This window comes from Camellia sinensis, chromosome 10 (assembly GCF_055761805.1).
Source record: "Camellia sinensis isolate YWXY chromosome 10, ASM5576180v1, whole genome shotgun sequence".
Lineage (NCBI taxonomy): Eukaryota > Viridiplantae > Streptophyta > Magnoliopsida > Ericales > Theaceae > Camellia > Camellia sinensis.
The window spans coordinates 176,807,012-176,879,100 of NC_138970.1; the positions used below are offsets into that span (position 1 = coordinate 176,807,012).

At 32.4% G+C, this 72,089-nt stretch overlaps 3 protein-coding genes and 1 long non-coding RNA gene across 4 annotated transcripts; 1 reads left to right on the forward strand and 3 right to left on the reverse strand.

Annotated features, from left to right (window-relative positions):
- Positions 1–2,854: 2,854 nt before the first annotated feature.
- On the reverse strand, positions 2,855–10,334 carry LOC114264911 (uncharacterized). Its single transcript, XM_028205643.2, has 6 exons — positions 9,969–10,334; positions 8,597–8,664; positions 7,053–8,505; positions 4,626–6,911; positions 4,252–4,300; positions 2,855–3,456 (listed from the first exon to the last, which is right to left on the reverse strand). Exons 1-6 carry the CDS (start codon positions 10,111–10,113, stop codon positions 3,306–3,308), a joined length of 4,152 nt encoding a protein of 1,383 aa, XP_028061444.2. The 5' UTR covers positions 10,114–10,334; the 3' UTR covers positions 2,855–3,305.
- Positions 10,335–13,902: 3,568 nt separating this feature from the next.
- LOC114314740 (very-long-chain 3-oxoacyl-CoA reductase 1-like) lies at positions 13,903–28,745 on the reverse strand. Its single transcript, XM_082892873.1, has 4 exons — positions 28,148–28,745; positions 27,127–27,232; positions 21,910–21,979; positions 13,903–14,403 (listed from the first exon to the last, which is right to left on the reverse strand). The coding sequence occupies exons 1-4, from the start codon at positions 28,665–28,667 to the stop codon at positions 14,140–14,142; spliced, it is 960 nt and encodes a 319-aa protein (XP_082748999.1). The 5' UTR covers positions 28,668–28,745; the 3' UTR covers positions 13,903–14,139.
- A 210-nt stretch (positions 28,746–28,955) lies between these two features.
- On the forward strand, positions 28,956–32,469 carry LOC145801450 (uncharacterized). The gene is made up of 3 exons (XR_014342958.1): positions 28,956–29,168; positions 30,456–30,542; positions 32,038–32,469. It is a non-coding gene; the product is annotated as an uncharacterized LOC145801450 (long non-coding RNA).
- LOC114298494 (very-long-chain 3-oxoacyl-CoA reductase 1) lies at positions 31,728–43,710 on the reverse strand. Its single transcript, XM_082892874.1, is given in 5 exon segments — positions 31,728–32,241; positions 35,084–35,153; positions 42,243–42,348; positions 43,148–43,303; positions 43,306–43,710. Coding segments are annotated over 5 exon segments (945 nt in total). The 5' UTR covers positions 43,655–43,710; the 3' UTR covers positions 31,728–31,977.
- Positions 43,711–72,089: the final 28,379 nt, after the last annotated feature.

The following is a 72,089-nucleotide window of genomic DNA, read 5'->3' on the forward strand; positions in this document are numbered from 1 at the left end:
ATGTCAGCCACCTAATTACGAAAAGTTAGTAGGCTAGATATAATGTCAGCCACCTAATTAGGAAAAGTTAGTGGGCTAGATATACAGGGATGGGCACCCTTCATATTTTATCTCCGCCGTGATTCCGACCCCCCCAGTACGGAGACAACCTCAGCACCCCCACCTCTACGTGGGGTTGGCAATGAAAAAAAAAAAAAACAAACAGTTTTTAACCAATGGGAGGAGACTCCAACACTCCCATTGGGGTCCAACTCATTTTCGTTTTATCTCCCTATACTTCCTCATTTATAAATATTGCAGTAAACAATTATAAACATATGAATAAATAGTATTTTATTTTAATAAATAAATAATCGAAGTTTACAATCAAATTTGTCAATTCATTTTATAAAATAAAATGTGATTTTTTTTCTTATGTCTATAAATGTCCAATAAAACTCATTTTTTTGTAAAAATGACCATTATTACAAAACCTACGAGATAAACGATTCAGATCATCAGTATGAATTTGGAATTAAGTCTCGTAAAAAGAGTACAGAGAATTATGGAGAGATGAGGTATGAAGGAGACTATATCCCTACATATATAAACTATATTTCAAATTTTAAAATATAAACAATTATAACTGCAAATCATGGTCTGATTCACGAATTGATGAATTTAGAGCAACAATTGGTCAAATTCAAGAATTTCTTTGGTAAAATATGCATATTTGAAAGCATATTAAACTTTTAACTAGGACCAAGCTACTATGTGACACAAATGGTGTCATTGAAACATGCTTATTGCCAGAACAACAATACCATAATGTAACACTTTTGTATTTTTTTATTCTTTTAAACGTATTACAAAAAAATTTCAAGAGCATTTAATAAGAACATTTATATTAGAGGTAATTTCTCATGCAAGGATTGGTGCATAAAAAACTAAGAATTAGGTGTCAGGATTGGTGCATAAAAAACAAACAGAAAAAACTTAAAACTCTGACACCTAAATTTATCTCTAATGACGTGAATTGTTACCGAATATTTAAAATAACATAATATATATATATATATATTCCCAGTCTAGCCCAAGATAATGTATGCGTAGCTCGGGGGCTTATTAGTTTACCCCATCTATCTTAATGATCGGTTGCAACTCAGGGAAGAAAAACTGGTGATAGACACAAAATTGTCTATTCTGGTTCTACATTTGCCTTTGCTAATCACAGCTAAAACTCCGAAAATAATAAAAATGAAAAAATAAGAGTAAGGCTTGATTCATGTAGGAATCAAAAACCTTATGACATAAACCCTATTACACTATTGTGAATGAAGATCATGTTTGTTTAGCCGACTATGGGGGGTAGAATCGGAGTATTAATGAGGTGGGTCTCACATTTAGTTGTTTGGTAGCTTCTTTATTGGGTGGGATTACTACTCCACCCATACTATTACTCTCACACCCCAACCGGATTAACTTTCCCTACATGAGGTGGAGAAGAACCGGCTGCTGCATCAAATTCATCTTCTTTTCTTTTTTTTCTTTTTTTCGGTGGAGGAATATGACACTAGTTTGGCTGCTGCACCTCGAAGCTGCTTTTGGCTGCTTTAATAATACAAAATGAATATTTTATAAAATTAAATTAATATATGTTTGAGAATAAAAAAATATTCAGTATGTTTTTGGTCCTATTTTTTTTGAATAATTTTTTCAAAAAATAATTTGAAAACTCTGACCTCGTTTGTCAAGTACTTAAAAAGTTAAAAAATAAAAAAAGTTACTATACTATTTAAATCACATCACCTTTCTATCACATCATTTAAAACCCAACCCAACCCATATTTTATGAAAAATCAAAAAATATACTTCTTTAGAACATCCCAAATCACCCCTCTATTTTGAAAAAGATCTTTGTTTGGTATTCAAAAAAATGCATCATTGCAATTTCAAGTTTCCCTCCAATTTAAGGAGAGAGACAATTTTGAAAAAAAAAAATTTGTCATATCAAAAAATACTCTCATCTTAATTTTATATATATATATATATATATGTACATACTATATATGTATGAAAATATAATTTGATATATAACCATTTATGAGTACATATCCTATCATTAACTATGTAACCTTATCATAAAATTTTCACTCATTTTAACCATAGAAAACGTAAAAAAAAATAATTCCAAATTGGCATTAAAAAATTTCTTATGTAGAATTAAATTTTCATAAATGTCATGCAAAAAATTTATTTTATCACACTATCGTAATATTAACACAAACATGTGTAACCTCATCTGAAATTGACATAACAAAATGTCCAAATTTTTTGTACTTCATATTACAAAAGTTTGCATGTTAGTTACGATTTTTTTTTTAATGCCAATTTGTAAAAAAAATTATGTTTTCTATTGCCAAAATGAGTACAAATTTTATGATAAAATACACAAAATTATGTTTTCTGTTGCCAAAATGAGTACAAATTTTATGATAAAATCACACAAATGGTAAAACATGTCCGCATAAAGTCGCACATAAATGATAGGATATGTACACATAAATGTTGTTAAAATGAGTGCAAATTACATTTTTTTTAATGTTAGGATATGTACCTATAAATGATTACATACCAAATTATGTTTTTATACATATACAACATGTACATATATATATATATATATATAAAACTAAGATGAATATTTTTTAATGTGACAAAAAATTTCAAAATTATCTCTTTAAATTGGAGGGAAACTTCAATTTGCAATAGTGAACTTTTAAAAAGTGCATTTAGTTTTCTGAATAACCAAACAAGTACTCTAAAATTTTCAAAAAAATGAGTTTGAAAAACAACAACCAAACAAAGTGATTAATTTTGCATATTAATACTATCAATAGTATTACTAATCTAATGAAACAAACACTCTTTATCTTATATCTCCAACCTACTACTACCCTACTAATAATCTCCCCACACAATCACACCGTACTTAGTCAGCCAAACAAACGTGGGGTATTGTTTAAAACATGTCTAGCAAGACTTGAGAGCGAGGGTGTGAGACCTACAAAACTTAAAAACCACAATCTCAGGACGCTGGTGTAGTGCCACAATCTCAAAACTCAAAAACTACAATCTCAGGAGACTGGTGTAGTGTCACAATCTCAAAACTTTAAAACAAGGGTAGAAATATTTCTTAGCAGAGGACGCTGGTGCGGTGCCACAATCTCAAAACTTAAAAGACCCATGTCAAAAAGAAAAAAAAAAAAAAAGAGGACTCCTGGTAGAAAATCAAAATTCCAAAATAAGAAAACCACCTTAAGTAATTACTGGTTCACTTGACTGTCTGGAACAATATCAACAGGCTGACTTTCAGTGTCTTCAAGTTGTAGTTGAGTGGCCGCATGCTTGGCCTTCTTGAATCTTCTTGAACTTCTAAGAATCATATTCATGGTTATGTTCTTCGGGCTTGGAACTCTGCTCAAAAACCCAATAGAGATATGAGAGGCATTGGCAGCATAGACATATGGTAAAAGCAGTAAATGATTGCTGAACAACATAGAGCTTAGTAGAAACATTTCGGGTTTCTAGGTTATGAAGAACAGCAGCTCAGCTTAGGTTCTTCTTTATTGATTTTTAGTTATTTTATCTTTCTTTTTTTTTAACAAAACCAAAACACAAGGAAATACAAAGTAAAAACATGGGGAGGCAATGAACTATGTGTTAATTCACATTTGTTTTATACACTTTCACCCCCGGTATTCTTGTCTTCTTCCAGATGATGATGTGATGTGCGGCTTCAACACTATTTTAGCACTCCTGATGTTTCCATGATCTGAAAATATTTAATAATAACATACACTTCTAACATGATACCTTGTGCATTGGAATGATGTTGAGAGAGAGAGAGAGAGAGGATGCACGAAGGATTTGATTGGTTGAAAGGAAGTGAGGAGTGAGGTGTCATAGAACGTTTTTCATCAACGAAAAAAGTAATCGTGACTATGATATGATTTGCATATAGACACAAATACAGATACACAAACACAAATACTAATGTTACGTATATTGACATGTTCTTGGCAAGTTTGCGTAGCCATACAGAACCCATGTTCATGTCTATATCCAAAATAACCTTCGGAGTTATTTGAACAAATTTTTATGACATGTGAGAACTCAAATGGAAATAGTTTACTCAAATCAGCAGCCTAATTACAATGTAAAAGATCCACTTTAGAACAGGAAAAAGTAAAAAATTAATTATGTACTTACTGTGATTTTATGATGTTTTTCCCATCCTTCTCTTTCGCACCATTAGATCCTGTGGCAAAATTAGACATAAATAGAAGACGTTAGTTACAACAAGCTTCAAGAATAGTTGCCAAAAAGAACATAAAAGAAAGTAAAAGGATGAAATAAGAAATGCTTAGTTGAAATATATCAAGGCCTTGAAGAAGAGTGCACAACATATATCGTCTTATATTTCATTTTACTTGGTAAATGCCTAAGCAACATGGTTTTTTTAATCACAAAGTAGATGAAATGCCAAGAAAGAAGTAAGAAAACAAAATGCAATTTATCAGCAAGTAGACACACAACGATTATGGGTGTACAAATGAAACCAAACAAGGATGATCTTGAGTTACCATTTCTTGGGGAGTCCAGATTTGACTTGCTTTCCACTTCCGAGGAACCTGATGAAGACGAATTATCTGATGGGGTTCTGGTGGTAGCATCTGAATTTACAGCCCCAGATTCATCTTCAGAACTCTCACTACTACCATCCCCAAAAATGGCACCAGGAGTAGCCAACAAACCCTTCTCAGACCGTGAACTGTTCACAACTTTCCCCATTGTTTTACTGGAAGCTTTCGAAACCTTCGCATGATGGCGATCCATACTTAATTGATGCTTGGTTTCCTTTCTATTTCGGAGATTTTTTTCAGAACTTTCAGAGCCTAAGGTTGTTGCAGATGAAGACTCATTGTTTCTCTTTGGATGAGCAGGCACAGAGCCAATGGTCTTAGAACCATTAACAGCACCAACCTGTTTGGCTTCTTGAGGTATGGTTTTGATCTGTTCAGCACGATCAGAATCAGGAGCTTTTACCACGTTCTTAGAAACTTTTGAAGACTTGGAGTGAAGCCCAACCTCATTGTGCTCATCTTTCGACAATGATTCTTGACATTGAACGTGACTAGAATTTCTACCATGAGATTTTCTTTCACTTCCCTGGTTTACATACAACTTGAGTGAGTTCTGTAGATCAGGTGAGGTGGCTGAAGAGGTTACAACAAGCTTTTTGGCTTTCTTTTTAGCTTTCATGTCCCCAGCTGATCTTCTCTCTTCACTTGCCTTGTCAACAACCAACTCAACAGGTGTAACTTCATGCTTGTGCTCTACAGACACAAAGTAATCCTTGAAGTTAACCATATCACCATCGCACTTTGAAACTTCTATGTGACCATCCGCATTATCCATATTGCCATTCTTAAGAGCACTATCATCAACATCTGATAATGGAACTTGGGTCGAATCAACAGTCTTCAATATCTGTTGGGGATGGAAAGAACCATGTTCCAACTCCTGTCCAGTTAACTGATTCTTGGAATTTGTTTTGACCGATTTACTTTTCCTTTTAGTTCTGGAAGTAGTGTCCACCTCTATCTGTCTGCCATTTGAAGGAGTTAATTCCTCACCACCAAATTCTTGCTCTTTGGCTGGAAAATCTGGAAGACTCTTTGCAGCAGTGTTTTGATTCAATCTTTTTTTCTTTCCCGATTCCTCATCCATCTTTTCTTCACTCCTTCGAATCATGTTACTTTGATTTAGCTGGAGAGACCCTACTTTGTTTGCTTGCTCTTTCACTGGAGAATCTGTGAGGGCCTTTGCATCAGAGCTTCGGTTCTTTTTCGATTTCTTTCTTGAGTTCCCATCCACATTTTCAGCATTCCCTTGAGTTCTATTTACCTGAGTTAATGGAAAAGATTCCACCCCATTTCCACTCATGTCATCTCCTTCCCGATTTGCACCAATGAAAGAAGTATCCACAATTTTTGGCTTCAATATCTCTGTCCTTTCAGTCTGAGCAGAGATGTTTTTCACTTTCTTAGCTTTGACACTTGAATGATCAGTAAAAATTGAACGAGGCGTAGTTGAAGAAAGCCCACTTGTGGAATTATCAGTGTGCTCTGTGCTTGACGTGACCAGCTTTGTTGCAACAGATTTCTTTGCTGTCTTTTTGATCCTTTTACTGCCAGCAGATTTTGCAGATCCCATGACTATGTTGGTTTCTGACAAATTAGATAAGGCAACTGCTGCTTTAGTACCCACATCTGCTTCACCCTGATTCAAAGGTTCACACTTTTCAGACAGCATAGCTTCAGGATCACAGTTCTGTGGCAATTTCCTTTGCTCTTCAATTTTATCAGGACAACTAGTTTCAACCTTGTCATCATCAGTGACAATATTTTCATGCCCAGAGTCTGTGCTTGACGTGACCAGCTTTGTTGCAATAGATTTCTTCGCTGTCTTTTTGATCCTTTTACCGCCAGCAGATTTTGCAGATCCCATGACTATGTTGGTTTCTGACAAATTAGATAAGGCAACTGCTGCTTTTGTATGCATATCTGCTTCACCTTGATTCAGAGGTTCACAATTTCCAGACAGCATAGCTTCAGGATCACAGTTCTGTGGCAATTTCCTTTGCTCTTCAATTTTATCAGGACAATTAGTTTCAACCTTGTGATCATCAGTGACAGCATTTTCATGCCCATAGTCTGTAACATCCTTCTTCAGGTTATCAAACTCATTGACGACTAGCTGAGGAAACTCTTTCACATTAGTGGAGTGATGCTTCTTCGAATTTTTCGTTGCTTTTGATCCACTTCTGCCTTTTGCATTTTCAGCATCAGGTCCACTAACATCAATGCCTACAAAATATCAGCAGCAAATTCAGCAAGAGAAGTCATTTTTTTTTTTTTTTTTACCATTTTACATATCATATCATTAGATTTGAAGAAGAATTTGATGAATGAAAAAAGGAAACTTCTAGATTACATATTGGTACTTACCTATTGATGAAAAAGGTAATTTGTTCCCTTCGACCACTTCTTGCACAGATTCAGGGTGTTTTTCCATCTGAGAGTCTCCGGAAGGTCCCGAAAGTGTTGCACGCTGAACATTTGACTCAGAAACTATTACAGCATCAGATAGCCTATTTGAATCCATGGCAACAATGTCCACAGTTTCCTTCAAACTCTCTTCTCCAACGTCGTGCAGAGAAATGGGCTCAGGAGTGACCACTTGGTCGTGAGAACTTGGTAATTGCTTCTTTTTCTTCCTCTTCCTCTTCCTCTTGTTCTTCCCACTGCTTGGACTGGCTACCAAATGGACATCTTCTGGAGGTTCAGTAAATAAACAATCTGAAGTAGCAGTCATAGTTTTCTGTTTGTCGTCTACAGATTTCTCAGGGTTTATAGCATTTGGCTTGGAAGTTTCTTTATTAGAATTAGAAAGCAAATATTTGTTTTCTCCTGAAGGATTTCCAGCTCCTTCATTTTCTCTTTTACGCTTTTTCTTTGCAGTTGACATGGACTTTGTAGCTTCTACTAATGTGTCATTGCAATGCACATCACCAATCATATTCCCGCATTCAACTTGTGTTTTGGGGATTTCTGCTGAAGCTGACCTTATATTAATATCAGAAAATGAAGTCTTGCAAGGTTCCTTGCCAACATCCACACTTACCATCTCCATCTCATTTATGACTTCTTTACCAGTGTTACCAGAAGAAAATTCAGGGCCAATGATCTCTGGGCGTGATCCATATATATCAGATGCAAGGTTTGAAACATTATTATCATTCAAAGTGAAACCAGATACATCATCTTCACTCGTCTTCTTGGATTTGCCCCTTTTCTTTGAAGGAGGTCCAGTTTTCAAAGATCCTTCCAGTGAATCATTGCATTGAACATCACTAACTCCAACTTGGCAGTCACCATCTCTGTGCTCCACATTTGTTTCTGGGATTTTATTTCCCTCGCTAAGCTGATCATTCTTCTCCACTTCAAAATCTGACAACCGCTTGGAGTCACAGGACAAATTTTTGCAAAGATCATCAGTAACATATGTAACTTCTGTCTCCTTATTTTTCAAAACTTCACCTGGACAAGACTGGCCACTCTCAGGAACTTTCTGGTTCATGTGCTGGATGATTCCAGGTTGTAGCAGCAATGATGTATCAGTTTGTGGCAGCGCTGATGTATCAATTTGTGGCAGTGGTGATGTATCAAGAAGAGATAACGTTTTCGAAGAACTATCAGGTAAAAGATTGTTTCTATCACCTGAAGGAGTTTTTGTTACGCAGGGTAAGGCTACATCAAGCTTGCTGGTAAATTGGTTATCACCGTGCTGCTTTAAACTAGAAGCATCAACAGAGAGAAACCAGCTTTTCCTAGCACCATCGAAAGCACTTTTAAAAAGCATAGAATCTGATAGGTGATAGAAATATCCTTTACGTTTCACCTGCAAGGATCACACACCCTTGTCAATGTGATGAACACAGTAAACAAGCAAGGTTGTTAATAACCTTCCACCACATGCAGAAGTGACATACCTTTAAGGCATGGATTTTTATCTCCCCAAAGTCAGGAAAGCACTGCGGGTGCTCGATCATAATTTTCTCTACAGAATAAAAACAAGGAAATCGAAAATGTAAGTGATTCAACAAGTAAAATGACATGAAGTTGATACTGGTTGGAATAAGTAACAAGATTATGTAGAAAAAAGAAATCCAAGAAAGGTGCTACACAGACAAGCAGGTGTGCAATTGCATTTGTTGCATTTATGGTCCACTTAAACACTCCCCTTATGCTTCTGAGGCTGAAATGAGTTCTCAAAACAACAAAGGATAATTGGTTTTGGGCACATTATGCATTTCTAAAGGAATAGTAAGATTAGATATGGTTATGGCAAAGATTGTACATAACATTAGCCGAAACTACTGAGTAACTATGACATAGACGCTCTATCCACAGTTTTGCTTTATCAATGATTTCTCATGTCTTTGCATTTATCATTAAAAAAGAAAAGCGAAATAAATGAAATAAAAATTAATAATTGTGGAAGGGTAACAGTAGTAATCAAACCCCCAATTTATCCCACAGGACAATTCATTTATCAGAAATCACAGGGCTACCATAAAAGTTATCCCATTATACATTACGAATGAGAATCAACAAGATGGCCAGTGCTATCTACCCCAACATTCTGGTGTGTGTTGTAGTAAACGTGGGGATCAAACTCTCAACATACACACAAAATGCAGTAAAGCTGCTTAGCTACTAACTCTCACACAACCTGCTGTAAGTGAGGGGCAATTATTGCATACCCTCAATGCCATGTGAGGAGCAATTTTTGGCTTGGATCACATCATCTCTCTATCTTTACATGTCTATTCATAACAAGCAAAAAAGCCAGCTTTTTTAGCACTTCCCAAAGCAAAGTGCTAATCCGTTTGTACATATGAATTTATATTAAAGAGCTTTACCGTGATGCATTTGAAATATCTATGCAAAAGTAATATTTTGAAATCTTGCTATAAAAAATTCTCCTTTTAGCTATAAAAATGCTACTAAAATACAACTTTTCTAGTTTTTCTATCCACTTCTAATAACTAACCCATCAATATTTTTATAAAATCCAAACTCAAATACCTTGATTTGACATCCACCTCTATCCAAACAGAGCCTAAAATTGATCTAAAAATGCTGACCACTAGTGAAGCACAATCCACAGATTTTAACTCAAATAGAGCCACATTTTAGTGATTCTCTCCAATCAAGACATCAATGAGTAATACAGGAAGCATACAATGAAAGAAATCAATCAAAACAACACGATCTAGCATATTTTTCAGTACTTTATAAATACAAACACAACTATCTACAACACAAATACAAAGCAAGGGTTAGAGAAAAAAAAAGTACTTCTGAGGTCGGAAACAGTATCCGAATCAGAAACAATCGTGATGAGATGGGTGTCGAGATTGGTATCGATGAAGATCGTGTTGTAACCTGACGTTTTTGTTGCTCTGCCATCATCGGAATCGGACTCGCGATTCGGCTTCGCCATTTGCGAAAGCAAGGTTGGATGACAACGAGAGAGAACTCTCTGGACTTTACTCGATGCTCTCTCTCTCTCTCTCTCTGTCTGTGGTGGAGGGGTTTTGCTCTTGTTTCTATGGCGGCAATGGCATGCTTTGTATAGAGAACAGGTGTGAGCTGAGCTGTCCCTGTGCACAAAACCTAAGGGCTTTTTGGGGCAATTCGAGAACTTCTTAAAAAAGCCAACTTTTTTTTATTGAATAATATTTGGGATCCCCTTTTGGGGTCACCCTCTCACCCCTTTGTCACGTGGCAAGGGATGATTGGAGGAGCAGGAAAAAAAAAAAAAAAAAAAGAAAAAGTAACCAATGTGAGAGAGAGGGGGTCAAAGGGAGTGGGGAAAAAGGGGATGAATCATTACTCTTTTTTATTTTTTAGCTTTTTTACACGTAAAAAAAAAAAAAATCAACTTTTTCACATAAAAAAGCTATCAAAAAGTAAAAAACAAAATTAAATTTTTTTCTAACTTCTCAAAACACTACTTTGCGGAAAACACTACTTTGCCGAAGGTGGTGGTAAATAAATATTACTCCTACTTCTAATAATAAATAGGATAAATTATAAACACACCCTTAAAATTTATTTAAATTACAAATTATTTCTTTTAATTTTAAAAATTATATTATGCCCCTAAGATTTCTGATTTCATAACAAATAGGTTCTTTTATTAATAAATCAAGTTAATTAACAATTTTAAATAATATTAAAATTTTATTTTAATTGATAATTTAGAAAATTTTATTATTGTATAAGTGAGTAGTTAGAAATTTCACTTTTTCAATTAATTCTATTAAATAAAAAATTCTAACATAGAGGTATTTGTAATTTTCTAAATCACATGAGGTAATTCATATTTTAAGCAAATTTTCGAAGGTGTATTTTTAATTTACCCTAATAAATAATACTAATAAAATTAATAAATAAAAATATTAAATAATTTTTAAAATTTAAAATGAATTACACATGTTTTTTTAAAATTTAAAAAATATATATATAATTCACTCTGTTTGTTTTTAGTTTTCAGAATTCACTTTTCAGAAAATTATCTTTTCCATTTTTTGTATTTTTTTGTTTTCACTGAATTTTTTAATATTTTAAGCAATTTTTTTATTTTTTAAACATACTTAACATAAATACACTTAGAAAGTATAATATTTGTGAAAAAAAATATTTTAAAAATTCACTAAATACTAAAAATACAAAATTTTAGTACATTTTTCATATTTTTGTGTATTTATTAATTTTTTAAAATATTTTTTCATAAATAATTTATTATTTAGATACATTTAAGTAAGGTACATCAAAAAAGTAAAAAAATTACTTAAAACTTAAAAAATATTCACTAAAACAAAAAAAAAACAAAAAATAAAAAACTCAATTTTTAAAAAATTAAATTCAAAAAACTAAAACCAAACATACTATAATCTCTCACATTTTGACAAGGTTTACTCTGTTTTTTAATCAATTGTCCGTAAAGGTGGACAAATATTGAACTAGGTCAGGTTGGCATTATAGAGCGTGTTTGATTCGCCAGATTAAGAGGGGGACAATCTACTATTTGGATTGTAATTTATTGGTAGCTCCTTATTTTTTTTTTTTTGGGGACTATCCACTGTTGGGATTAGGTAGTAAAATGACCATTTTAACCCTTTACTATTTAATTATGTATTATATTTAATAAAATTCAATAAAATTTAAATGTCTCAATTTAAAAATAAAATAATTTTATTTAACTTTTTATTGATGTTTTATTTATTTAATTTTTTTAAAATAATTTTTTATTGATATTTTATTGATGTTTTATTTTAAAATTTTGTTTATATTTTATTTAATTTCATTATTTAAATTTAATAGATGTTTTATTTAATTTCATTGTTTAATTATTATTATTTTTAAAAACAAATTTATTTAAAATTTTAATTAAAAAAATAACATATATTTTTATTGATATTTTATTTATTTAATTTTTAATGAATAAATTTATTTAATTGTGTACAAAATAAAATAAAATAAATTTTTATTTAATCTAGCTAAAAATAATTAAAATATTAAAGATATGTTTAATATTGTTATTACTTAGTAAACAATTAAAAAATGGTAAAATAATCTTTTGTTTATTTATCCTATCCAGTCTGTCTAACCAAATGTTAGATTCATTAAAATAAGTCATTTTCAGATATCTAATCCCATAAAAAAACCAAATACATGACACATATCTAATCCAACCAAATAATCCGGAGGATTCACAGTCCCAACACTCAAGTCCGATGGATTCTAATCCCCCCTTATCCAGTCCGTCCAATCAAACACACTCATACAGTAAAAATATTTTTTTATTTTTTATTATTTATTTTTGATTTATTTTGTAATTAAATAATAGGATAAATTACAAACATACCCCTTGAGGTTTACTTAAATTATAAATTATCTCCTGTAGTTTTAGAAATTACATTATGTCCCATAAAGTTTCTAATTTCATAATAAATAGGCCTTTTTATTAATAAATCATCAAGGTCTTTTTATTAATAAATCATCAAATTAATTAATAGTTTTTAATAATGTTAAAATTTTATTTCAATTAATAATTCAGATAATTTTATTATTGTATAGGTGAACTGTTAGAAATTTCATTTTTTTAATTAATTCTGTTAAATAAAAAATTCTAACAGGGACGTATTTGTAATTTTTCAAACTACAAGGGACAATTTATATTTTAGGCAAATCTCAAAAATGTATTTATAATTTACCCTAAATAATATAGAATTTAAATTAAAATTTTCTAAATGAACGGGCCTAACTAGGTTGGGTTGGCCTAAAACTTTTTATCCCAAGTCTAACCCAAAAATTAAAGAGGCTAAAAAATTATGTCCAATTTTTCTCAAACCCTAAAAATATCAGATTGGACTAGGTGGGTTGGGCTGACTATCTGGACGATGACCACCTCTTATAATTCGTTAATTGTATAAATGAAAATAATGACATTTTTATCTATTTTTTAATAAAAATGTATATATATTTTTTTATTTATTTCAGTATCTATTCATTATCTGTATTAGTTTAAGTCAGTTTAGTCTTAGGCCTTGTTTGTCATAATCTAAAAAGTCACTAATCATATTTAAGTCACATCATCTTATTTAAGTCACATCACCTCTCTATCACATCACTTTAAACTCAACCAATACCCAGCTTATATTTTATAAAAAGTTAAAAATTACACTTATTTAAATCATTTCAAACAACCCCTTAATAAGGGAAGATCAATCTAATTATGTCACAATTTTGGGATTCACTGCATTCTTCTCAAATCTCAAAGAGCGAGTGTAATTTATTCTTTCAAAAAAAATTAAAAGTTGTTTTGATTTGTAAATAATTTTTGAGAAAATTGTAAAAAATAAATAAATAAAAATATAACTCAAGATTTTACCATTGGAACAAAATAAACCCTTAACTTTTTACCTTTGTAATAAAATAAACCGTAAACTTTTTTTTGGGGAATTTCTTGTAGTGGACTTACCGCAGGTACTATTTCGATAATTTAAACTGTTCATTTCTTAAAGCGTCAGTGTATATCATCCATAGAGAAAATTTGCTCAATCTGATAATTGTAATTTTTTTTTATTTCTCTTCAAAAAAAAAATTAACGACAAATATATTTTTTAAAATAAACAATTTATTTTTTGGAGATTTATAATAAAATGAAAAATCAACCTAATTTTTTTTTTATGAATAATATATATAGAGGGACTTACAAAATAAATTGTTCGAATTATCAAAATCAAACCATATTAAATTGAAATTACAATTAAAGTATACAAACCAAATTATTAAAATTAAAATAATGACCAAAGATCAACCACTGATGAAAGTACAATTTCTTACTACCATGTATCTATCTCCTCCATTTCATCTTTTTTTCATTCCATTTATTCAAAAGACAGAGCATACTGTTTTTCATTAATCTTTCTAGTAACTGTTTTCTTTACTCATTATTTCATTACTTCTTTTGCTGTTGCTCCTGCTGTTGTTTCTTGAGCCCTCTCTTTCGCATTCCAAGGAAATACCGAAGAAGACAGCAATCCTGTACAATATCTGGGACAGCACGGATTAGGCAACACTGCAGAGAATGTGGCCAGTATGGTATAGAAATCTGCTCGTAACCGATTGCTCGTAGACTTGCTTTGCTATATGTCTCTGGGGATGGAATGAAGAAAGAAGACCTTTTAATGGATGCCATCTTTGTCGCCACGAGTAATGGGATCTGGAGGGACACAAAATCATACGATGAGACTCTGCGAGTTTGAACCGATCAAAACAGGTATTGTATATACGTACAATAACTTACTTCAAAAGTTAGGGAAAGGCTATAGTACATTTTGTTAAAAAATGTACGGTATATAGCAAAATCAATGGTTAAGTTTGAACTACATCATTAAAAGTAACCTGCTAAACAGTTCACTCTTTATAGTTATGAGTCAAAATTATATTTCTTCGTAACTATAATCAAATTGATTATAACTTAGTCATAACCACATCTCATAATCAACATCATTTTATTCATAATTAAATCACATATTTCATAACCACATCTCATAACAAACACCATTTTGTTCATAACTAATATCACATATTTCATAACCATAATCACATATCTCATAACCACATCTCATAACCAACTCCGTAAGTCATAACCAACATCACATATCTCATAATCATTTGTCACATATCTCATAACCAACACCTTTTTTCTTATAACCAACATCACATATCTCATAACCACTAGTCACATATCTCATAACTAACACTATTTTACTCATAACCACAGCACTTTGATCATAACTAATATCAAATATCTCATGACTATTACTCATATGAATCATAACCACATCTCATAACCAACCCCTTTGAGTCATAACCAACATCACATATCTCATAATCACTAGTCACATATATCATAACTAACAACGATTTTGCTCATAACTACATCACTTTGATCATAACCAATATCTCATATCTCATAACCACTAACACATATAGCATAACCAAATATCCTTTGACACCACTTTGCTCATAACCAAAATCACTTATCTTATAATCACTAATCAAATATCTCATAACTATTATCCACATATCTCATAACCAACATCACATATATCATAACTACTAATCACATATATCATAACTGCTAATAACATATCTCATAACCACACCACTTTGATCATAATTAACATTACATATCTCATAACCACTAATTGCATATCTCATAACCAAACACATTTTGACTTATAACTACATCACTCTGCTCATAACCAAAATCACATATCTAACAATCACTAATCATATATCTCATAACCTTTACCCACTTATGTCATAACGACATCTCATAACCAACATCATTTGCCTCATAACAAACATCACATTTATTATAACCACTAATCACATATCTCATAACCACTACCTATATATAGGGGTGTAAATTTGGCTCAAGAGCTCGCGACACACCCCAAGTCTAGTCGCGCCCTGGGTGGGCCCAACCAAGCCTGAGCCTAAGCCCAACCTAAGACCCTAGGCTATGTGTTCTAGAGCCCAGCCTGACTCTGGTGTGTTATGGAGTGTGACCTATCTCGTGAGCTCAACCCGAAATTTTTTTCCCCATCTGGCCTGACCCAATCCTAACGGCTCCTTGTTCCCGGTTAGTGCAACGGTTAAAATTTTTTAAAAAAAATTTAAAACAATCATATAACCATTAATTCCACCAACAATCAATTTTATTTTATTTTATTTTTATTTATATATAAATTAACCCATCCCTTCCAAGTCTTATAAATACCTCCCCTCCCTTATTTTATTTCTCACAAACAAATCTGTCTCTCAAACTCTCATTATCTCTGAACTCTCAACTCTTTCAATTAATTTTGAAATGTCATCCCTAAATGACCTATCTCTATTTTAGATTTATTTTTAGTCATAGTATCTTCATTAAATATAATAGAAAAAGTAATATACAAATGATATTCTTTTTAAAATATCTATATACACTTCTAGACATATATATATATATATATATAATTTAACTAAATTTTAATAAAAAATATGTTGAAAAAAATTATCTATGACATGATTTTATTTTGTTCTACTAAATAAATTTTCTCCTAATTTTTTTTTCCCAACTTTTCTCTATTTTTTTCTCTACTCTATTTTCTTTCTCTATTTCTTACTCAGACTTCTCTATTTCGCTCAAATTATCGAACGACCATTGTTGATAGCTTTTCCTCACTGGATTCTTCCTCTCTTTACTCCTGTGTCTCTACAATAGATCTTTGAACTCGTCACTACTCTCTTTGTCTATTTCAATACTATTCATTCTGATGATATTTCTCTATCTAGTAAATGCATCTATCTCGAAATTCTAGCTCTTTCACATTAATATGTCATACATACACAAACCTTTGACTGTAGTTATGATTTGAAAAGTTTTGTTATTATCAATTTGTACATGTGTTATAGAACTGTTGAAAAATGAATATTATGCATTTTGTTGTACTGTTCTGCTATCTCAGTCCTCTTCATCCCTCAAGCATCTCTCTCATTCTTTATTGTCATTGTAGATATCTCCAATGTTCCTTATCGGAAATAACAGCACATTTGACGTCATTTTCATAGGCAATAAGCCTGTGCAGTCTCTCTTTCTCATATTCCCTTTACTCTCGCTCTACTAGCTAATCTTCTCTAACTCTCATTTTCTATTCCATAACTTTAAGCCGTTGATTAAATTATTTAATGATTGTCATTACATTTTGTTTTCTCTGTATTATGAGAGATCCCGATTGTTGATTCTAAGATTTTTAGTGATTTGTTTAGTCATTTTATGATAATTGTTATGAAACTTTGTTACTTGATTACAATATTTGTGATTTATAAAAAATTTGGATATTTTTGCTACATCAATTAGTTGTGTTATTATGCATTTTGTGATTGATGTTATGAAATTTTTTGGGTTAGTTATGACATTTGTGATTTGTAAAAATTTTGATTATTTTTATTATGACAATTAATGGTGTAGTTACGCATTTTGTAGTTGATGTTAATAAATCTTGTGAGTTGGTTATGACATTTGTGGTTTTTAAAATTTTTAGATGTTTTTGTTACACCAATTAGTGAATAGTTACATAATTTTTTATTAATGTTACGAAATTTTAAGAATTAGTTACGACATTTGTGATTTTTTATAATTTTAAACAATTTTGTTACGCCAAGTAATGATGACGTTATGTATTTTGTGTTTTATATTACAAAACTTTGTGACTTGATTATAATATTTGTGGTTTCTAAAATTTTAAATATTTTTATTACACCAATTAATGGTGTGATTATACATGTTGTAGTTGATGAGTAAAATAGTCTTTTTTTATTAATTTTACTTAATAAAAATAGATGAAGGATTTATACTAAAAATAAAAATAAAAATTAAGTATAAATTGACAAAATTATAAATTAATAATTTATTTTATTATAAGACTCTATTCATAAATGCTTTAATTTTGTTTTTTTTATAATGATTATTACATAATTCCGGCCCTATTTTCTCTAAAAATTTGGAACAAACATTCAAATTTTGTCAAAATCAAAATTCCCTCATTAATTGTTTTTCACAAATCCCTAGACCCTTTCTTTAGCACAAACGAGAGAGAGAGAGAGAGAGAGAGAGAGAGAGAGAGAGAGAGAGAGAGAGAGAGAGAGAGATTTCTGGACTTGGGGTGTCGTGACCTCGTGAGCCAAATTTACAACCCTATATGTGAGTAATAATTATGAGATATGTGATTAGTTGTTATGATAAATGTGATGTTAGTTATAAGGCAAATAGTGTTGGTTATGGATGTGGTATGACATGAGTGGGTAAAGGTTATTAAATATATGATTAGTGATTATTAGATATGTGATTTTTGTTATGAGCAGAGCGATATGGTTATAAGGCAAAGGGTGTTTGGTTATGAGATATTTGATTAATAGTTATGAGATATGTAATTTTAGTTATGATCAAAGTGGTGTGATTATGAGATATGTGATTAGTAGTTATGATATATGTGATGTTGGTTGTGAGATATGTGGGTAATGGTTATGAGATATTTGATTAATGATTATAAGATATGTGATTTAGGTTATGAGCAAAGTGGTTTCAAAGGGTGTTTGGCTATGCTATATGTGTTAGTGGTCCTGAGATATGAAATATTAGTTATGATCAAAATAATGTAGTTATGAGCAAAATGGTTGTTAGTTATGAGATATATGACTAGCAGTTACGAGATATGTGATGTTGGTTATGACTCAAAGTGATTGGTTATGAGATGTGGTTATGATTCATATGGGTAATGGTTATGAGATATGTGATCAATTGTTATGAGATATGTAATATTGATTATGAACAAAAATGGTGTGATTATGGACAAAATGATGGTGGTTATGAGATATGTGACTGGTGGTTATGAGATATGTGGTGTTGGTTATGAAAAAAAAAAGTATTGGTTATGAGATATATGACTAGTGGTTATGAGATATGTGATGTTAGGATCTCTGGACTCCTCTGATTTCCTTTGCCCTCTTTTTGGTAACCGGTTACACCGGTTGCTAATTCAAAATTAAATTATTAAAATAATTTAGTTATGTGATAGTTATTATGAGATAATTTGGTATGTATGAATAACTAAATAAAACCAAGTTATGAGTTAATATCATAATGGTTTTGATCTATATGATATTAGTTATAATATAAAATCACATATCTTCATAACTAATGTATTGTACATCCAAATGTACCATAGCATTACCCTCAAAGTTATAGGATTCAAATTGATAGAGCGATTGCAGTTCTTTCATTGTAATTTAATTCATTAACCTACTAACATCCTATCATTTGTCAACATTTGTGAGGAAAAAAAAGGAAAAATTAAAAACCTTAGTGACCCTACCTCGGTAGCACTCAAGAGAGAGAGATTAGATATAGCATAGGGTTAAAAAAAAAAAAAAGAAGTTGTTCGGCCTACCAGAGTCGGACCAATGGTCTCTATACAGTTTCTTAGGTGTCGTTTGGTAACACTTACGTTTTCAGTTTTCTGTTTATATTTACAAAAATTTAAAAAACTCAAATAAAAACTTGTTTGGTAAAATTTTTGATTTTTAAATCAGTGGTCTCAGTTTATAAATTTGGCTAAAAAATGAAAACACAAAAAATGTGTTTCCGGTTTGAGTTTTGAGTTTTTTTTTTTTACCACCCAACACTAGCCACCACCCGCCAGCATTTTCTACCACCGTCTTCCGCCACCACCCACCTGCCACCCACTCGCCACCACCACCCACCCCTTGCCGCCACCACCACCACCACCACCCACCACCTGCCTGCCATCCACCCGCCACTACCCACCACCCGCCACTACCATCCACCACCCGCCACCACCATCCGCCACCTACTTGCCATCACCACTCACCACCCACCTGCCACCACCATCCACCTGTCATCCACCCGACATCACCACCCACCACCCACCACCCACCACCACCACCATCATCACCCACCACCCAATCGCCACCCACCTGCCACCACCACCCACCACCACCCACCACCACCACTTACTCGCTACCACTTACCACCCGCTACCGTCACCCACCACCACCACCACCCGCCACCTACCCGCCATCCGTCGCCTACCTGCCACCACCACCCACCACTCACCACCCACCACCCACCACCACCACCCGCTCGCTACCACCCGGCACCGTCACCCACCCGCCCACCATCACCACCCACCACCACCCGCCACCTACCCGCCATCCGTCGCCCACCTGCCACCACCACCCACCACTCACCACCCACCACCCACCACTACCACCCGCTCGCTACCACCTGCCACCGTCACCCACCCGCCCACCATCACCACCCACCACCACCCGCTATTCGCCACCCACCACCACCACCCACTCGCTACCACCCACCACCTGCCACCGTCACCCATCCACCTACCACCACTACTACCCGCCACTTACCCGCCACCACCACCCACCTGCCACCACCCACCACCACCCGCCATCCGCCACCCACCTGCCACCACCACCACCCACCACCCGCTACCACCACCACCACCACCACCCACTCGCTACCACCGACCACCCGCCACCACTACCCACTCGCTACGGCCCACCACCACCAGTGTCACCCACCCACCCACCCACCACCACTACCCACTCGCTACGGCCCACCACCACCAGCTACCCACCGTCACCACTTTCCACCAGAGTCTTCTGCCACCACTTGCTATTTCTCACTCTTTTTTATATTTTAAATTTTTTTTAAACATTTTGTTAATTACCAAGCGCGTTTGTAGTTTATGTTTTTCTAAAAATAAACAAAAACCAATTTATAAATTTTTTGTAAATATAAACTGAAAACGTAAACGTTACCAAACACACCCTTAGTGATTTCTTAATTAATTTTTTTTAAACAAAAAAATTAAATAAATTATACATTTTTATTATACAAATTAATAGCTGGACCGACTTGATAAATATTCACAAGCCCTTTATTTTAAGGGAAATGCTAGGTTTCATGAAAAACAAATCATGAAAACCATCATGAAAGGATCTGCACCGTTAGATCATGAATACCATACCTGATCTAACGGTGCAGATCCTTTCATAATGGTTTTCATGATTTTTTTTCATGAAACCTAGCATAACCCTTATTTTAATATACGAGCTTGAAAATTCTATCCAACCTATCGGATTGATTGAAACTATAAATTTTGAATTCTTAAAAAAGCAATTGGGCCGACCATTGGGCCTCTTTCCACCCCTCCCCTCAAAGCCACATTTAGGAATGTAATCGGTTTTGTACGGTTAGTAATTAAGTAAAAAATTACACCGAATCGATAATGTTGGTTTTATTTTTTTAAACACCGATACAGACCGTTTCTCCCATCAAATCGTACCAAACCAAACTAATTGAAATGGTTCGGTTTGGTGCGGTTTAATCGGTTTAAAATTTTTCAAACTTGAGCCACTTTTAAATATAATCATTAATCTATATAAAAACATTAAATTAGTTATTTGTCTACCATTTCAAACATATCTAATCCATCCATTTAATACATACTTTTTAATTCCTAAATTAACAAAAACCAAAAAAACAAAACAAAAAAAAAAGGTTTAAAAATACTAAGGTTTCAAGAATAATGAGTTAGAGTTAAGATTATATATAATAAGAGTTTACAAACTTAGATTATAAAGATGATAAGGTTAATAATTTATTATACTTATTAATATCATTTTATTATTAGATTATATATATATATATATATTATAAATACAATATATGTTGAAGCGGTCGGTTTCAGTTTAGATCGGTGCATAAGGTGCTTAAACCGATACCGAACCGAAAACCAAAAAAAATCAAATTTAAAAATCGCACAGACCGATTCTTGTTAAAAAACAGACCAAATATAACCAGTTTGGTCCGATTTAATCGGTTTGGTCGGTTTTTTCGATTTTTCTTACATCCTTAGCCACATTGCCCATCATCAATATGGCATCAATAAGGATGCAAAACTAATTACAGAATCAATCACACAAAACATAAAACATAAGTGGAATAATTTGAGCCATGCTCTACCGTCTAATATATATGGTCAAAATTATTTTATATAATTAATTATGTGATTAAAACTGTATTTCTAGACTTACTTAATTACTACTATTTACTGATGGAAGAATAACAAACCTGGCACTGAACATCAATTCCATGTTGCTTGTATTCCAAACTGATGCATCTTGAAAACAGCTCAATGTACCTATAACAAATTAAGGTGGATTATGATTTCACAACTTCTCTATGAAGGATAGATATATGGATATAACCACAAAATCTTAAAAAATATAATACAGAAATAGGTTGGAAGAAGAAATCATAATCTTTAAATGGTCAATTTACTTTTGTCTTCTTTGGTCTCATAAAATTTTATTTCAAAATTAAATTAAAATTATTTATATTGCCCTATCCTTTCCTCCTTTTTTTTTTTTTCCCCTTTCACACTTATATGTGTTATATTCAAAAAAAAATTTGCATGCTATATTACTTATTTATTTAATTGTTGAAATTTGATTTTAGCCGCTAGTATTGTTATTTATCCTTACTTTCTACGAAGTATTGATATACATGTAGCCTATAGGACTCATACATGACACATTATGGATGCATTAATTCGATAAATCCTACTATAGTTTAAGAGTGTTTGAAAAGTATTTGACACTTCTTAATATTAAGCCTCCGTTTGGAAAGTAGGTTGACTTTTTAGCTTTTTGACTATTTTAGCCTGATTTGGGAAGGACTTTTTGGTTTTTTGACTTTTTGACTTTTTTTGTGAGAGAGGATTGTAATGATTATGGGTTGGATTTGATATTTTATTTTTTGTGGCTAAAATAGCCTATTTTATTTTTTGTGGCTATTTTAACCCCTAACCCACCCAAACCTTCTTGCCAAACACCACCTAAACTAGCTACTAATCCATGCGATGCACAACATAAAATATTTTTTCATAACTTTTAGTTGAATTATTTATATTTATACTTATTTAAAAAATACATTGCAACATATATGCAATATAAAAAGAATAAATATTAGTCATATTGTCTATAAAGTGTAATTTAAAAGGAAGTTAATTTGGGACTATTATAATTGCAGCTAGGACAGTAAAACAAATATATATATATATATATAGAGGTGTAATTTTGGTCCGTAACCCACTGGCGGCCTGAAAAAATATAACGATTTTTTCCATTTTATCTTTTGTTGGGTCAAGTTTGTAGAATATTAGTTAGTATATTATTAAAATTAGATTACAATTAACGGGATTGCTCCTACTACATTAGTTTGAACTCCAAACCTTCTTCTTATCACATTTTGAAGTGTGGTTACAAGACCGGTGAGTCAAACCCAAAGTCTAATGATTAATACGGTGAAAAGTATTGAAACAGAAATATAAAAATGGATGTGCATTGAAAGTGTTCCAGCCACCTATTTAAAACTACAAAAATGTATTAGAGCTGTAAAAAAATAACTCTAAGATAACATTAATTTATCTTTTTTTCTTGTTATATTCTGTCTTCTTCTTTTTCTTTTTCTTTTTCTTTTTTTTTTGGTGCATTGCTAGTAGGGGTGTAAATTTGGCCCGACCCATGTCGGGCCTTGTGGGCTTCCGCCAAAATTCGGGGCGGACTGGGCCACAGGTTAAAAAATTAGGCTCAGGCCCAGGGGATATTCGGGCCTTGGACGAGCCGGGTCTCGGTCAAGGCCAATGGGCCTGGGCTCAAGCTTGGGGTGGACTTGAGCGGCATGAACAAATTTTTTTGTTTTTTAATTTTTTCTATTAAAATTTTATTATTATCCACTAAAAAAATACTGGGCCTTGGGGCGGGCCTTGAGCGGGCCGATAGACCGGGCTTCAAAATGATGGCCCAGGCCCAAGCCTTGACCCAGGGTCTTGGGCTGGGCTCGAGTCCCGGCCCAAATGGGTCTGGCTGACTGTAACGCCCCAACCCTTCACATGTCATCGATATATCCGCTTTGGGCTACGCCCGTACGGATTTGTTCTTCTCAGTGGGTTACCCATTTCAAAACTACTCCAACCTAAGCACGCTTAACTAGGGAGTTCTGTTAGAGATTTCACCACTCAGGAAAAGTCTTCGATACTATGTAAGGGTTTAAGTTTTTACTTTTATAACCCAAGAACTCCCCTTCCATTCCTGATGTAGGACACTGGGGCCTTACACCCATCTCGGGCCGCGAGCGGGTTTCGAGCTGCCCACAAGCTGTAGACCATTTTTACACTCCTAATTACTAGCTCAGTAGTATCATATCTGTTAAAACTACATGCAACTGAGAGGCATTTTGGCAACATAGTAAAAAGTAGCTTTTTGATTTTTTGACTTTTTTAAATCACATCACTTCTCTACTCTTTTTACACAAAAAAATCGAAAAGCCACAAAAAAGTTAAGAAGTCAGCTTTTTACCAACTTTTCAAAACACCACTGAGTAAGTGTTTGGTATGCATTAAAAAAGTACATTTTTTTTTTTTTTACATACATACACTTATTTAGATCATATCAATCAACATTATTAACATCTCCTCTCCACTTTTTAACCACTTTCTCTACTTTTCTATATATTTTTTTTATAAAAAATAAAAAAATACACTTATTTTAGAACATCCCAAACCATCCCTGAATTGTTATACAATTCTAGCCTCTAGGTACCCTGTCTCCATCAGCCTGTATTTTCATATTAAATTCAAGGAAAACGAGTAGGAGCACTAATTAGTGCCACCACTAATGATGTGATAGTAGGTCCCACCCATTGCCACAATGTTTTTTTTTTTTTTAAATAGAAGCCACATCATTAGTGGTTGCTTTAGAACACCACTTTTAATAGTCTCTAGCATTCCCTAAATTCAAAGTCTTATCTCTTTAGAAGCAAAACCAGAAGTTTGAAACTTTCAACATTATATTCATGACAAGTTATTTGTCTAATAATTTCTATTTTTATAATAAGGAGATATATAATTAATTTATTTAAAATGCACTTATAAGAGCATATAACTTCCGTCGAGGAGATATTTATAATATCAATTTAAGCAGTTTCAAATATTTAACAAGTGTTTGTGGCACATAACGAACAATAATAATAAATTAAACAATTACAATATACTATTAATTAATTTGAAACATATTTATAATTTTTATTTTTTTAATTTTTTTTACCTATTTTCAAATTACTTTTATTCTAATCATAATATTAAATAATACTTGTCAGGCATCCTTCGGTAATCTCTTAAAGAGTCCGAATCCTCTCCGGCCATTCCTCCTGTCAAGGGTCAGGATTTAGCCACATCACCAGGGCCAAAAGCTACGGCTCAGATCAAGTTTGGTTTTATTAAAAAAAAAAAAAAATCATTTTTTTTTTTTCATTCAGAGATTCATTCGAGGCCTCGAAACCATCAAACTCTTCAGTTTCGCCACTCTGCTCTGTCCCACATTCTTCAACCCCATTACCACTCTCTCTCCTCACTCTTCTCTCTCGATCCCCTCTCTCCCATCCATTCACACCCCCAAAAACCCTAAACTAACACCAAATCGATCAAAAACGTACTGAAAGTTATTGTTTTCGCGTCAGTAAGTTATTGTTTTCAAAATCAGCAAAATAGAGCTGTCTTCCTTGCTTCTTTTCCCTTATCAACGGCGAACATCGACGGCGGCGAACATCAAGCGAACCAGAGCTCCGACAACCGTGAACTAGAGCCATTATCATGCACAATGAAAGCAATTGAAGATATATATATATATATATTATACATCTGTATCTATTTTGTGTATATATATATGTATGCATTGAAGTTCTCTGTCACTGATCTCCAATAACTGACCGTTAAGCCTTCCAATTTGACATGTTCAGGATTTTTTCTTTTTATTCAATGAATGACCTTAATTTATTCAACAATGGCATATGGACGGTGGTCGCCAATGGAGAACAACGATGGTGGCTGGATCGTTCCAATATGGAGTCGTCTCCTCATTACAAATCAATTCTTCACTTCGATTGTTTTTGCCTTTTCTCGAAGATTCCTTCCACAAATAGCGCACAAAAAACTCCAGCTCTCTCATACATTACCAGTAATGTTCAATCTTTATCGGGAAAGTATTCAATTTTAATCAACATATATAGAAAACAGAATTGGAGAAGATTGTTGCTATGTTGAGTAAAAAAAATTTTGAATTTTTTTTTTAAAACCAAACTTGATCTAAGCCGTAGCTTTTGGCCTTGGTGACTTGGCCAAATCCTGACCCTTGACAGGAGGAATAGTCAGAGGAGTTGGCTGGAGAGGATCCAGACTCTCTCTTAAAAGCCAACTTATTGATTAAAATATTTATTTTTTTATAATTAAATAAATAAAAATAACAATAAAAACTCATTTGGGCATACATTACCATCAAAAGTCAAACTGTCAGATTTGCATAGGTAATCAACGGACTAGAATACTGAAAACCACACTCATTCTTATGATATTCAAACTTCGAGGGTTTGTATTACATGATAACATTCAGGATTGTTTGGGAAAGGGCATCGTTTTATCTTATTTGGTTAGTATTATTTTTTATTTGAGTTATATTATTTTTTTATTATATTATATATTATTTTTATAAAAAATTAAAAAATATATTTATTTACATCTTTTCAAATAACTTCTCAGAAGCCCTTGCGAATTCTCCAATTATACATTGGAGTGTTTGGGGAAAAAAAAAATTTTGTTTTTTTTTTTTTTGGGCTAAAATAGTACTAAAAGGCAAAATAAATTAAAATAGTTAATAAGACAAAATATCATATCAAATTTATAATAATTTCATTTTTTCTCTCACAAACATCACATCTAACTACAAAAAAATCTAATCATCTTCCCAAATATAAAAATTTTAGCCTTCTAAAATAACAAAAAACTAAAATAACCTATTAAAATAGCAACTTTCCAAACACTCACAACGAATCGGTTAGATGGCGAGGGATTGTTTGGGAACAACTTAAAATAACATATTTATTATCTTTTTATTTTTTTTGAGTTATATCATGTTTTTATTTTTTACATTTTTTTTTCTTATAAAAAATTCAAAAATTGTTAAAATAATGGACAAATTACCAACACTCTCTTGAGATTTGACTAAAATATGAATTCTCCCGAGATTTGAAAAATTACAAATTACTCTTTAAAATTTATATTTGCATAAAAGTTGAGAGAACAATTTATTATGTAAATATAAATCTGAAGAGATAATTTTGTAAATATAAACTTTAAAAGACGGGATATAATTTTTCAAATTTCAAGAGAATCCGTATTTTAGTGGTGAGGTGCTGGTGATTTGCCCTAAAATAATCTATTTCTAAATAACTTACGCTTTAGTGGCTGCATAAATGGTGTACAGAGGGTACGATGAAACAGCGGCACCCGACGATCCAGATCCAATATTCACAATAGCACCTTTCTTTTTCTTCAACATTCCTTCAAAATAGTAATGACATATGAATAACAAATTCGAACAAAAATTTTATAATTTTATTTAAATGCTTTACTTATCAATTACTCAGGACAAGAATAGTATTATCACATTATTTTTATAGAATTATTTTATAATTAATTTTACTTTTATTCTTTAAATTATTATTTTTTATTATTTCACCTCTAAATTATTAATTTATTCTACGTAGTTATACAAATCAATAACAAGCCTAAAGGTTATTTCAGAATTTAAAAATGCTAAACACTATTTAATAAGATATTTAATTAAATAAAATATTTAATAATTCATTTAGAAGCTGTGCGTAAGAATTAGAACAATTTCAAACATATATAACAAAATATTCATTTTTGTTACTATTTTAAACAAGCTGCACTTCAAGTAATTTAATGTGTGTTTAGTTGTAAATACCGTTCTACTCATCAAATTAAGTTTCAAGGGTAATTAATTTCTATAATCATCTCTATTTAAACCATATAAACTAAAATAAAAATTACAAAACTTAAATAAATAAAATTAATAACTTGAAAATAAAACCAAAACTAACTCAATTTTTCGGATGAATTTCAGAAATTTTGGTGCCTTGAATTGAGCCGTCTTTAATGGCTCGAATTTGTATTCACCGATCGACCGACTGGACGATCACTTAAACGACCGGGTAAACTACTTGGCTCGAATTTGTATTCACCGATCGACCGACTGGACGATCACTTAAACGACCGGGTAAACTACTTGTCTACCGCAGTTGTCCCATTGTCAATCGTGACTCTCAGCCATTTTGACGGACGATTGGGCAAACAACCGGCCGGATGATCCGGCAGACAACTGACAAGATGAAATCCGAGCCATTTGAGCCAAGTTCAGCTTCAAAATACGCAGCATTGCTCTATGAATTTTACCTGCAATCACAGCCTTAGTGACCCAAGTGGCACCCACAATATTCACCCCAACAACACTCTCCATCAAACCCAAATCAACTTCATGGAAAAACCTCGCAAAAGGGTAAGCCAATCCGGCGTTGTTAATCAAAACACCAACATCCAATCCTTCGATCTCTTCTCCAATTCTCTTCTCAATCTCTTCCCCACCGACTTTCGCAAAGTCGATCACGATCGTTCTGATCGAGACTCGATCGCCAATTCTGTAACGAATCTCTGAAGAAGTGGATTCGAGTTTGAGAGAGTCTCGGCCGACTAACACCAGGTTGAGTCCCGCCGACGCTAACTCCATTGCTATGGCTTTTCCGATCCCATCGGTCGAGCCTGTAATTAGAGCCCACGAGCCGTAGCTTCGTTTCAGATTCTTTGGTGGTCGAAGAAACATAATATATACCCATTTCACGAGATTGATGATAGAGCTGCAAAGAGAAATGAAGCCTAGTGTAGCTACTGATATTAGGATGAGAGCTTGGAACTCCATTAGAGTGTTTTTTTGAGTCAACTCTCCCGATGTCTCTCTCTAAATGTCTCCTCAGATTTGCCATCTGAATAATGGTTGCTCCAAACAATATATATATATATATATATATATATCTTTCCGTTTTTGACCTTCACCTTTATTCAGTTTAGCTATTGTTTTATTGAAGAGTTTTGAGTTAATTCGTAAATTTACATATTACTCACCCTTTGTGTAGGAGAATCAGCCACGTCTCCCTCTTGCTAGCCACGACTACTCACTCTTCTCTCTCCCACTTTGCTTTCTCTTTGTTGCTTTCCCCTTTTCTCAGTCCGTTACATGTCTCTATCCTTCTCTCTCTCGACGATTATAGTGAGATCACATTCTGGACAAAGATCAATGGATCACGACGATGATCTAAAAACCATCGGAGATGGGTTAAAGTGGATAATTGATGGCTCTCTTTGTTTTTGGGCCCATTTTCCCCGTTTTGTTGTTTAAAACTGTGTCAAAGGACATGTTTCGGTAAGCTTTTCCTCTCTGTGTCACTCTATTTGTTACGTGATTAATGTTAAAGATCTTAAAAGTTTTATTACATAGATATAGTATTCACATGAAACTCTCATGATATTAGTTTTACATTCATATGAGACGTGTGAGTTTGGTAACGAGGGAGAGAAAAAGAGAGGGACTGAAAGTTGGTGTTATTGTATTATATTTCAGTGTAATTACAAGAGTGTAAGCTCCCTCTCTTTATAGAGAGGAGAGGGAGACAATTAGCATCGGATGCCTGGAATTTACATTGAGAGAAGCTAAAGCTAAAGTGAAGTTCTCTTCTTTACAGCTACACATTGGCCTTTACAGATGCAAGGTTACAGCTATACATGGTAGTGGGGGGTATATCATATGTATATTATATGTTAACAAGACGTTTGATAAAAAATTTAATAAAATTTCATAGGATCTCTAACAGTTTTCTTGTCATGTTGCTTTGTTAATATTTTTGTATTTTCCAAATATTTTTAATAATCAGGCCTCGTTTGGGAACAGGCTAATTTAGTAACTTTTTGGCTATTTGGCTAAAATATGAGCTAAAAAAAACTAGTATGTTTGGGATGACTTTTGGCTAATTACGAAAAGATGTGCAAAAAGTAGAGAGAAAAGAGAATCTTTGACTTTTTGGTATGGGTTGTTGGCTTTTTGGCTAATTTAGTAACTTTTTGACTTTTTGGCTAATTTAGTAACTTTTGGCTAATTTAGTAACTTTTTGACTTTTTGGCTAATTTAGTAACTTTTTGGCTTTACATTACAAATTGACTTATAAATTATACTGAAATATCAACAAAAAAAACAAATGATATCATAATTAAATATTATAGATATATATTTGTTATAATATGATATATTTTTCTCATAATCTTATGCAGTTTTAAATCACACAAAATACAACATTACTACAATTTATAGCTAATTTTTTATTGTTAATAAATATCACTTGATATTTTAGTAGAATTATAACCATTTATAGTTAATTTTTTTTTAATATATATTTGATGATAATATTACATAATTTTTTGATAATCTTACATTAATTTTTTTTATCCAAATGTTTTATTACCGTCAAAAAAGGTCAATACCATATGTTAGCTCTTCAAATTTGAACCAGCAAACTATATCATATGTGTGCACACAATATCCTCCTTTGCATCTATAATGCACACGTTGTATCATCCATTGCATCTACAGCAGACACCTGTATTTAAAATATAATATATTAAATACATCACTTACCACAATTTTACTTGTTTACAGTGAAGTTTAGTCCCAATCCTGCTCAAGCTCTGTTGAAGCTTTCTGTTGAAGTTCTGTTATACTCACGAACTTCTTCTTCAACAATAGGTACCCTTTTCGTTTCATGCATTTACCTATTTAACTTGTTCATAATTCCTATTTATGATACTTCTTAATTTATACTCTTACCGAATGTGATTACTTACACATTCATTCTACACAACTTCTTTTTATTATTTTGCATGTATTAAAGTCTAAGTAATATTTCTCACATTTATTATTGGACATTTTAAATGTATCATTCTATATGTCCTCTTCAATTTCCTATTCATTCCTATATGTTCCAAGAATTTATAAGTTGCTCATGTCGCTTTTAAGGTCCCAAAGATTCTAACAAAAATTTAGTTTCATTTCCTACTTTCATAATAATCTTTATGCCAAAAAACATTTTATGCCATTTGCATGCCTATTTAATCATATATTAATTTCCACATTTGTAACTACTCATAGACAAAATTAACAACAATGGCAGAAAGAAGGAAATCGAAGTATTCGTACGCAGATTTTTCTAAAAAATTATGTCCAATTTTTCTCAAACCCTAAAAATATCGGGTTGGACTAGTTGGGTTGGGGGCTGACTATCAGGTTGATGACCATCTCTTATAATTCGTTAGTCGTATGAATAAAAAAAAAATGACATTATTATCTATTTTTTACTAAAAATGTATATATATATATATATATTTATTTATTTCAGTATCTATCCATTATTTGTATTAGTTTAAGTCAATTTAGTTACACAATTTTGGGATTCACTACATTCTTCTCAAATCTCAAAGAGCGAATATAATTTATTCGAAAATTTATTCTTTCAAAAAAATTTAAAAGTTGTTTTGATTTGTAAATAATTTTTGGGAAAATTGTAAAAAATAAATAATAAATAAATAAAAATAAAACTCAAGATTTTACCATTGGAACAAAATAAACCCTTAACTTTTTACCTTTGTAATAAAACAGACCGTAAACCTTTTTTGATAAATTTCTTGTAATGGACTTACCGTAGGTACTATTTTGATAATTTAAACCGTTCATTTTTTAAGGGGTCGGTGTATATCATCCATAGAGAAAATTTGTTCAATATGATAATTGTAATTTTTTTATTTTATTTCTCTTCAAAAAAAAATTAACGACAAATATATTTTTTAAAATAAACAATTTATTTTTTGGAGATTTATAATAAAATGAAAATCAACCTAATTTTTTTTTTTTTATGAATGATATATACAGAGGGACTTACAAAATAAATTGTTTAATTCATCGAAATCAGACCATATTAAATTGAAATTACAATTAAAAGTGTAAAAACCAAATTATTAAAATTAAAATAAGGACCAAAGATCAACCACTGATGAAAGTACAATTTCATACTACCATGTATCTATCTCCTCCATTTTCATCTTCTCTTCATTCCATTTATTCAAAGGACAGAGCATACTGTTTTCATTAATCTTCCTTGTAACTAATTTCTTTGCTCATTATTTCATTACTTCTTTTGCTGCTGCTCCTGCTGTTGTTTCTTGAGCCCTCTCTTTCGCATTCCAAGGAAATACCGAAGAAGACAGTAATCCTGGACAACATCTGGGAGTGCTCGGATTAGGCAACACTGCAGAGAATGTGGCCAGTATGGTATAGAAATCTGCTCGTAACCGATTGCTCGTAAACTTGCTTTGCTATATGTCTCTGGGGATGGAATGAAGAAAGAAGTCCTTTTAATGGATGTCATCTTTGTCGCCACGAGTAACGGGATCTGAAGGGACACAAAATCATACGATGACGCTCTACGAGCTTGAACCAGTCAAAACAGGTTATGTATATACGTACAATAACTTACTTCAAAATTTAGGATTCAAATCAATAGAGTGATTGCAATTCTTTGGTTGTAATTTAATTTATTAACTTAGAGCATCTTCAATGGTTTGCCAGTGGAGCTGCCATTGCTATATATAGCAGCTGCCATTGAATTTTGATGCTCCAATGGCAAAACATAACAGCTGCCAAATTTGAGAAATGTCAAAACTTGTGTCAAATTTGACACAAGCTTTGGCAGCCGCCATGCATGCCACCTCAGCCATAAACCAACGGTTTCCCTCCCTCCCTCCTTCCCTCCCTCCCTCCCTCCCTCCCTTCACGCCAACTCAGCCAATTCATCAAACAGATTCACAGATTGACAGAAAAAAAATTACAGATCCAGAATTTAGATTCAAAGATTCATAGATTAAAATTCATCAAAAAAATTACAGATTCAAATTACAGATTCAAAGATTCACAGATTCAAATACAGATTCACAGATTCAAATTCATCAAAAAATTACAGATTCACAGAAAAAAAATAGTTAAACAGATTCAGAATTTTTATACCTGGTTTGGCAGTTGGTTTGGCCAAAAAAATAGATTCAAATTTGCCAAAATAGATCCAATGGTTGCTATAATTTGCCAAATTTGAGATGCTCTCATCGTCAGAATAGATTCAAAAAAATTACAAAACAGATTAAAAAAAAAAAAACAGATTCAGATTCAGATAAAAAAAAACAGATTCAGAAAAAACCTGGTCTCATCGTCCTGGTTGAGAGATTCATCGACTGACACAGATCATATACCTGGTCTCATCTCTCTCTCTGTTTCAAACAGTCGCCGATTTGTTCAGAATTCACCGATCGAAGACAGAGAGATGAGGGATAGAGTGAGACAGAGAGAGAGAGGTAGATGGAGACCGATCGGTGACTGAAACCAGCTTCGGGTTCATCCATGGAGACCGAGAGAGGTATAGAGAGAGACTGAAACTAGATCAGTGGAGAGAGATCGGCTTGGTTAGGGTTTGATTTGGAAGATTTGAGGAGAAGAGATGAGAAAAGAGAAGAGAGAGATAAAGATCGGGGAGGGGAATGAAGAGAGAGAGAGAGCTTGGTGCCATAGATATATGACTCAACAAGGAGAGGTATATAGGCAGATGGATATTGGAGTGCACGGATTGTTCTAGATAGATGGATGATAAGCCGTTGAAATTCTTTGTAATAAATTGAAATTATTTTTAACAAAAAATTGAAATTAAAAAATTAAAATTTTATTAAATTGTATTGGAATATTAAATTTAAATATTATTAGAATATTGTATTGAAATTTTATTAAATTTTATTAGAATATTGTATTGAAATTTTATTAAATGAAGAACATTGTATTGAAATTTTTTTTAATGTCTTTTTATTAAATGAAGAACATTGTATTGAATTTTTTTTTTTTTCCAATTTTTAATTTTTTTTAATTTTTTATATTTGTCTAGTTGAGAATAATATAAATATATAATTTTTTTAACAAACATGTAAAAAAATGTCACAAAAGACAATAAATAAATAAAAATAAAATCACAAAAAATCTATATCCAAATAAGACCTACAAATTTAGAGGAAAAATTAGTTGAGATTTGCCAAAAATAACAAATTACCATTGAAACACCATTGTTATAATTTGACAAAATAACACTATTTATTATCAAATTATAATAATAACAATAACAAAATAATAATAATCATTGGAGATGCTCTTACATCCCATCATTTGTCAGGAAAAAACAAAAAAGAAAAGAAAAAACGTTGGTGACCCTACCTTGGTAGCGCGCTCAAGAGAGAGATTAGATCTGGTATAGGGTAAAAAGAAGAAAAAGTTGTTTGGCCTATCAAAGTCGCACCAATGGTCTCCGTGCAGTTTTTTAGTGATTTCTTAATTAATTTTTTTAAACAAAAAAATTAAAAAAATTATACATTTTTATTATACAAATTAATAGCTGGACCGACTTGATAAATATCCACATGCCCTTCATTTAATGAGCTTAAAAATTCAATCTAATCTATCAGATTGATTAAAATATAAATTTTTAGTTCTTAAAAAGGCAATTGGGCCTCTTCCCACGCCTCCCCTTAGAGGTTGACAAACCACATTGCCTATCATCAATACGCAAAACTAATTACAGAGCCTCTGTTTGGGAAGTGAGTTGATTTTTTGGCTTTTTAGTTTTTTTGGCTATTTTAACTTGATTTGGGAAGGATTTTTTAGTTTTTTGGTTTTTTTGACTTTTTTTGTGAGAGAGGATTGTAATGATTATGGGTTGAATTTGATGTTTTGTTTTTTGTGACTAAAATAGCCTATTTTGTTTTTTGTGGCTATTTTAGCCCCAAACCAAGTTCCCAAACAAAGGCAGAGTCAATCACATAAAACATAAATGAGTCTTCGTTTGGAAAGTGGATTGACTTTTTAATTTTTTAATTTTTTTGACTATTTTAGTCTAGACTAAAATGTTTGATTTGAGAATGATTTTTTGGCTTTTTTAATTTTTTTTATGAGAGAAGAATGTAATAATTATGGGTTGGATATAATGTTTTGTTTGTTGTAGCTAAAATAGCTTATTTTGTCTTTTGTAACTAAAATAACTACAAACCAACTTGCCAAACAGACCTTGAAACAATTTGATTGAAATTGTATCTTTTATGGCCATGCTCCACCATCTAACATATATGGTCAAAATTATTTTATATAATTAATTATGTGATTAAAACTGTATTTATAGACTTAATTACTACCATGGAAGAACAACAAACCTGGCACTGAACATCAATTCCATGTTGCTTGTATTCCAAACTGATGCATCTTGAAAACAGCTCAATGTACCTATAACAAATTAAGGAGGATTATGATTTCACAACTTCTCTATGAAGGATAGATATATGGATATAACTACAAAATCTTAAAAAATATAATACAGAAATAGGTTGGAAGAAGAAATCATAATCTTGAAATGGTCAATTACTTTTGTCTTCTTTGGTCTTATAAAATTTCATTTCAACCTTAAGTTAAAATTATTTATATTGCCTTATTCTTTCCTTCTTTTTTTTTTCTCCTTTCACACTTATATGTGTTATATTCAAAAAAAAAAAAATGTATGCAATATTAATTATTTATTTAATTGTTGAAATTTGATTTTAGCCGTTAGTATTGTTATTTATCCTTACTTTCTACAAAGTATTGATATAGATGTAGCCTGTTGGACTCATACATGACACATTATGGATACATTAATTCGATAAATCCTACTATAGTTTAAGAGCGTTTGAAAAGTATTTGATACTTCTCAAAATTAATATTAAACTAGCGACTAATCCGTGTGATGCACAACACAAAATATTTTTTCATAACTTTTAGTTGAATTATTTATATGTATACTTATTTTAAAAAATACATTGCAACATATATGCAATATAAAAGAATAAATATTAGTCATATGTTGGAACAATCTTCTGTGTAAATAAAATAACTTGAAATAATTCAAACAAAATAAATAAATAACATACCGAATTTATTTCGTTGAACCGAATAAATAATTTAAGACCAAGTCGAGTGTGTGACACTCTGTCTTTAAGATAGATTCGTCCCGCTAAGGTGCTTACGGTTGAGTGGCGTCTATCTCCCAGGATACAATGATCTACACAAATTTATAGAAGCACTTCAAATAAATTTGTTCGGCGAATCAAACCTATATTCTAACTTTCTGAAATATTTATTCTTAAAACTAAATATGAGGAAAAATGCACTAAAAGAAATGGACAGCAAAGAGACCAAATTTCAGACTGAATTTTCCGAATAGGAATTGGATTATAAAGACTCAATTTCCCGGATCAAGAAAAAACTCCCCCAAAGACTGCCGGAATGATGGACATATATAGGCAAGATAAATCTGACCCGAACAGGCGTATTTCCAATAGTGAACAGGTACCAAACATTTCAGAAATTGAATTCAAACTGTTTGCTGACCGTTACACATGGAACACAAATATTCAAACATGTCAAAAGTGATCCGTAAGTCAAACAAAGCAACTGCTTGCAACTTTATTTAATAACTATTTAGAATAGTTCAATTAAATAAAGTCAAAAATTGAATAGATTTATTAAAACTTTGAATAGGATATAAATATAAATCTATTTGACAAACTTTAGGAAATCACTATTTGAATTTAAAATTAAATTAAATTCTCAAAATTACAAACTTTAGGAAACCACTTAGGAACCAAAAATTTGAATTTTAGAATTAAATTAAATTCCCACAATAATTTTTTATTGAAAAAATACAAATGAATTTTATCTAAAAAAACTAATGTTAGACCCGAAAACGACGTCAACTTTCCATTCACTCATAAATGGTTTTGACGTTCCGTCTTCACCGTGTGACTTGCCACGCAGCAAGGAACACGTCACCTCTTCGGACCCACCCCAAAAAACGTTTGGAGTCCACTCAAATTGAATTAAAAAATATGCCTATATTAAACCATTTTTCCAACATCATATTGTGTTATAAAGTGTAATTTAAAAAGGAAGTTAATTTGGGACTATTATAATTGCAGCTAGGACAGTAAAACAAATATTATATATATTTAAAGTACAAAGGAAAATGATGGAACAATTGGTTTTCAAATAGGACAAAATAGTTTATGTAATATGTACACGGTTGAGCTATACTCTTTCATTTATTGATTTTTCGACATGAATATCAATGAATAGAAAAAAGAAAAATGCTTGGGAGCACTAATTAGTGCTCCCATTAATTAGGTGGCAGTAGATCCCGCCATTATGATGTGATGTTTTAGTCTTGGAGTTGTATTTTTTTTTTTTTTACTTTTTTAATGCATTAGTGTTATTAGTGGTGATATTTTTAGTGGGATGAATCATTATTGTAGAAAAATATACGCGTTGATTAGTGACAAATAAGAGTATCAAGTCTTTTTCAAAATATTAAAAAAAATAAAATAGTAAAGTATAATAATATAAGGGTAAATTACTCTTTCCACCCCCCAAAACTTTCATTCAATCTCTCATCTTCTAATTGCAATAATGAACTTCTCAAATTTTAATTTATATTTCAATGTGATCCTTTCATCACTTAATGTTAAAATTTTGAATAAAAAATACTCATGACCATATGAGCAAATTTTAAGAGTATTAAGGAGGAGGAGAAATTACATAGCAAATATGTTTCATCTTTTAATTTTTATTCAAATTTAATTTGGTCTCTTGTATTTTAACTTTTACTTAAAGTTCAAATAGCGGGTAATAAAAAGATCGTATTGAAATCTAAAATCCAAATTATTGCAAATACAGAGTTAGAAATTAAAATGAAATTTAAGAAAAAATTTGAAGGTAAAAAAAAATAATGATTTTTTCCTTTTTTTTTTTGTTTTTTTTTGTGATCAAGATTGTAGAATATTAGTTAATATGTTAGTAAAATTATAATACAATTAAAGGGGTCGCTTGATTAGCTTGAACTCCTAATCTTCTTCTTATCACATCGTAAAGTGTGATTGCAAGACGGCTGAATCAAAAGGTGTAATGATTAATATGGTGAAAAGTAATGAAAGAGAAATATAAAAATTGATGTTCATTGAAAGTGTTCCACCCGCCTATTTAAAACTAGGAAAATATTTGAACGGCATAATTTTTGTGATTATAATGGTTTAAAATTATTAAAATAATGTCGTTTTGACATGTTTTGTACTCAAAACGATATTATTTTGACAGTTTTAAGTCATTATAATTTTAAAAATTGTGACCCTCTAACATTATTGTTAAAACTATATGCAACTGAATTGTTATACAATTCTGGCCACCAGGTACTCGCTCTCCATCAGCCCGTATTTTCATATCAAATTCAAAGTCTTGTCTATTTAGAAGCAAAACCATAAGGTTGAACAGTCATCATACATCCCTCTAAAAAGGGAGTACTGAACCAGCTGAGTTAAAAATTTGAAAAAAAGTAAGAAAAGAAAAGGTAGACACAACTATACATCATGAGGGGCAGCTCATTAGAGTTTCCCTAGAACTCCATATTTAGAGTTCTCAAGCATTTTGAAGTTTGAAATTTTTAACATTATATTCATGACAAGTTATTATCTAATAATTTCTATTTTTATAATAAGGAGGTATATAATTTATTTATTTAAAATGTACTTATAGTAATGTTTTGGAAAGTTAGTAAAAAGTTGACTTTATAATTTTTTGTAATTTTTTTTTAAATTTTTTATGTTAAAAAAGTAAAGAAGTAATGTGACTCAAAAAATTCAAAAAGTTAACTTTTTACTGCCCATAAAAGCATATAAGCTCAATTTAAGCAGTTTCAAATATTTAGCCTCCGTTTGGGAAGTGAGTTGACTTTTTGGCTTTTTGACTTTTTTGGCTATTTTAGTCTGGGGCTAAAAAGCCTGGTTTGGAAAGGACTTTTTGGCTTTTTGGTGAGGTGCCTTCCTATTAAATTACCAATATGCCCTTTTTGGCTTTATTTTTTTATTTTGGGTTTGGATTTGGCAAATTTTGCTTAAATGTTTTTTATTTATTTATTTATTTTTTATTTTCGGTTTGGATTTGGCGCATTTTGTTTAATTTTTTTTTATTTTTTTATTTTGGGTTTGGATTTGACGTATTTTGCTTACATTTTTTTTTATTTTTTTATTTTGGGTTTAGATTTGGCGTATTTTGCTAATAAATTTTGTTTATTTTTATTTTTTTATTTTGGGTTTGGATTTGGCGTGTTTTGCTTAATTTTTTTTTTTAAGTTTTTTATTTTCGGTTTGGATTTGGCGTATTTTGTTTAAATTTTTTTTATTTTTTTTATTTTGGGTTTGGATTTAACGTATTTTGTGTACATTTTTTTTTTGGGTTTGAATTTGGCATATTTTGCTTAATTTTTTTTTTTAAATTTATGTTTTTGTCTTTTTTTTTTATACATTAATTAGTTCTTGTTCTTTAATTTACATTTTTTGCCTTCTTTATTTTTATTGGTATACAATTTATTTTTTATTTATTTATTTATAAATTACGTGACGAATGGTAATTTATGTTTTCATATTTTTTTTTTAAATATTTTTGAATGAGGCGTATTTTTTGTCGTTATTTTTTTTTAAATTTACGATTTTTTTATTTTTTTATTCACTCACATTAATTTATGTTTTTTTTTTATTGGTATACAATAACTTTTTTTTTTTATTTTTCAAAAATGAGTTTTCATGTGTTTTATTTATTTCTAAATTACGTCGCGAATGGTAATTTATGTTTTTATGTAAATATTTTTGAATGAGGCGTATTTTTCTCGTTATTTTTTTAATTTACGTTTTTTCTCATCATTATTTATTTATTTATTTATTTGTTTTTATATATAAAAAATGGGTTTTCATGTGTTTTATTTATTTCTAAATTACATGGCAAATGGTAATTTTTGTTTTTTTTTTTAATCTTTTTGGATGAGACGTATTTTTGTCGTTCTTTTTTTTTTAAAATTTACGTTTTTGTAATTTTTTAAATATTTTTAAATGAGGCATATTTTTTGTTAAATAATTTATGCATTTTATTTTTTTTTTTTTTTGCAAATGGTTTTTTCATGTGTTTTTTATTTTTATTTTTATTTTTTCATTTTCTGTGAAATGATAAAAAGTGAGGTTTTAATTTATTGTCCTGTGTATTTTAAATAATTTAATTTTAATTTAATTTTCAATATTTAATTTTTATTTTAATTTTATTTTAAATATTTAAATAATGTAAATAATTTAAAAAATTTAATAAGCAAAAATTTAAAATAAATATTCAAAAAATTTAAATCGTAAAAATTTAAATAATTTAAATATTAAAAAAATTATTTGAACAAAAAAATTTAAATAATTTAAAATGTTAATATTTTAAATTTAAAAACAACTCTACACTCAAATCGTAACCAAACACATAAAATAAAACTCAATTAATAAATTATTTTTAAAACTTATAACCAAACACATAAGTCGAAACTCCATACTACTTTCACAACTCTACACTCAAAAAATAATCAAATACATAATAAAAAAAATTAAAATATTTAAAAATATTTTTATAAATAGAGTTTGGATTTATTTTTATAAAATGTTTTAACAAAAAACAAAAAAATGTTTTTAAATTTTTTTTTTCAACTTTCTTTGGTTTTCTGGGAAAACGTGTTTTTATTGGAAAAAGGTTGACATTGGAGTCTTCTTAGAGTAGCCTAAATAGCCCAGGGATAAATTGGTAGTTTCATCCCTCTTTGTATGGAAGTTATGCTCCAAAACGGAGGCTGAATGTGTTTTGTCCTTTTGTGGCTAATTTAACCAATTTTGTCGGTTTGTGGCTAAATTAGCCTACAATCCTCTTGCCAAACACAGGCTTAACAAGTGTTTGTGGCACGTAGAGAACAATAATAATAAATTAAACAATTACAATAGTACTATTAATTAATTTGAAAACATCTTTCTAATTTTTATTTTTATTTTTACCTATTTTCAAATTACTTTTATACAAATCAAAATATTAAATAATACACCAAAAATACTTGTTAGGCATCCTTCGGTAATCTCTTAAAAGCCAACTTATTGATTAAAATATTTATTTTTTATAATTAAATAAATAAAAATAAAAATAAAAACAAAAACTCATTTGGGCATAAAAATAAAAATAAAAACTTTTAGGGTTTGTATTATGATAAAATTCAGGGATTGTTTGGGAAGGGGCATTTTTATCTTATTTGGTTAATATTGTTTTTTTATTTAGGCCACATTATCTTTTTTAATATATTATATTTTTTTATAAAAAAATTAAAAATATATATTTATTTAAATCCTTCCAAATAACTCCTCACAAACTATTGCGAAATCTCCAATTATACCGATGTGAAATCTCTAAAGTATCCAATATTTTAGGGATGATAATTTTTTTTTTTTTTTTTTTGGTATTTCCCATCCCCGCCTTATTCGAGTTTCTGCACCTTGATGAGGAAGTGTGGCGGGCACTACGAATCCACCTATAACATTGTCATTCTTAAAGTGACCAAAGTAACCCATTGCACTCCTACCGCTTTCTTAATTTGCCCTGATCTTAATATAATATAAGGTGAGAGTGATATATTAAAAATCCGTCCCAATATTATCCATACTCAAAATTAAGGTGAACAATCTGACTAATTGAGCATCAAAATACATGGAATCAAATTAAAATTTTCATTTTTTTAAAAAATATTTGACTCTATTGGATTAAGGTTCAGAATCTTTTATTTTAACGAAAATTACTCATTACTTCAATATAATTTTTTCTTTGAATGAAAAAATTTAAAAATTTAAACAGATAGTTTACTTTTTAACGAACAGTCAGTTAGTTGGCTAGGGGTAGGAGTGTAAAAATAGTCCGCCAACCCATGAGCGGCGATTCGAGATGGGCCTGTTTGGGCCCAGGTCCGAACCAGCCTGAGACCCTAGGCTTCGGTCATTATTTTGAAGTTTAGACCGGCCTGTGGGCCCCACCCATCAGCCCGCATAAAGCCCACTCAAGGACCGGCCAAATTTTGATTAAAAAGTTTAAAAAAAAAAGCAAAAAAAAATATTCAAGCCTTAGCCCAGACCCATTACCCCGCCTTAAGACTCGGCTTACCAAAGGCCTGAATACCCTCTAAACTTGAGCCTAATTTTTTGGCCCGTGAGCAGACCAGACCCTGCTCAAATTTTGGTAGGAACCCACGAGATCTGACATAGGCGGGGCCGGGCTTGGGCTCGGGTGGACCAAGCCGAGCCAAATTTACATCTCTAGCTAGGGGTTGTTGGGGAACAACCTAAAATAACATATTTATTGTCTTTTTTTTTTTTTTTTTTTGAATTATATCACCTCTTTATCTTTTTATAAAAAATAAAAAAAATTATTAAAATAATTTATTTTCAAATAACTCACGCTTTAGTGGCTGCATAAATGGTGTACAGAGGGTACGATGAAACAGCGGCACCTGACGATCCAGATCCAATATTCACAATAGCACCTTTCTTTTTCTTCAGCATACCTTCAAAATAGTAACGACATATGAATAACAAATTCGAACAAAAATTTTATAATTTTATTTAAATGCTTTACTTAACAATTACTCAGGACAAGAATAGTATTATCACATTATTTTTATTGAATTATTTTATAATTAATTTTACTTTTATTCTTTAAATTATTATTTTTTATTATTTCACCTCTAAATTATTAATTTATTCTACTTAGTTATACAAATCAATAACAAGCCTAAAGGTTATTTTAGAATTTAAAAATGCTAAACACTATTTAATAAAATATTTAGTAATTCATTTAGAGTAGCCTGCTCTTAAGATTAGACCAATTTCAACCATATAACAACATATTCATTTTTGTTACTATTTTGAACAAGCTGCACTTAAAGTAATTTGATGTGTGTTTAGTTGTAAATACCATTCTACTCATCAAATTAAGTTTTAAGGGTAATTCATTTATATAACCATCTCTATTTAAACCATATAAACTAAAATAAAAATTAAATAAATAAAATTAATAGCTTAAAAATAAAATCAAAATTAACTCAATTTTTCATATAAATTTCAGAGATTCTTATATCTCGGATTGAGCTGTCTTGAATGGCTCGAATTTTTATTTACCGGTCGACTAACCAAATAACTAGATGAATCACTTATCTATCGTAGTTGTCACCTTATTGACCGCAACTGTAATTTATTTTCATAAATGACTGGCCAAATAACCAGACATACGACCGGCAAGAGAAATTCGAAACATTAAAGTCAAACTCAAAATCGAGGCACTCAGCGTTGCTCTGTGAATTTTACCTGCAAGCACAGCCTTAGTGACCCAAGTGGCACCCACAATATTCACCCCAACAACACTCTCCATCAAATTTAAATCAACTTCATGAAAAAACCTCGCGAAAGGGTAAGCCAACCCGGCGTTGTTAATCAAAACACCAACATCCAATCCTTCGATCTCTTCTCAATCTCTTCCCCACCGACTTTCGCAAAGTCGATCACGATCGTTCTGATTGAGACTCGATCGCCAATTCTGCGACGAATCTCTGAAGAAGTGGATTCGAGTTTGAGAGAGTCTCGGCCGACTAACACCAGGTTGAGTCCCTCCGATGCTAACTCCATCGCTATGGCTTTTCCGATCCCATCGGTCGAGCCTGTGATTACAGCCCACGAGCCGTAGCTTCGTTTCAGATTCTTTGGTGGTCGAAGAAACATAATATATACCCATTTCACGAGATTGATGATAGAGCTGCAAAGGGAAATGAAGCCTAGTGTAGCTACTGATATTAGGATGACAGCTTGGAACTCCATTAGAGTGTTTTTTTTTTAGTCAACTCTCTTAGTGTCTCTCTCTAATCTCTCCTTAGGTTTGCCATCTTAATAATGGTTGCTCCAAACAATATATATATAGAGCAATGGTAGAGGGCCCAAATTCTGTGGCTCAAATGTGGCTCAAATGGTCAAAACGACGTCGTTTTGAGTACAAAACAACATCAAAATGGCCAAAACGACGTCGTTTTAGCCATTTGAGCCACATTTGAGCCACAGAATTAGGGCCCTCAAACATTTTTCTATATATATACATATATATATCAGAAAAAGGGTAACGCTCGTCTGCCATTCGATTTCGGATTGGACGGTATTATTGGCCTTTGTGGTTTATTCGAGACCCTATATGGATAATTCGATTTGTTTAATATGTAAGGCTTGTCAATTATTTTATCCCTATAAAAAATTATGTTGATCAAATATTTTTTTTTTGGTGAATATATTAATCAAATATCGAATACTACTTGATCAAATCACATTTCTGTTAATAATTTTTCTTAAAATCATATTGAACGTTGATAAAAGTGTGATCTGATCAAGTAACTATCGATATTCAATCAACGTGATTTTTTATAAAGACGAAATACTCGATGAGTTCTACACATTGAATTGAACGGTTCAAATTATCGATACGGACTCTATAATGGGCCCATAAGGCCCAGCAGGGACTAGACACCAGCCACACCCTTAAGGGAAATGTTCTGGTGTACGATACACATGGTTTGCAATTCCATATAAAAATATGTAAATTTTCACGAATTTATATAAGTGAACTGACAAATTCGCGTAAGATTTTTGGGAGATTATTTATGTAAATTCGTAAAAATTTACGTAATTTTATATAAAATTTCATACAATATGCATTGCACACCAGAAAATTTTCCATATATTAGTAGTAATTTATACTTAAAATTTTAAATAGTTGATGGAAAAAATTATTTAATAGTTATTCACTACAAGAAAAAGCATCTTTGGCTACTAAAAAATCACATTTGGTCGCTGAAACTATAGGTTTTGGCGACTAAAAATGCATTAGTAGCCAAAAGTAAAGATTTTTGGCTACTAAAAAAATTTAGTAGCCAAAAGTATAGGTTTTGGTAACTAAAAATCTGTTTGGTCGCCGAAATATGGCTTTTAGCGACTAAAAAAATTTTAGTAGCCAAAACTAAGGCCTTTTGGCGACTAAAAAAAATTTAGTAGCCAAAAGTGAGGCATTCGGCAACAAAATCTGTTTGGTCGCCAAAAGTGAGGCTTTTACCGACTAAAAAAATTTTAGTAGCCAAAAGTAAGGCCCTTTGGCGATTAAAAAAAATTAGTAGCTAAAAGTGAAGCATTCGGCGACTAAAAACATGTTTAGTAGCCAAAAATGAGGCTTTTTGGTGACTAAAAAGAAGTTTAGTCGCCAAAAGTGGTAATTTTAGCGCGGGAAATTTTTTTTTAACGACCAAAAAATAATTAGTACCCAAAAGTATAGAATTAGCACACAAAATTATGTTTAGTTGCCAAAAGTGGTTTCCTTTTTTTTTTCCTACTAAATAGTTTATTTTTACATAAATTATGTTTAATAAAAAATAATTATGTTTATACATATATTTTTATATTAACATGGGTCTACATACTATATAAATAATATATGTTGCATATATAATCATATGGTGTTATGGAGGCGTAGTGGGAAGAGTGTGTTGTATAAGGTTTATGGTGTGGGAGGTTCATGGTTTGAATTTTCACAAGAGTAGAGTGTAATGCTTTTTTTTTAGGAATGAGCTTTTGGCGACTAAAAGGTTTGTTCGTCGATTCTTTGAGTATTAGCGACTAAAACATTAGTCGGTAAATGTATAATTTAAAAAATATAATTGACTATTGGCGACTAAAAATTTAGTCGCCAAATGTATAATTTAAAAAATATAATTGACTATTGGTGACCAAAGTTTTGGTCGCTAAAGACTTGCTTTTTGGCGACTAAAAGTTTTTTAGTCGCCAATACCTTTCCCGACCGTTTTCTAACAACCAAACCGATGACTAAAAAATTTAATCAAGGAAACTTAAAAACCGACTTTTAGCGACTAAAAATTAATTTTTGACGACTAAAAATTTAGTCCCAAAATGTGTTTTTTCTTGTAGTGATTGGATGGAATGAAATAGTTACTGGCCTCGTTTAGGAAGTTGACTATTTTAGTTTTTTTTTCTTTATTTTTTGACAATTTTAACTTGGTAAAAAAAAAATTTGTTTGAGAAGATAGTTGATTTTTTGTTATAGTTGATTTAATAGTTGTAAGAAAAAAAGTAAAGTAGTTATGAATTGAATAAGATATTTTATCTTATTAACTATTTTAAATTATTTTAGTCCAAATAATCCTTCCAAACAGAGCCATTGAGTGGATGGAGGTGACAATTACTAGGTGGAAATATTGAGACAGTAAGAAAGAAAAAAAAAAAAAAAATTGGCAACATTTACATCAATTCATATGTATACTTTCTATAATAAAATAGATAAATGTATAATTAATTAATTTATAATACAAATTTATTCTAATAGTTAATATTTACTATTGTCTATAAAATAGGACTCGAGCAATAACTCAAGTGATAATAAGGGATATTTAGGTGCCAATAATATACGGTTTAAGGACCTAACTTAATTGTCTGAGATCATTTTATACCATATCTTGTTAGGGTATTATGTAACATGAAATAAAAAGAGAAACACCATTAGATAGATGATAGCTTAAATTATGTGATCCGTGGTGGACCTAGGAGTATGGTTAAGGGGGTCCCAAATTATATACAATTAAAAATTATTTACAAAATTTATTTTATTATATTATATCAAAATTTTGTATACTAAAATATTCATTTTTACAAGCATAAAAATTAAACATTATCATTAAATTTACAAATAATTTTTTTGATATAGATATTTATTTATAAAATAAAAAAGTATTAAAATAGGATTACAAAATACTCTTTACTCGTTGCATAAAATAAGAAATAAAAAACGATGACATACAAATGCTTTTTCACATGGATCATATTTACTTTCAGTAGTTACTAGCACCAATTTGAACTACAACCAAAGATTACTTTCCGTTTGGGAAGTGGGTTGGTTTTTTGGTTTTTTTGGCTATTTTAGCCTGGGCTTAAAAGTTTGGTTTGGGAAGGGCTTTTTGGCTTTTTGACTTTTTTGAGTTTTTTTGTGAGAGAAGAATGTAATGATTATGGGTTGGATGTGATGTTTTGTTTGTTATGGCTAAAATAGCCTATTTTGTCTTTTGTGGCTAAAATAGCCAAAAAAGCCCAAGAATCAACTTGCCAAACAGATGATAGTTACCAAAATCAATACAGTAACTTATTATCAACATCACTTTTAGACACTTAAATATCGTAATGGGACGTAATTAATTTTAACATAATAAATCATAATTTTAATTTAAATTATAACTTGTCTATGATATACATGTTTATTATAGTGATCGGTGTCTAAATATTATATATTTGATCCGTTAATATACACTTAAATAATTTATTTATTTATATTATTTTATAATTTTATATAATAAATGTGCGTTTCTATACATTTTTATGTGTTTGTATATAAAAGTTATAAATAATAGATTTTAATATAATTTTATAATATTATATAAAAAATAAATAAATATTTATTTCTCTGTCCCGACATCGCACCTCAAGTACTCACCGACTCAAATGATAAGAAAGGAAAAGAAATAAAGACAAAGAAGAAGATAGAATGCCGGACAAATCCACTCATCAATGCACCCACTTAACTATCTATCATCATGCATCACCATCGTCCGACGGAGGGAAAGAAGGGCCAGGGGTCCCCCGTTTTGATTTTTATTTATTTATTTATTTATTTTTGTGTGTTATTGTTATATATAAAATGTATTTGTTTCTTAATATATTATTTGGCTAAAAAAGGGCAAATTACATATACCTCTCGAGATTTAGTAAAATTACAGATATTCTCTTGAGGTTTGAGAAATTACAGATATTCCCCTAAAAATACTATTTGCATAACAAATTAGGAAACAAATTATTATGAAAATATAAACCTCATGACGCAATTTGTTATGGAAATATAAACCTCAGGAGGTATTTATAATTTTCGAAACCTCAAAGGTATCTGTAATTTAGCTAAACCTCGAGAGAGGTATATGTAATTTGCCCAAAAATTTATTGTATTGTTCACAATAAATAGTTATTTGAAACTTTAAGGTCATGTTTAATTCACAAGACTAATAGTAAATATATTAATAATTTTATTAAATTAGTGTGATATTTACTATCCAATTGGATTAGTATTGATACATAACTTTAAAATAGTATTTCTAATGAGAGCTCTAATGAGGTGAAAGAGCGAGAGAGTAGAGAGAGATAGAGAGCAATGTGGGCCCCCATATCACATGGGTACTCTCTACAACATTAAAACTTGAATAATACTATGTATATGAATTAATGTACTAACTAATATACTAACAGATAATATGACATAATTTTAAAGGTTTTAAATATTTGTAATTTATATAATAAGTAGCATCAGTAATATGGTATAACATTAATCGGTGTATTAATATGTACATTAATTAATATATGTAATATCACCGTAAAACTTTATTAGAACTCTCAAATTAAAATTTCAAATATTATTATATATTATTATTGCCGGTCTATAAAAGGCCAAGTTCGGCCAAGCGGAGGGGTGGGGAGGGGAGCTCGAAAGCTCCAGTAACGAGTAGAGTCGGGAGAGATAATTTAGTGAGTTTTTATTTTTATTTTTATATATTAGAGTAGAAAGTTTATAATTATGTAGAATTAATATTTTTTTTAGAGTAGATATGAAATACTGATCAAGTAATTGAGATTTTATTCTATTTAGTATTTTAGTTTTGATTTGATTTAAATAAATTGTATAACTTCAGGTCTTTTTGTGTAATAAATATTTTATTCAAATCATATTATACAATTATTTTTACTATTGTATATTAAAATTGTTAGACGAGTTATACCTAATAAAACGGATTGTGCATCAATCGTAATTTAGTGTAATTTAGTGGTGACGATCTGTGTTAAGCGAAAATGATTCATGTTTTCAGATTTTAATATACAAATTTTCTTGACGATGTATTTCTGATCAAGATATATTATATTATCCAAATAAATGATTTTTTGAAAGCTAATACAAAAATTCCTTAATTATAAAGTTAGTGATGGATTCAAAATCGCAAGAATTTTTTTTTATATTTTATTTCATTTGTTTTATGTTATATTATTTCAATTAGTTTTAGTTTTATTATTTTAAAAAACAATCTTCTTAAATTACTTTAATTATTAATACAACTCAATTAATCTCTGAAAATTGATACCTAATCTTAACCACTATATTTCGGGTAATAATTATTACTTGATTTTAAATATAATATTTTGGTGCATAAATGATAAATCACCCTAGCTAAACCTTTAGACAAATTGAGACTTTAGAAGAAATTTAATAAATAAATAATAAAAAAAAAAGTGAAATTTTGAGGGGCCAATTTTTTTTATAAATTAGAGACACACCAATAACTATAGCATAGTTCATTAACATTTCTGAAATGTTTGTAGCGGCAGTGCCCCTCAGCCCTGTGCCTGCTTTTTCCTTTGGTCGAGAGTAAGCAAAACCATGGGAGTATGGTATTCTATGTCTTGTATTTTTGAGTGATATAATGTACCATTAGATTTTATAATCACAAACCAAGCAAAAGATATAAAAAAATGTGAGACTTACATTTTTTTTCTTTGTCCCTTATATGTGGTCAAAAGATTATATCTCTCACTGAAAAATGCTTTGTACCTCGAAATTGAAGGGGGCTCGAATTGCCCGAATCTTGGTAATGCCAAAACAACATCGTTTTGGCATCTTCTTTTTTTTTTTTTTTTTTTTTCCATTCTCCTTTCTTGAAACTAGTTCGAGAGAAAGAGAGAGAAACAGAGAGGCGAGAGAAAGAGAGAACGAGGAAGAGAGGAGTAGAAAAAAAAGAGACGGTGAACAACGGTAATCACACCCATCTACAACCCTTTGATTTTGTTTTAATTTTGATTTTCTCAGACCCAACTTTACTCTCTCGCTCCTCTCTCTCTCTCTCTCTCAAACAACTATTACCACATCGCTACTACCAACGATCTAACCACTACCACCAATGACCTACTCTTTCTCCTTGATGTTAACCCTCATCCTACTCACCTTCTCTAGATCTAGTTCATTATTTGGGTGGGCAACGGTTGGACCGTGCAAGTAACGGGTGACGTCACTGTCGATCGCCGGTTCGTGTAGAGATGAAACCTATGCATTATTTTCTAGGAATCTCATTCTTCTCCTCTTCTTGTAGTATACTTGGCGAAAATTCTTCAAAGAATATGTGTATAGATTTCAATTTTGGGTGATTTATGAGGTGGGTTTATGAAATTTTGGATATTTAAAGTGTTGAAATTGAAACTACCAACATAAAGAAAAACAATGTTTTCAAATATATGGACCATGTTTGGACCCACTTGGCCATTTCCAACCTTTCATCTTTCTCTATGCTCTCTACCCTGTTCCTCCACTTTCGTTTGTCTTTAATGACTAACCCATACTCAAAGCCTTAAAAAAGTTTCAAATTTTTTATTTTGTTTTATTTTATTTTATTTTATGGGTTTGTGATGATATGCTTGGAATGTTAAGAAACTTGATTTGTGTATTTCACAATTTGAGTGAAGTTTTAGAATTAATTTTGATTTTGATTTTGATTCTGATTTTGATTCTGAATTTTGACTTTGAATAGAGAAAGAAGAGGAAGGAAAAAGAGAGGGTGAAGGAAGAAGAGGAAGGAAAAAGAGGAGGAAGGGAAAAAAAATGATTTGGATGTAGAGTTTGGTTTCAGAAAGCACAGACAGAAAAGAGAGAGAAGAAGAAGAAGAAAGAGAAGTAAAAAAAAACACCAAAACGACATTGTTTTGACACTTCAAGCCATTCAAGTCAAAGCAAATTCGAGCCACCTAGCAACTCTGATCTCTCATTATATATTCCAATCAAAACACGGCCCAAGTTCCAATCAATAGATTAGCATGAATTTGTTATAACAAATTTTACAGTAAGTGGTGGTTTGGAATGATCTAAGGCCTCGCTTGGCAAGAGGCTATTTTAGTCAATTAGTCAAAAAATTACTAAATTAGCCAAAAAGCTAACAAGCCATACCAAAAAGTCAAAGATTCTCTTTTCTCTTTATTTTTTTGCACATCTTTTCGTAATTAGCCAAAAAGTCATCCCAAACATACAAGTTTTTTTTACTTACCTTTTTAGCCAAATAGCTAAAAAGTTACTAAATTAGCCTGCTCCCAAACGAGGCCTAAATAAGTGTACTTTTTGACTTTTTATGAAATATGGGTTGGGTATGAGTTGGGTTTGAAGTGATATATTAGAGAAGTGATGTGACTTAAATAAGATGATGTGACTTAAATAGGATAGTGACTTTTTGACTTTTTAATTTTTTTTAGATCATGCCAAATAAGGCCTAAGTTATACTACTAATATTTTACCATGTAAAATAAATAAATAAATAAATAAAAATAGTTACTTGGGCTAAATTCACATTTTAATCTTCAACAATGATTCATCCCCCCTTTTCCCCCACCCCCTTTGACTCCTTCTCTCTCTCATTGGTTACATTTTCTTTTTCTTTTTCTTTTTTTTCCTGCTCCTCCAATCATCACCCGCCACGTGACAAAGGGGGTGAGGGGGTGACCCCCAAAAGGGGTCCCAAGCATCATTCTTTAATCTTATACCCTAATGGATCCAGTGAGCTTTTTGTTTGGTGAGATGATCGAATTATCCTTTATTTTAAGTAGTCGAATATTCTTTGCCTTGGTCATGGACGCCAACACCGTGTGAGGATCAAAACCCAACGACAGTGGTTTTTTTGGTGTGCTTGGCATCTAGTTAAAAAGTTAAATGTATATTTTAAAATGTTTTTAAAATTAAATTTGTATTAACTTTTTTACTTTCGCAGTCTAGTGTATAAATCTTTTTTTTTTTTTCCCTAAAAAAATTACTGAAGGCCCAAAAAAAAATACTAACGTAATTGGAGTTTTTATCTTTGGTGCTAATTTTTAAAATTTTTTTGGTTAGTTTAGTTAAGTAGAACATAAAAGTTTAGAAAAAAAAAAATACTAAAGATGAAAAAAAAAATCAAAAAAAAAAGAGTAAAAAAAGTAAATTCCAAACACAAGTTTACATCACATGTAATTTTAATTTGAGATTAAATTATAAATTCAAAGGTTTATAAATAGCCACAACAAAAGTGTCATGACAATAAAACTGCGGGCCTCAGTCTCCTCTCTCAATCTCCCTTAAAATCACTAATTTATTAATTAAAAAAATGACTAAATACATAAAAAGGGATTAATATTTTTTTATAAAAAAAATCATTAAAAATTATTTTCAAACCGAAACAAATGTAACGTATGGTATGAGATGCTGCCAATTTCATGTAATTGATAATTAGGTTATGCTAATGATAGCCTAAGGATGGTCAAAAAGCACCACAAAACAAAATCCTAAAATATTTATGATTTTAATATATATTTTTTCATATTTCAAAACACGTTCACCTATTTTAATATACTAAAATATACATTGTACGCACTTTTTTAATGATAGCCCTAGGACTCTTTTAGCATTTTCTCTAATAATTTTTGGGAAATAACATATCAATGTATATTTTGAAAAAATTTACAAATTTTAATTATTAAAAATATAATTTTTTTCATGTGTTAATAATTATTTTTTGAAAATAAAACAGATTTATAATTTTTCAATAATTTTCTAGTTGGGAGGTGACTGAGGGATAGTTATGGCATTTATGTGTCAGAAAAAAAAAAAGAAAAAAAAAGTTAGGGTCTTAGAATTTGAGACATAAAATTTATCCAAAAATGAATATGTGGTAAAAATTAAATTGATAAGTATAAAATTTACATATAAAATGAATTTGAGCCATTAATATAAAATTTTAAATAATTTCTAAATTTTTCTCTCTAAATCCGTAACATTATTGGTTTGAAAAAGGTGTTGAACGTTGTTGATGTGAACCTTGGTGTGATGTCAACAGTTTGAAATCTTATTATCTAGGTTCGCCTTGTCATCATTTCAATTAATACGTGTGTTGAACTTTGTTGTTCTTTTGGGGTCGATGAATTAACCTATTAACATCGTCTAAACTCTCATTATAAGAATTCTCAAAATTTGTGAAGGCTGAGTGTTGCCTCTGCGTAGAGCATCGTCGATCTGTCATGTTAGTTTATAGAAGACCACAACATAAATGTAGAATTTTATGAATTAGCAATAAATATGAAGTACCACAGATGTAATAGTGAATACAAAAATAAAAATTTTATTAACAAAATAAACAAATGACGCATTATGTGGTGTCGGATGAAAATTTCAGAACAAGAAAAGATGTCATGTATTTTCTCACCAGTTACAAGTTGCAACAGAATAATTATAAAAGTCTTGAGTAACTGAACTAGCAGTTTATTTCATTCAAGAAAATTGATGAAAACAAAGAAAAAGAACTTCAAATCCCATGTTCATGATGTCCTGTTTCATAAACCCTCTGCTGGTTGCGGATGATAATAAAAAGACAAAAATAAAGTTTGCTTTCAATAAGCCAAATTGATATAGGGGTGTTTTAAGAAAATGATTAAAAACTAATTTTTTTGACTTTTTAAATTTTTTTAAACTTTTTTAGATAAAAAGTGATATGACCAAAAATAAGTTAAAATTTAACTTCCAGCTTTTAACCTATATTCCCAAATGGCCCCATGGTATTAGACTTGGTAAAGCAGAGCTTTTTGTTCGTCCAGGTTCCAAAGCATTTAATAAACTTCAATATTTCAATTTTCTCTCACAAGAGAGCAATGGGCATAGGGCGACAAAATCAACTTAATTTGCAGCCAGGAATCAATGTTTTGAAATACTTCCTACAACAATCATTGAGTTAAGAATTCCAATTTCTGCTTATGTGTATATAGTTTCTGTGGGTATTTTCTTGGGGGTATGGATTGGTGATTTAGATTCATTATCCAATTATGTCCCCTTTTAGTTAAAAATTATTAGAAGTCCTAATTTTGATATGGTTTTTTATTTTTATTTTTTATTAACACTGAAATAATATGAATATTGAAATCTAAGAATTAATAGATTTGAAATATACCTGAGATGAAGAGCAAGAGAGATCGATCTGGTTCAAGAATGATAATGATCTGAATTGATCTGATCTAATCTGAGAATGAAAAATTAGAGAATTAATTAACAGATCTAATTTGATAATGAGAAAGTGGAGAAGATGATAGTTCAAACTCGAACACTGATTAAGAGAATGAAAAATGTACCTAAGATGAAGAGCAAGAGAGATCGATCTGGTTTAAGAATGATATCAATTTTGGATCTGCGATTTGATGAAGAACAGATCGAGTTCGAGTTTGAGTTCGATAAAGAACAGCTAGAGTAAAGCCCTCGAGCGACAGAGATCGATGAAGAACAACTAGAGAGTTCGATTGCGAGAGGAAAGAGCAGTGTGTGAGAGAGTGAGTGTTGGAACAATCTTCTGTGTAAAAAATAACTTGAAACCAAATCAAACAATTAAAAATAAATTACTTACAGAATTTATTTATCGAACCGAATAAATTCAAAAAGATCAAGTCGAGTGTGTGATACTTTATCCTTAAGACAGATTTGCCCCGCTTTGGTGTTTACGGATAAATGGCGTCTACCTCCCAGGATACAATGGTCTACACAGATTGTAGTAGCACTCCAAACAATTTGTATGGCGAACTAGAACCTGTGTTCTATAGTCTCAGAATTTTTCCTAAAAATAATATGAAGAATAAATCAATGCAAGAGAGCATAAAGAAGAGGATGAGAGAATTTTCGGAATAAGAAATATGTTGGAAGAGGGTCTGCTTTTATAGAGCCGAACATGTGTGAAATCCAAACTGAACAGATATGAATTCAAACTGGAATAGGTGCAAAACTGTTTGAACCTAGTTTTGAATCTGTCTGGAAAACCAAATCTGTTTGGTGCAACTGTTAACCTGTTTGAACCTGCTGGACCGCTAGAAATTGGACCAGAGGAGAAACTTTTTTGGACAGAAAATTGAATTCAAATTTGGCGCAAAATTTGAATTAATTTCGTTCAGAAAAAATAATTTTCCCACAAGAATTTTTTTTTAAAAATTCAAATAAATTTTGTCTAAAAAATTAATATTAGAACCAACCCGACCCACAACGCACTCCTGCGCTCGGCAATGTTCGGCTCGGCTGGCCGGTCAGCGGCGGCGGCGCGTGCGCGTGTGTGGTGGTTTGAGCCAAATGTCACTTTGTCCATAAAACCTCCATTCTACAAACTTGGGGTGCCCCTTGGGACTCAACCCAAGTGTTGCCACCTAGAATTTATATACACACATAAGTTTTCTTAAGTTTTCAATGTGAGACTACTATTACAAAGAAACCCACAATTTATTCTTTAATAGTCCATTTCACGAACTCGAAAACGATGTCAACTTCCCATTCACTCAAAAATGGTTTTGACAAACCGTTTTCACCGTGTGACTTGCCATGCGATAAGGAACACGTCACCTCTTTGAACCCATCTTTTGTTTGGGACCCACTCAAATTTGGGCTCAAAGTTGGCCCAAAATAAGCCTATAAAAACCATAATTCCAACAACCCCCTACATGAATGGAATTTGACAGAGAAAAAATGCAACAACATGATCTAATTACAGAGAGTACATAAATTGGAAATATTCTACAAAGGATAGGTAGCTTTTGGCTTTGAACCTTCCCTTATGAGATTATCGGATTTACTAGCTAACTAGTGAACATGATGTCTTGAATTGTTCAGCCATTTGTATAAACCAAGACAATAGAACTCACAGAGTATATTACCAGACATAGTTTAGCTCTCACTATTGTGTTCATTTTTGCCTTGAACAACCTGGCTTTTTATGCGTGCTCTAAAGAATTGTAGCCCTTCACAAATCTCATAGAACTGGCCCAGTTCACACTCACATAGGTGATTCTTATGAAGTGTATCCTGCCATACTCCACTAGGTATTCCTAGATATAAGAATCATTAAAAGTATTACTTAACCTAAAATGTTGCAAACATCATTATTTCATCATAGAAATGGGTAGGAGTTTGACTCCTCAGTGATCCTTATGAGTCATACATAACTCAGTTGTCCCTTTGAACTTAGATCTTGGGATCTCCAGTCAACTAGGTTAGGTTGCCATTGTGGTAACTCTTATTTAATAGGCTTAAGTCCCATTCCACTCGATGAATTCTCAACTAACTCTTTTGCAAACCCTTTGGTTAGTGGATCTGCTATATTGTCTTTAGACTTCACATATTCAATGGAAATAATTCCATTGGAGAGTAGTTGCCACAACCCAAACCCAGCCCTATAGGTTTAGCATCGTAACCGGCCAGTAATCCTGGAATTACCGAAGGTCTCTGATACAGATTAATATAATATTAGGGGCTAGCGGAAGAAAATAGCAAATATACAACATCCATTAAGCTATGCAGACTTATATGAGACAGAAAAATTTTAAACTTTTTATATACATATCTACACATCCTCCTTACATCATTATATATATACAGATTAGACAAAAATGGACTTAGCCCTATTTACAAAATAAACAAAGACTTGTTTAAACAAACAAGAAAACAAAGCTTGAGCTTTAATCACATAGCTATAACCATTTGACATATCGAGAACCTCCACAGGAGGCACATATGTTGGCTGACAAAAACAGATTCCAGGCAGACGCCTCTAAGCCTGGTCACGTGCGTGATCACCTACATACATAAATAATACAGTAAGCTGGAGCCTAGTGAATAATAAGAAAGTAATGGGTTTTAATGAATGATGTCCATCACAGAGTCAGAAGTCAAAGTTCATGTCAAAAACAGATTCTTATCAGAAACATAGTCTTATGCATATTCAGATTTCAATCAGAAACAGATTCATATTCATATTCTTATTGAAATCATATACAGAAATCAGAGTTCATGCCTAATCATACATGGTACATCCATTAGTGCTCACAGATTAAATACAAAGTATTAAGGATTATACTTGTCAGTTCCATAAGGAACCTCCGAGCCAGGAACAGATAACTTGTCAGTTCTATAAAGGAACCGGGCCGGGAACAGATAACTTGCTAGTTTCATAAAGGAATCTCCAGGCCGGGAACAGATAACTTGTCATTTCCATAAGGAACCTTCGGGCTTGGAATAGATAACATACTTAGCCACAGAATTGTTGCCACGAATACTTTTCAATATATGGACAATCATTCATTATACAAAACATAATTGTTCCATAAAACAAATCTTATTGCATCATGCAAAAACTAAATAGAAACTAAATAACATAGCTTTACTAAGTTATTACTCACAGATAGTTGCAGAAATAGATCAGACAGATTGGACAAATCAGATAAATCAAGTAGACAATAGCGTGTGACCTACACAAACACATAACATATACACATTGAAACACAATATCAATTCCTTGATCAAACTTGACTTTTCTTGTCTTTTTCTGTCTAAGTAGTCCAAAATTCTACTACACTTATTCTTTCTTATTCAAATGAACCGGATTCTTATTTCACATATTCTTTTATTACTAAGTCATTTTTCAATAGACTGATTTCTTACTTGGCACCTTAATCAATTATTATTAAATCAATGACTTATTCCCTAACCAACTAAGTTATATTGATTGTTAGCTTATTAATCTCTATTGAGTCATAAATCATGTCTAGAATACTTTGGAGAGAGATGAGAATGAAAATATGAACTAAATGCAATTTTCCAAAATATACTGAAAATATATGTTCGCTCGAGCGAATCTTTAGTCGCTCGAGCGATCTGTAAAAGACTGCAAAATTACTGGACAGGGTCAAAAGTACGCTTGAGCCAATAATCACTCGAGCGACTAGCAAAGAAAATGTGGGTTCGCTTGAGCCACCAATTGATCGCTCGAGCGGTCTGTATATTTTTATGGATTTCAAACTAAAGTTGAGCTCCTAATCTCTATTCCAAGACTTTGAGCCATGTATGGCTTGCTTGAAAACATGAAAATATTGTGAAAAATATCAATACGTGGCCCTTTAAAAATCAATTTCCGAAAACTCAACAAAATTGTCAAAACTTGAATTATTTGTTCATTCATACAAAGGTTTCAAATTCTTTTCTCTTGATTTTCAAAACATGACATTAAAGCTATAAATCTCTTAGAAAAATAATTGCATGTATGGAATTTAAATCAAATTAACCAACGCTTGATTCTTAGGTAACACTATAATTCATTCCTTAATTTGTCCAAACTTAGATTTAATTCATTTTTCCTTATAGCAAAATCAGCTTCTTAGAACTTGAATTAACTCCATCTCTAACCGAATACTTAATTTATGAACATAGATGTTCCAAAATATATTTGAATTGAATAACACTTTTAGATTAAATTACATACATGGATTAAAAATCAAAATCAAACAAACAAATTCCTAAATTTTATAATGAAAACAAAACTTAGTCTAATTTTAAGATTAACTCCAAATTTCCATAAACTTGATTTTTCTAAAGCTTTTCATTTTTTCTTTTCAAAATATGAAATTGAATTAATTCAGATTTTTCATAATCCATGATGCATGTTGTAATTAAAGTATTAATTTGCTCATGCATGTACTAACAAGGTTTATTTTCATGCAAGATCACAACATCAACCTAAAATAATTAATTTTCACAACCATGAACCTAACTTAATCCCTTCATCTTTGTTTTCTAATTTCTTCCAATTTATATGAAATTGAACTCAAACTCATCTTTAATTTCAAGTGTAACACAAGGATTCTACAAAATCAAACATAAGTTTTACATCTTAAATTTTAATTTCAACAAATTTAGTTGATTTCTTCCTTAGCTCTTTATTTCCTCTTCAACTCTTAGTACAAAAGTCGATTTTCCTTGAACTTCTTCAAAAATTTCCAGCAAGTTGAGTCATTCTTCAACAAAGAATTGAGCTCTTTGTACTCTCTCTCTCTCTCTCTCTCTCTCTCTCTCTCTCTCTCTCTCTCTCTCTCTCTCTCTCTCTCCAGCACTTCTTCAACACTAAAAATGAGTTCATTTCTCTACTTGAAATTAACACCATATACACATACAAGAAAAATGCTTCCTACCCCCAGCTGGGGGTGACACCCAGTGAGGTGTCAGCTGGGGGTTGGAAGGAAAAAAACAGTTTTTTTTTTTTTTTTTTTTTTTTGATTCTCGACCAGTGGGGGCGCGTCACGTCGTGCCCCCAGTGACGTGGCGCGCCCCCACTGGTCGAGAATCAAAAAAAAAAAAAAAAAAAACTGTTTTTTTCCTTCCAACCCCCAGCTGACACCTCACTGGGTGTCACCCCCAGCTGGGGGTAGGAAGCATTTTTCATACACATATACCCACTTCATGGTTCAGCACATCCACACGTGCACATACTCTAGGCCTTTCTAGAATTTGCTACGTTACTAATTCATGTATTAATTTAATTAAATCCCACTTAGTCTTAACTAATTATAATTAACACTTAATCTTAATAAATCTCAATTAGCACATAATTTAATTAATCGTAACTAATTACAAATCTCACATAATTTTATTAGTATAATTTGACTTCCATTAGAGCCTAATTAATTATATTTAAATTAATAATTCTGAATCAGATTTTTAATCAAACTCCCAAAAAATTCAAAATATTAAATTAAACTTATTTCCAACCACAATTTTGGTTTCTCAAATTAGTAAGGCTTTCAATTTCAGATTAAACTTCAAAATCTTCGTCAATAAATTACATATTCAAATTAGACACCTCATAAATGAATTTAATTCATAATAATGTTAATTCCTAAGTCGTATAACTTAATTAACTGGAATTCGGACCCAATTAATCGAATCTCAATTTTATAAATTTGAATCAAATATTTAATTAAACCCCATATGGCCCAACACTCGAAATTAAAATAATTCAATTCACCATTTGTACTAGCTTGAGCCATTTAGGCTTTTAATTCCAAAATAAATTCTCAATAAAAGCATATACGAATCAGTCTCCATAATTTTCATAAATCCCGAATTAAATTAGATTGGCAATTAAAATTCAAATCTCTTTAATTAATTAAGTGCTAATCATTATACGTGGTGGGATTGGCGTAGCCTTCCCTCCTTAGGAGGTTTGGTCTTCCAAACTTAAGATATTTGTACCGAAAATCAGTCACATAACTTTGTCTCTTTTCATTTCTTTTCCTACGTAACTTCCTTTTTCTTTGGATTTTCCTCATAGAAATTGAACTTAGTTCCCAATCATTTAATGTTAATAACTCAAATTAGTTATTTATTGCCGTCTCTATTGTCAGCAATCATATTACTCATACACTTTAATTCATCGATCTATAATTCATATACTCCCACTAGTAGAAGATTATTCCAAGGATGTTCATGATTCTTCATACTTTTTATATAAATCAAAATATTCCACTATTGATATGTTAGATTCTTCAAATTGAATTCAATAATCAATGCATTATTAATAACAAATACAAATTCTTAGTCTTTCAAATCTATTGACAATAATAGTTCTGACATTTTCTTACACAATTCATAATTCAATATTTTCCAAAAGAACGGTCATTTAACCTTCATTGACCATATCAAAGGTTTGTAAGTTATGCATATAATGTAGTATGCCCAAATAAGGTTTCACATGCTAATCTATCATAGAAATTTCCGAATTATATGGAAATGTAATCACATATTAATGGTCTCATTTTTAAACAGACATCTTGGATACCAATTATGATTGTAATTCCGAAACAGAGGGGCACATCGGATTCAAAACAGAAGCATATCAGAGTCAAAACAGAAATATGTCTTGCAGAAATTCATTAGCCTTCGAAAATAACAAATGTTGGGTTATACCCATATAGTATTAGGCAATCATACAGATCAGAGTAGAACTTTACATACTTTTGTTAAATTAAGATTATCGTTTTTGACAATGTAACAACCCTCATACTGTTTACTGATTAATGACTGATTGATTACCGTTAATCACCAATTACTGTTAAACGGAACTAATAATGACTGATAACTGACTGACTGAAATTGGAAACCGAATTGATGGAGTATATGTAAGTTAAATTACATCCTATCTGTTTGATTGTATGAATATCTGTTCGTGCTTATATGTTTAAACTGCAAATTGAAGGCCTTATCGGCGGCCGAATCCAAAATTGATTGATGTTTAATGATTAACATAATTTATGTGATTTTATAGTATAATTATCTGAAAACTGATTAGGTATGATTAAATTAGATTAAAATAAGCTAATTAAAGAGTTGGACTTAATTACCGTTTTGCCCTTGAGTGGGCCACTATCTCATACACACACTTGAGCCTTATACTTGAATCAAAACACATTTGCTCAGCCATTTCTTCTTGTTCTAGCCGAATTTAGAGAGAGAGGAAGTGAGAGTCTTGAGTTCATTTCAATATTGCTTAGAATTTGAAGAGAATTGAAGGTTGATTGTTGCTTTGTGGTCCTACACTTGTAATTGAGGCTCTAGGTAAGAGAACTCAACCTTTATTGATGTGTTTGAGCTAGTTCTTGCATGATTCATGCTTCATTTGTAGAGTTAAGCCATGTTTTAGCTCACACATGATGATATAGAGCATAATTCATGCATGCATGTTGTAATGTAGAAGTTTGAGTTGAATTCATGGTAAAATGATGCATGCATGTTCATAATTTTGTAATGGTTCATGTTTTCAACTTGTTTTTGGAACAATTGGCTCCTTAGAGCATCAAATTGAAGCTTTGAAATGATTTGAATTCATGCATGTTTGCATGTTCTTCATATTCTTGAAAATGGGTCTGAATATGGTTTTAAATTGACTCACCTTTGGGGCTTGAATTCATAAATTGAGCTTTGAAACTTGTTATACATTGAATTTAGTTATGTTTTCCAGAATTTGGGCCCAAGAGGTCGAGTTTGGAGTGGTAGAATGCTTGGTTTAAGCTTGGGAGGCAGATCTGGAAATTCCAGATTTGGCTTCCTCGCTCGAGCGAAGGATTCCCCGCTCGAGCGAGCACCTTTGTCCAGGAATCCGCTCGAGCGACCATCGAGCGACCATCGCGCGTAAAATCACAGCATCCAGTATTTTTACTGTTTCGACAGACCGCTCGAGCGAAGGATTACTCGCTCGAGCGAAGCCTTTGATTTTGGAAGCCCGCTCGAGCGAAGAAAGTCCCGCTCGAGCGAGGCTCCTATTTTCAGCAAGTTTGCAAAATGTTTTCTAAGTGTATTTTTGCATCCTCATCCCATCCTAGGAATTCTTAGGCCTAGTTTAAGGCATCTTAATGAGGATATAGATGTAGAACACACCAAGGCAAATTAGGGATTAAGTTATGAGATTTCCCGACTGTGTAGCTTAGTGTGTTCAACCTGTTAACTGTGTAGGGTTGGCGACTGGGGAGACACGCTCTAGCATACTGTAGCCCGAACTCTGTGAGTAACGATTGTGTAAAGATATGTTCACAAATGATTATCTTCTGAATACTGAACTGAACTGTTTACTGAACTGATATTACTAAATGAATGTATGTCCTTTATTTCTGAACTGTACTGTGGCATCCTTAGTACCTACGGTTTACTGTTACTGTTACTGTTACTGTTACAGAGATCTCTGTCGGTTCCCTTGTGGAGCCACTACTGTTTACTGACTGATGGCCATCATTACTGTTCGGTCTTTTAAGACCTACTTGCTAATGGATGTACCACATATGACTGTTTACTGTACTGAACAACTGAAATACTGATTGAATCGAACTGTTTTCATTACTGTAAGGACATTCATTCCAAACCCCTTTACGCATTATGTTATTCACTGGGCTTTAGCTCACTGTTTATATATATATATGTAGGTGCTCAGCCACCAGATCGGAGCTAGGAGCGTGGGTTAGACTCCAGTTTTGTCAAGCCAGCCTTTGTGCCTCACTGCGAGGTTCCGAGCCTATCTGCTAAGGCTTAGGGGTGTTTTAAGAATTCCCCCTTCTGTACTGTTTCACTGTTTTGTATAGACTGACTGTTCACTGTACTGCTATCTAGGGTTGAGTCCCTAGTTTGAATGAATGTAAACATTGTGCATACTGTTCTGTACTGTTATGTATGAATGCATGAAAAATCTTTTTGGCATACAGACTGTCACAGCTCATTGGACATTGTTTAATTACTGTATTGGCTTCCGCCAGGCCCTGTACTCTGTTTTACTGTATTACTGTTCTGCAGGCCTTCGGTAATCTCAGATTACTGGCCGGTTACGGTGCTAAACCTATAGGGCCGGGTTTGGGTCGTGACAGACAATCTTTCTCATACTATCATGTCAAAGTAGTGATTCGATTTCACACAGGTTTATGTTTTTCACGGTCTTATTAGCTTCCGTATTAGCTTCCTTATTTACTTAAGGTTACACTTATATAAGTAATTCAAATTACACTACCTTCATATTTATTTCAATTCTTAGACCTGCATAGATATATTCATTGGCTTTGATAAATTGTTACACAGTAACTTAGGGCTAAACTTTTAACTTTATTAAATCATTACAATTAGTAGACTGAAATTCTTATGTTTCCAAAGGTCCGTTAAGAAATATACAATTGTCATTCTAACGAAATTCATTTTCTTATTTCCTATTACGATATCCTTCTTCCGTTTAACACTAGAGTTCAATTTCTTTACAATAAGTTAGGCAAGTTAGGATTCAAAATCAAAATTCAATTATGCGTCTATAAGATCATACTATCATTCTTTTTTTTTAAAACCATTTGTAGACACCACATTTTTTACCGCCCGCAAGGCTCGAGCGCTTTGCCCGGTACACTCAATGATGAAAGTGGTATTGTGCGTGGTTCGAGGTCTCAACGAATGGGCCATGTTTAAGCTCCGAAACAATACCAAACCTTCCATATTCTCACTGATTATACCCAAGAAATCTATTTTTACACATTGTGCCACCCTATGTTGAGTCTAAAGCAGAAAAATAAGGGAACACATTGAGGCCTGATCGTGCCTCAGTGAGGGCTAGCCGTGGCTATTGAAGGCTAATCGTGCCTTAGTAGCGAGAAACACTGTTCTGGGCGGGAGCCCGCCAGCTGTCCATTTTTTAAGATATTTATGACCGCCCTTGCTCAAATTTTATAAAAACGAAGTTGTATCTCTATTTTGAGGGTTGAAGAATTTCTAAAAAGCCGCTACACCTTCTTGAGAGCTCTTTCATCCCATTCTTCTTGTGCAAGCAACCCTTTGAGTAAGCCTATCACCTTGAATCTATATCCATACACCATATACACCTTCACACCTTAGCCTAGGAACCTTAGTTGAGCCTTGAACACCATAATTCAAGCTTGAGAGTGCGTTGGGACTTAGTTTGATTCATAACAAAAGCTCACTTCTTTGAGATGTATAAGCTTGTCATCCTCTCTTTTACTTATTGTTCTATCTATTGCTATCTAGTTCTTGTAGTTTTGTATTGTTTTGATTCTCTTCCAAGTGTTTAAGTTTGGGTTTGGAGAGCTACCAAAAGGGTAGAGAGAGTTTACATTCTTTCTTACACCTTTACCTATAGCTCAAACCCTTACTTTTACACTTTTTTTCTTTGCTCTTTAAATTGATTTTCAAAGATAAAAAGAGGCTAAAAATCATGCTTTAAAGTTTCAAAAGTAGAGGGGTTAGCCCCCTCTCATTGTTTTTACTTACTAGCTTTGTTTTTCTCTCTTTGTTGTTTAGCTTTGTAGGCTCTTTTCATGCACCTTGAGCCACTATTTTTCACCCATTAAGGGCTGTTTTAGGGCTGTTCTAGGTTGTTTAAATAATTTATGCTTTGATTAGCTTGATTGTTGTCTCATAAGTTTGCATACATAGCTTGTTGAATATTGTTCTTAGCTTTTATTTAGCTGACTTCCATGTTTAAGAACCTCATTTTAATAAATCAACTTGCTATTCATATTTTTCATTTGAGAGTTGTTTCAATCGATTGACGGCTATTCAAAACGTGAACTAGCGATTTATGCTTAATGGCTTAATCTCTATGGAGGTTCACTGTCAACGGTATAGTCTCTTGTTCATGTTGAGAATCACCTCCCGTTTGACATGTTTCTCACTTAGTGGACATAATCTATTAGTGGACATAATAATCACCTTGGACTCAATGGATTAAAGGATGGCAAAGACTAATGAATTTGGCTTAAAATAAACCAACTAACATAAAGAAAATGAGTTATATTGCTTGGGGTTAGCCGGATGTTATGCCGAGTCTATTGTATCAAGGGTTGTCTTACATCAATTCATGATGTTTTTGATGAACCTTGAAGCATCTCTGCCTCCCTCTTTGAGTTCACTCTATGATATGAGGAAGTGGTGGTTGTAGTTCCTTTCATTTATTGATTTTTGTCCAAATTATATCAGAAATCATCAAGCAATCAACTTGTTCATTGATGGTTTTGGAAACGATTCCAACCTTCTCTCGAGGCTTTCCCATGACAGTGAAGTGTGAGAGGGACAAACAGAGTTTAGAATAACTCTGTCTGTACTGTTTTCACTTCAGAGCACAAAATAGGATTTTATATGAAATTAAGGTACAACCGAGCCTTTTGGGGCCCGGTCGGGCCTTATTAAGGCATGGTCGGCCATCAATGTTTGGTCAGCGGTATGTTTTGTAGAAAACAGAGGGCAGTGACTGAAGGTGAAACATAGCAGGCCTAGGCAGACAGAGCTGTTCTTGGACATTATACATGCAACCCTTGCGCATCCTTGCTTACATCACTTTATAAATTAATGCTCCGAGTATTGTTGTAATTAATTTATTATTATTATTGTTATAATTAGTCTTGTGAATTATTAGTTTTGTAATTATCATTATTATTTATTTGTAATTGTTATAGCTAATTAACTTAGATAGTTAGTCTACTTCTCAAGATTATCCTTGTTATTCATTCATTTGGTTTTGTAATAATTAATTTAATTTGGACTTTCGGACTTTGATTCGCACCCTCTTGCACGAGGGCAATTATGTAATAAGTTGTATGTGTTCCAACCTCACGTCTTTCTCCTTTTTACTTACTAATTTACGATGGTTGATATAGGACATCATTTTTCAAATTAGCATTCTTATACGTTGCATCCATTGTCTTGCATGCATCCAAGGCTCGGCTCATCATGCCAAACCAGTATCAAATGTTCAAATTCATTGCTTGAATACATGCTTTATCGCATGTCTTGAATGAAGTCATATGTCAGGCTCATAGCCGAGCCTACAAATTACATAATGTATGCGTTGCATTAGTCATATTGCATTAATTAGGAGCATGTATATTTTTCTAATTATTTTTCTTTGTTTTGGCTCGAAGTACTAGATGAGCAATCTTGTGTTTTAGCATCTTGCATCGAATGTTTGTGTTATCATGTCAAAACATACTTCTATGAGGCTAATTGCTTAAATGATATAACTGTTTGAATGCCTGTGGATGACGGCTAGTTGCTTGAATTGGGATAGTTTGATTAAATATCCATTTTAAGCCCATTTTTTCGAGTGGCAAATTCACAAAACAATTTCAAATTAAACACGAAATCAAATATTCCAATTCTTGCAAATTAGTCTATATGTGTGTGCGCGTCACATAGTAAAAATAGCTAATAATCGAACAAGAGCATATAATGTAAATAAAAAACACATCATGATTAGTAGAGGTCGATCTTTGATCGAGCGAGTAGGGTGCTCAATTCATGACTTTCTCCTCTTATACCTAAATTCTCGAGTCGAGACACTTTGGTGATAACAGACTAGTGGCCTTTGACATGAGTCTTGGGTTTTCTAAATTTCCTAAAAATATTTAGGTGGTGACTCTGAAATTTGGCAAAGTAGTTCATTTTTAGCAATTGATTCAAACATCGATTTTCTAAATGAATTGCTGGATTTGGACTCTTTTTGTGTTTTCACTGTTTCACATTGCACTTGTGAAATCAAATTCAGAACCACGAGAGTTCGAACTGTGGGGCTATTCGTCTTCCAAAAGGAGTACGAAAAGTTGAGCTACAGTTTCTAGCAACTCTACTGGGGATTTAGGGAACTTGACTTGAAACTCATGATGTGAATTTTTATTTACACTTATTTGTTCTTTGCATTGCATTTTGCATGGTTACTTTAAGTCACTGTGTTTTCCATCTGCTATTCTTGGACAGTTTGCCAGAGGCTTGCCTAAAAGGTTTGCCAAAAGGCTGACCGGTCATGGGCTCTGCCATGTTGGAAGCACAACCCTTGGATCTGGATTACTGCTGTATTGCTTAATCCACCTTTTACTTCTCGGTGTTAGGTGTGAGAGGTATATTAGGTAATCTTGCTGAGGTACCCTTTCGACCATTTGACCTAGTTACATATAATGAAGCTATAGGGACTATTCCAACTTGGTATGTACTTTTACAGTGAGACTGTACATGGTGGTTTATATCAGTATGAGTTTGAGAACAGAGTTCAATGCGGATTATAGTTCAACTATGTGTTATGATTATTGTGAATTGGGGCCGAGTGCTATCTGATTTTGACTATGTTTTTTCTTTCTTTCCTTTTGCTAGGTAGTTTACCATCATAGCTTCAGAAAGACCCGATATTTCCCAAGTTGTGTGGACTCATTTTGGTAGGCTTTGTAAAGCTCAAGACCTTATTGGTGGTCAGCCTGTGTTAGTCTCATTTCCACCAGTCACCCGACGAAGAAGGAACAGACAGTTAGTAGTACTAGTACAAAGCACTTTGCAAACACATATCCGTTCTCACTCAATCAGTTCACCAGCATCTAGTTCACCCAGACTCGCAATGGCACAGAATACAGCACAGAACGTGGAGGAATTTACTGCCATGATGGCGGCTTTCCAAAGAACCATGGACACTGTAAACTAAAGAATGGCTGTACAAGATGAAATTATTGTTGATCTACGATGTACATCTAGGGCATCAGTATAAACCGTGCATTTGATCCCGACTACTCAACTAAATCCTGATCCACCCCCACTAGTAGAAAATCTGCTAGTCCCAGATCCTCAGGACATGTTTCCCCCAGCTCCAGCTTATCGGCCTCTGGTTCAACCCCCCACAGAAATCTTTCCTTTCGATATCGATGAAATTGATCCAGCCTTGGTTAAGATTGCTAGATTGGAGAAAGCATTGAAGAAATCCCAGGGCTTCAACTCTATTCTAGATATCGAAGATGGTTACACTGAGGCTTCAATCAAATTATAGGAGAAATTTAAGATGCCTCACATTGACAGATTCGATGGGAGTGGGGATCTGATTGTGCATGTTCGATTGTTTTCAGATGTATTGAGGCCCATGGGTTTGTTTTGGGCGCATAAGCTCTTGTTGTTTGGGAGAACCCTATTTGATGTGGCAGCCATCTGGTACACTAAGTTGGAAGACTTAACAAAGCGGAATTGGAAGGAGCTATCTGAGGTGTTTTGTCAATCAGTATTCGTATAACACCCAGATAAAGGTAACCGTTAGTGAGCTGGAGACTACTACCCAGAATCCCAAAGAATCATTAATTGATTTTGTCGCCCGGTGGAGAGCCAAGGCAGCCTGAATGACAAATAGACCTGTCGAAAAAGAACAAGTCAGGCTAGTGGTCTAGAACCTTGAGCCAGACATGTTGCAGAGGATGATAGTGGCACCGTTGTCCACATTTGCTTCCTTATATGAGCTGGGGGTCCAGATTGAGAGTGCGTTCAAAAAGGATATTGTCCATAGAACAAGCGAACCCACAAGAAGGCCATTTTCTCGGAGAACCAATGCTAGAAGTAGCACTACTGTTGTTTCAACAGCCAAGATGGCTAATCCCTTTGCTACTGCCACAACCTCACAACCTTCACAAAATACTAGTCCACCCCGGAATCGAAGAATTTTTACTCCCCTCCATATGAGCCCAACCCACGCCCTCAAGCTATTAATGCAAAAGGGACATCTCAAGCCTCTCGATCCTCGTCCAATTCCAGACCCATTGCCACCTAAACATGACCTTACCCAGTATTGTATCTGAAAATTCTAGAAATTCGCTAGATATTGATTTGTGATTATGTATCAATTTAAAGCAATAAAACAACAAACCCAATCAAACAGTCAAGACAAATCAACACAACGATTTTACGTGGAAAAATCACAATTGGACACCTCCAATTATGATAAAAAAATCACGGGCAACAGCCACAAAACAATTCACTAAGAAGATATAAAGGAATTACACAGGTATACTCTCAATTACCTAATGAATCCACGCCCGAATTGAACCAACCCCTATGTGCCTCTTCCAACCCTGTCTTCACCTCGGAATTGTCTTGACAATGAGCCACTCTAGAATCCACCAAAGCTTCAGGCTCAAATTCTTCAGAATCCACCGAAGAACAACTCTCTCTTTTGTATAAAATGAATAAACAAACCTTTGATGTATTCTCTTTAACCTGTGAGTTGAATACTCAATTAAACATCAAAGAAAACTAGCAAAATATCCCCAGATATAAACCCTAGAACCCAAGAAGAAGATCTGGAGGAGTGATTCTAGTTTTGGACTGAAACAAATACTTATAGAAATCTGGGACTGCGAAGCTCGCTCGAGCGAAGACTCTCTCGCTCAAGCGAGGAACCAAAAACGTGTGTTTTCCATAAGTGGCTTCGCTTAAGCCACGCATCCTTTGCTCGAGCCACGCATCCTTTGCTCAAGCGAACAAACACCTCTTTCAGGTCTTTATGCAGACGCAGTCCTTCGCTCGAGCGAGCATTTCTTCGTATGAGCGAGCAAGGGAGGACAAGCAACTTTGAATGCAATTTTGCATCTTGCTTCGGGGGCACTGCCCCTCCATTCCACCGTGGTGCTGTCCCGGACCCGCCAAGGGGCGCTGCCCCCTGGACTCCCGCGAGCTGACCGCGCAGCTCGATCCCCATCATAATCAGCGAAGTGGCAATCTTAGAAGCATTAACATCATAAACTTCTCTGCAAGGCACAATTCGGGTTGGATTCGCATCTAAAACTCATATCCTCACTGAAATACAAGAACGAGTAAAATTACAACTGAAAGGAGTTTTGTCAAACGGGATTGCCAAGAATAAAAACCTAACAATCTCCCCCTTTGGCAATGCCGTGACAAAACACACCTAACAAATAAAATCTAAACACCCCAACCCATTATAGCCAACAAAAACAAACTTCTTTTTAACAGTCAAGATTTGCAAAACAATTATTAATGCTACAATCTCCAAAACACCTATTAGTCCCACAAGAGTAGATGAAAAAAAAACAATAAACATGTAGCTAGATTATCTTGAAGCATGAGATGGAAAACCTGAATAGATGCGACTTAGAGATTTTAAGAATATGTAGCATGAAAACCTGAAAACTAAGACACATGCACCCGACACATGGCATGAATACATGAAATCCTAAGTCACATGCACCGGATAACATTACTTCCCATTTTTTTCACGAATTGACAAAGGAAGCTCAATCAACTAAAGTAAGATCAAAAACCACACAAGCAATGATAAGATTATGTAAATATCAGGAGCATGCAAGAAGGAAATAATAAAGAAACAGTGCATAGCATCATGCAAACCAACTAAAGCCAATCTCCCTTTCACTCAAAGCAACCACAAACACTGTACAGAAAACAATGAACAAAAAGAAACCGACAAAAATAATATGGTGGAACAAACAAGAAATCTCAAATTTGTACCTTAGAACACACAAGATTATCCAAGAAGCATAATTACTTGAAAACACAATGTGCACAGCCTCTAGAAGATTCCTCACAAAAAAAAGTGATGCATTATGTGAAAAGCATAGATCCCGTGAAAAAACTGTGTGTGTGACTCTTGGAGTTCGACAAACACAAGATTCGAATCCTAGTAGTTATCTGATAGCTGGACCTCTGGTATGAGAATCTAAGCACAACAAAGGAAAGTCAAATCACTAGGAATCAAGGGATATTTGGTGAGTAAAAGCGGAGGCACCCTCTCAATCAATGAATCCCCTTTTTTTTCACAATTTTTCTTTTCTTTCTTTTGCACATTTTTCCTTTCTTTTTCACACTCATTGGAGGCTGACACGCTCAAGAGTATGGAAACCGAACCAGAGAAGCATGGATATAATAAGGATAGCCTGGTTGGTGACTCTGAGGTAGCCTTTTCTTCATGCCTAGACTACAAATAACAGAGGGGAAAAGCCATGGAGATGCAAAAAGAAGGAAGGTGGTTAAGAGACTCAACATCACCCAAGATATGCTAGTATCGGTCAATTCCTCTAGAAAAACAAAAGATACCATGCCAGAAGTCCATAGAGAAAAAAGATCACTATGGCAGAAGACTCCAATATTTACTAATCTAAGAGTGTGTACAAAATGAGACATACTAATCAAAGAACACACACTCCGAAATGAGTAATGACCACAGAAAGCACACACATATTAACAAGTAATGGATATTCTCATCAATTCCAGTATGCACTAAGGGCATCTCAAAAATTTCAAGCTTGCAAAACCGTACTAAGAAAATCTTTTTGGTTTTTTTTTTTTTTTTTTTTCAAAAATAAAGCAAGACAAAAAAAAAAAAGAACAAGCACACATTTTTTTCTTTTTCTGAAACAAAGCATGATAGAAAACAAACATGCACACATTAAATGACTTAAAAGAAAGAAAGAAAAAAAAACACACAGAAACCTAAAATCAAAAACAAATAAGCAAATTAACACAAGTCAAGTTTTCTCACCCAAACCGCTTTAGTATGAAAAAAATTGTAAGAATTGCGGTTCTTGGGTGATGTCTTGACGTTGCGGTTCCCTTTCCCTTCAATGGGAACCCGTCTCAACTTGGTTTCTAACTTCCTATTTCTAGGTCTAGGCAAATACAAACTTGCTCCAAGTTTGGTCTCAAGCTGATCAAAATAACGAGGTCTAATATGACTTTTAACCTCATTACTACCAATGAAGTGTCTCCTACCCCACGAGATGTTGGAATTTTTTCCATCTCTATGAAACACTCTCCCATGCAACTTATAACAATAAGGGCGAATATGACCATGCATACCATAATGATGACAAATAAAAACAGAGTATACCTTCTTTTCTTTGGCCTTACTAACTCTAGGAAGTTTGAGAAGTCCATCCTCATGTTGAATTTTTTGTTCTCCCTTTCCTTGAGTTCTTGTATCATGAGATATAGATGCACTCTGTTTTTGCTCTT

Excerpts from the sequence above, each read along its gene's own strand:
- LOC114314740 (XM_082892873.1), bottom strand. The coding sequence starts at position 28,667 with ATGGAGTTCCAAGCTCTCATCCTAATATCAGTAGCTACACTAGGCTTC. Across the intron at positions 27,233-28,147 it reads CACTAAGGCTGTGATTGCAG|GAATGTTGAAGAAAAAGAAA; the intron begins GTAAAATTCATA and ends ACTATTTTGAAG. Across the intron at positions 14,404-21,909 it reads GAATTGATGTTCAGTGCCAG|ATCCCATTACTCGTGGCGAC; the intron begins GTTTGTTATTCT and ends GTGTCCCTCCAG.
- LOC114264911 (XM_028205643.2), bottom strand. The coding sequence starts at position 10,113 with ATGGCGAAGCCGAATCGCGAGTCCGATTCCGATGATGGCAGAGCAACA. Across the intron at positions 8,506-8,596 it reads TAAAAATCCATGCCTTAAAG|GTGAAACGTAAAGGATATTT; the intron begins GTATGTCACTTC and ends TGATCCTTGCAG. Across the intron at positions 6,912-7,052 it reads ATTACCTTTTTCATCAATAG|GCATTGATGTTAGTGGACCT; the intron begins GTAAGTACCAAT and ends GATATTTTGTAG.